This window comes from Lynx rufus, unplaced genomic scaffold, assembly GCF_022079265.1.
Source record: "Lynx rufus isolate CCGP_SWC_20201006 ecotype Redwood Valley unplaced genomic scaffold, mLynRuf1.p SCAF_50, whole genome shotgun sequence".
NCBI classification, from domain to species: Eukaryota; Metazoa; Chordata; class Mammalia; order Carnivora; family Felidae; genus Lynx; species Lynx rufus.
Genome location: NW_025814868.1, coordinates 932,971 through 1,000,206, shown reverse-complemented (window position 1 = coordinate 1,000,206; position 67,236 = coordinate 932,971). Strand labels below are relative to the sequence as shown.

General features: G+C 63.2%; 2 protein-coding genes and 1 non-coding gene across 6 annotated transcripts in view; 2 read left to right on the top strand and 1 right to left on the bottom strand.

The window, feature by feature from the left end:
* Nucleotides 1–10,690, top strand: part of TOLLIP (toll interacting protein) — a 19,377-nt gene extending 8,687 nt beyond the window's left edge. The window contains exons 1-6 of one of the 4 annotated variants that reach the window (XM_047100563.1): nt 1–182; nt 2,177–2,326; nt 3,496–3,678; nt 4,825–4,977; nt 5,777–5,867; nt 8,269–10,690. The exon at nt 1–182 is cut by the window's left edge and continues 833 nt beyond it. In XM_047100563.1, coding sequence (XP_046956519.1) covers nt 99–182; nt 2,177–2,326; nt 3,496–3,678; nt 4,825–4,977; nt 5,777–5,867; nt 8,269–8,483 — 876 coding nt within the window. In that variant the 5' untranslated portion in view covers nt 1–98 and the 3' untranslated portion in view covers nt 8,484–10,690. The other 3 variants (XM_047100565.1, XM_047100564.1, XM_047100566.1) reach the window with 3 other exon arrangements.
* Nucleotides 10,691–23,743: 13,053 nt separating this feature from the next.
* Nucleotides 23,744–57,737, bottom strand: LOC124527530 (mucin-5B-like). The gene is made up of 54 exons (XM_047100578.1): nt 57,668–57,737; nt 55,488–55,538; nt 54,936–54,986; nt 54,404–54,665; nt 54,164–54,278; nt 53,989–54,079; nt 53,633–53,739; nt 52,676–52,877; nt 52,146–52,271; nt 51,880–51,997; nt 51,643–51,781; nt 51,189–51,299; nt 50,947–51,016; nt 50,406–50,543; nt 49,825–49,989; nt 49,383–49,477; nt 48,281–48,407; nt 47,796–48,051; nt 47,362–47,417; nt 47,167–47,267; nt 46,925–47,076; nt 46,443–46,581; nt 45,516–45,635; nt 44,591–44,770; nt 43,923–44,162; nt 42,989–43,145; nt 42,323–42,451; nt 42,076–42,220; nt 41,952–41,995; nt 41,648–41,869; nt 41,105–41,460; nt 39,657–40,930; nt 38,640–39,479; nt 36,317–37,994; nt 33,528–35,530; nt 31,321–32,414; nt 30,970–31,151; nt 30,535–30,706; nt 29,429–29,685; nt 29,002–29,188; nt 28,711–28,918; nt 28,455–28,630; nt 28,318–28,387; nt 28,021–28,121; nt 27,695–27,726; nt 27,245–27,425; nt 26,855–26,959; nt 26,714–26,751; nt 26,076–26,192; nt 25,836–25,922; nt 25,585–25,707; nt 25,288–25,333; nt 24,989–25,097; nt 23,744–24,579 (listed from the first exon to the last, which is right to left on the bottom strand). The coding sequence occupies exons 1-54, from the start codon at nt 57,735–57,737 to the stop codon at nt 24,375–24,377; spliced, it is 13,620 nt and encodes a 4,539-aa protein (XP_046956534.1). The 3' UTR covers nt 23,744–24,374.
* Nucleotides 57,738–61,399: 3,662 nt separating this feature from the next.
* On the top strand, nt 61,400–61,535 carry LOC124527569 (U4 spliceosomal RNA). The gene has a single exon (XR_006965921.1). It is a non-coding gene; the product is annotated as a U4 spliceosomal RNA (small nuclear RNA).
* Nucleotides 61,536–67,236: the final 5,701 nt, after the last annotated feature.

Here is a 67,236-nt window from a genome sequence, read left to right as displayed (position 1 = left end):
CACCCCCAATTAAAAAGCAGAGTGTTCTCCTTAAGCCCAGATGAGTTCTGGAAGTCCTGTACTGATGATGGGACGAAGGAGATAGACATACGATCCCCATGCCTGAGCAGCACGCTGTCACCACCATCCCTGCGTATGCGTGTGTGGTCCACAGCCCACCCTGCTGGGTCCTCCGAGCTGCGGTATGTGGCATGGGGTGAGCAGTTACTCTCAGACCAAACGAGAATGTGGTCTGCGTGCGTGAGTCTGTCTGCCAGCCGTGGGTGCAGGCACCGGCCACAGACCCTGCGGGCGGAGGCTGCGAGGCCCGTGGACGGTCGGCAAGGCAGCATCCGGCCCGGTGTCGGCTGGGTAGAGCTCCAGCTGGGGACGTGGCTCCCGTCTGCCCGCAGCAACTGGCAACTGACATCGGTCTCACAGCCGTGAAGCCGGCCACAGCATCTCGGCCTCCGGGAGGGCGTGCGCCCTTCTTTGCGAGGCGAGCCCTGGGCCCTCCTGGAGAGCCGGGAGGCCCCCCGGGAGGCAGCGCTCTCCTCACCTGGCAACGCTGGGCCTCCCGGGCGCTGCTGCCTTCCCTTCAGTCTGTGATGAGTACTCAGGGCCCCTCCAGGCTGCCCGGTCCAGACACAGAGAATGAGAACGAATGAGATGCTGCCCCCGCCAGGCGCCGAGATCACTCCTGCACGTCCCAGCGTGGGAGGGCCTGGCGTGGGGTGCAGCCAGGAGAGGTGTGCTCTTGCTTGGCAGAGAAAAGCTGCCGGGGCACCCAGCTGACTGCTGCCAAGGGGGAAGTGGCCTGGGGGACTCCCTGGGCCCGGGGTCCTGAGTTGGTTTCCATTGGTTTCCGGGCCTGGTTTGGGTGGTCTCCAGGCCTGAGATGGGGACACCGACAGGAACCTAGACCTTTCTGGGGACTTTTGAAATGAAACAGCAAAAGGCACTTGGGGAGAAATGCTTCCCCAGTGGTGCTTGTGAGCTCAGCGAGTGTGGAGCTTTCTGGAATTCTGCTGGATGCCTGGTCCATCCGGAAGTCCAGAACTCCAGCAATTGAGGCCTTGGGGTATCCAGCACCCGGACGGCTGCAGTGGTCCCTAGTGGCTGGCGTCAGTAAATGCCGTCTGCCATAACTCACTGACACGCGGGGGTTTCCCTTGGCATTTCTTGAAAATAATGCTGCTTGGAGGCTCTTGTCCAGAGTCCCGTGTGGTGTCCCCGTGGGGCAGCTAAGGAGGACCCCGGACCACCACAGGCAGCACCGGCCCTGTGCCGCAGCTCGTGTCCCATTTCGAGGACAGGCCCTGCTCCCTTCTGAGGGGGTCTGTGGCCCCAGGGGCTGTGCCAGTAGTTCATCTGGGCATTCCAGACCCTGAACCCAGGGAGACGGCGGTGTGAGGCTGCTCGGGGTGGTGAACACCCAGTGGGTCCTTGCTCTGCTGGCCCCGGGACACAGCCGCCCCCTCTGCTCGTGTGTGCCGGGAGAGCCTCGTCCAGGGCCAGCACCGCCATATGTCGCGACCGACTCCCGCTTCAGCCGCTGCCCCTTCATGGACAACTGGCTTCTGGGAACCTTCGGGCCACCGCGCAGCCCCCCTCCCGGCGCATCCCCGCCCCATCTGGGAGCCGGGCCCTTCTCGGGAGGCCAGGCCACCCCTTGGACATAGGGTTCAGCAAGAGGCAGAGGGGTGAGGTCTCTGGGGCTCTTGTTTGTCTCTCCCTTCTGTCTTCTGGGGCGGTGCTGAGCTTGAACTGTTGCAGGCGAGGGTTTTCCTTGTGACTAGAAACCCAGCTTCCAATTTCGTCTCGCTCCGTGTTTGAACGAGCACGTTGCGGCCCACGGGCCCAGCTCGCCCTGGTGGCAGCAGGCAAAGCAGGTCACAGACACGCAGGCAGAGGGTGTGTGACACCAGGACGTGGCCTGAGACTGTCCAGGGGGCCGGTGTGAGCAGGAGAGTCCGCGGTTAGTGGCCAGAGCAGGTGGTGAGCCCCCAGGGAGGCCGGCGTGCGACCCCTTTGTCCCGAGTGACAGGGCTCCTGGCCAGAGAGCAGCCGCCGTGGGCGCGGGCAGCGCGGTGGTTCGGGGCGCTTGGGCTGCAGACCCTCCACCCACGGGCCCCTCACTGCGTAGACGAAGAGGCTGAGCTCCCACCCCGCTAACGCGCGTGCGCTCTCTCCGAAGGTGTACGTCGGCGAGCTCCCGCAGGACTTCCTCCGCATCACGCCCACGGCCGCGCAGCAGCAGGTGCAGCTGGACGCGCAGGCAGCCCGGCAGCTGCAGTACGGAGGCGCGGTGGGTGCCGTGGGCCGCCTCAGCGTCACCGTGGTGCAGGTGGGTGTCCCGCGTGGGGAGCGCCGGCCCCGGCTGCCGTGCCACACTCTGTGCGTGGACGCGTGCTTTGCTGAGGCGTGCTCCTGAAACATAGCTGGTGAAGCGATAGACGTGAAAAGCAGCGACAATTGCCAGGTTCTACCAGAAGGAGCAGGAATAGTCAGTAACAGCTTCACGGGCTCGTGCTCCGGGCCGGCCACGGGCACGGGCTCCTGTGTGTGGACGGCCTCGCGGCTGCCGGGAAGGCGAGGGTGGGCTGGCAGCCCCTCCAGGCCGGCCCTGGCTGCTGAACGGATCCCAAGGAAAGCCAAATGCGCTGTCAGGATCTAAAGTGGTTTTGGTCAGCACGACCTCCTGTAAAACCGCGAAGCAAGGGAAGTCACTGCACGCAGTTTTGAGGAGACGCACACATACAGCAGACAGAGCCACGGTCGGGCCTCGCGAGTTCCGTGGGTTTTATGGTGACCACGCGTCCCAGATACTAACTCTGGCCACGCCCCCAGGGCCGATGGGGTCACCTCAGGTACACACGAGCCGCCAGTCCGCACCCTCCACACGGTCCTCCCAGGCCCTCGTGGCTTGGGCTCCCACTTTGCCCGCTGGGCCTCGCGGCGTGGCCCGTGGCTTCCCGCTACCTGTGTGGTCACCCTTCCTCCCCTGGTGTTCGCCCAGCCCCCGCCAGGGCTGTTCCCTCATGTTCCCTTGTGGGGTTCTGTGTGGAGGCATTACGGTCCAGTCGGAGCCACTTGGAATGAGCGTTTGCCAACCGACCGCCCGGGCCCCCGGAGCCTTCCGCCTTCATCCGCGTCCACGCTTTCTCCTCCCTGCAAACGCAGCCTGTCTGGCCGAAGGCTGGGCTCCTCGGGGTTCATGACCCGCAGCAGTGGACGGAGGACAGAAAGCGAAGCCGGGCCGTGGCTCCAGGGTGGCTCTCGGCTCTGATCAGCCTCTTCAGAGGGGACGTCGGAGGAGCTGCCCTGCGTGGCCCAGCGGCTCCCTTCACTTGACCAGTGGCCTGCTGCACCCGTTGCCCACGGGCACGATTGCAGCCACGTCCTGCTCCCGGGAAAATGCCGGAAGTGAGGAGTTGGGGGGTGGAAGGCTGAGGTGGATGTGCAGCTCTCGCTCGGGTGGCGGCTGCTTATTTAGTAACGTTGGTCGTGTTTCAGGCCAAGCTGGCCAAGAATTACGGCATGACCCGCATGGACCCGTACTGCCGACTGCGCCTGGGCTATGCAGTGTACGAGACGCCCACCGCCCACAATGGCGCCAAGAACCCTCGCTGGAATAAAGTCATCCAGTGCACGGTGCCCCCCGGCGTGGACTCCTTCTACCTGGAGATCTTTGACGAGGTGAGAGGTTCTGCCGCCTTCACGGGCCCGGCAGGTGCAGGCCGCGCACGGCGATGCCAGAGCCACGGGTGCCCTGCCTTCCCGCCACTGAGGCTGCCCAGGAGCTGCAGGTGTGCCCCGACACAGGGCACGTCGTGGCTTTGTGACGGGTGTCCCGGGTGTCCTCGGAGGCGGGGGAGAGCATACGTCCCATGCAGCTACATTCAGAAGCAGCATCGCCAGGGACAGGGACACCAGGCACTCTGTGGAGACGGTGTTGACGCGTCTCCCCTTCCCCAAGTGCCAAACTCGTCCCCAAACCCGAGGCTCGTGGAGGCCGGCCTTCATGACCAGGTGGGATGTAAAGTGTGTCAGACCCCATGCTGGGTGGGAGTGGGGTTCTTGGGCAAGTTGCCAGCCCCCCGGGTGTTCCTGAGGGGGATCAGATGCAGTGGGGCTCTTCCTGAGCCCGGTCCTCTGGGCCCCTGTGTGGGACAGCCCAGCCTTCCACGGCCCGGCCCGGGAGCTCCGGGGGCTCTGGTCGGCAGGATGAGAGGTCACAGGGAGTTGGGCAGCAGCAGCGCTGAGAGGTGGACCCCTCCCCCTGCCAGTGTGGTGCCCTCGGCTCTTTTTCCTTCCAGGTTCCTTCCTCCTACCCCATCTCTCCCTTTGCTTAGCAACAGGAGGGGAGGAACAGAGGGCATAGTTAGCAGGGAGAGTGCCTCCTTTCCCCCGTCCATGCCCGCTGGGCTTTGGACTTGCAAGGGATCCAGGGAGGGCGGGCAGAGACGAGACCACGCATCTCCAGACACTGACCACGGCTCTCCTGACCTTACAGGAATGAGGGCGGGGCCCCGTGGGGTCCTCTCTTCCCCTGGTGGGGACCTGTACAAGGCAGAGAGAGGGGCAGCCCCCCCACCCCCCCCCCCCCAGGCTGTGCCCTCACTGCCTGGACCAGGGCTGAAGTATGTACAGTGCCAGGGGCCAGATACTGGGGTCGTGGGGAGAGGAACAACTCTTTGGAGGAGGCAGGCCCAGGGATGGGGCTTCAGGGTGAGGCTGTGGGTGGGGCCTCGGGTAGGAGGTGGCACTGTGGGGCGGGACCGCTGGGTGAGGGTGGGGCCTCAGGGCAGTGGTGGCCCCCGTGTCTCCCCGTGTCTCCCTCAGCGAGCCTTCTCCATGGACGACCGCATCGCCTGGACACACGTCACCATTCCCGAGTCCCTGAAGCAGGGCAAGGTGGAGGACGAGTGGTACAGCCTGAGTGGCCGGCAGGGTGACGACAAGGAGGGCATGATCAACCTGGTCATGTCCTACACGGTGAGGGCGTAGGCCGTGTGGGCAGGCTGAGTGGCAGCTAAGCTCAGTGGAGCTGTTTGTCCCCGAGGGACGGGACCTTGGCCAGCAGGTATCGGGTGTTTTGGCGGGAGGAGCGGCGTTGTGCGGTGGCCTGTGGCCGGGGGGCAGGCTCGCCCCGTGGCAGAGAGGGGTCTCAGGGCCACACGGCGTTTAAGGGAGAAGCTGCCGGCCCTCGGGTCCCCTGGCTTGTGTGGCTCCATCGTCAACCCGCTGCTCTTGGGGTGGGAAGCAGGGGCGGAGGGGTCTGGGAGCCTGGGCTCTTGCCACTGCCTTTGTCCCCCCAAGGGAGTGGTGGTGTCCTTGTTTTCACTTTGCCTCAAGGAAGTCCGCTGCAGGTGTGGCGGCACGAGGGTGGTCTCCCAGCCCGGCAGAGTTTCGTCCCCGCTGCTCATCCCGGGGCTGTTTGAAAGCGAATCCCAACACCGATGTGATTTTACTCAAACGTCTCGTTACGCGACTTTAACAGAGTTTTCACGTAAACACAGAATCGTGACCGCGATAGCTGAGCGGTTAAGATTTTAGAGGCAGTCAGGAAATGTTACAGGTGCTGACGCAGAGAGTACTGACTTGCTTCCCGGAACCGTGTTCCCTTCCGATCGCATCTCCATCGGAGGCTCTAAACAACCCCTGTAGCCGAACCACTCGCCCCGACCTTCCGCCAGGGCAGTGTTGGGACATCCACGTGGGCAGGGCCACACGGGAGGTTTCAGTGTGTGCTGTGTTCTTCTGTGACCCCGTGATCGTCCTTGGTGTGTTCTAGGCGCTGCCGGCTGCCGTGATGATGCCGCCTCAGCCTGTGGTCCTGATGCCCACCGTGTACCAGCAAGGTGTCGGCTACGTGCCCATCACAGGTGCGTGCCACTTCTCCTGCCCTGGGCTCTCGTAGTGCAGCGTGGAGGCTGGGCCCTGTCTGCATGTGACTCGTGGGGCCCTTCCAAACACGAGGGTCTGGTCTTACATTTGAATCTTTTATGCGTCTGTGGAATATAGGATTTTTTTCCCTTGATCATTGGCAAGTTGAAGTTGACGAGGTATGGAAACGTAATTTCTAAACACGGTAGCGTATGCGTTACCGGCACGAAAGATCACGCTCTGTGGGGCAGAGTGAACCGTATGCCCTGATGTTCCCGTTGTGTCGTGTTCATTCGCTTTTATAAAAGTAGCAATTTGTGGCTGTACGGCAAAATCCAATTGGATTGTAGCTTTCACGCCTTTGAATTTTCAAACTTTAATGTCAGCTGTTGGCTGACTCCCGCTCCTGGCTGCAACGGTGACTGGACTTCACCAGCCCCTGCGGTAGATGGCCGTAAAAGTAGGCAGAACGGAAGAGGCGGCAGCAGGTGGGCCTGCAGGACGGCGATCCCTCCCTGAGAGAAGGGAGGCGGGGCAGCCCCGGGTCACGGTGGCCTCTACCTGAGATGGCACGGTGCAGGGAGTCGGGTCAGAGCACAGTGCCGTGGGGAGCCCTGCTTTGCGTTGAGATCAGTGTGAGGACCTCTGTCCTTGGGTCTCAGTGGCGCCCTTCCCTGTGGCGGTTAAAGGGTCTGTGTGAGCTTATGGTTTAACTGCCCCTCGTTGGAGGTTGGAGGACGAACAGGCACCTTGTGGGGCTCACCAAAGGTATGAGCGCCCGGGGCGGCCGTAACAGAGTCCCACAGACAGCGATAGCCTAAGGCAGCAGGAATCTCTTTTCGCCCTTCTGGAGGCCGAAGCACAAAGTCGAGGCGTGGGCGGGCCGTGCTCCGGGGAGTCGGCAGCAGAGGTGCTGGGGTGGGACCCTTGTGGTCCCCTCTAGCTTCTGGGGCTCAGGCGGCCTGGGCTGTGGCTGCCTCGCTGCCTCTGCCTCCATGGTCACGGGGCCCCTCCTGGGGTCTGTGCCTGTACCTCTTTTCTCCGGGCGCTGCTCCCGACGGCCATCTTGTTCACGTGTGCCCGGGTGGGGACCTCACACGTGTTTCTGGGGGACGTGCGGGGACCCACACGGCCAGCAGCACCAGGACACATTCGGTTAACGGAAAGTCTGCCTTCTCAGGAGACCAGATGTGTCGCTGGCCTTTTTCTGGTTTCTTAGTTCATTGTATAAATGAGAACTTTGTGCTCAAGTTTGCCCTAAAATGTTTATTTTGGGAAAGGCCAGACTTCTGTGTGATTGGAGACTTTGAACTTCTCTTTTGACGTGCATCGATAAGCTTTGGGACATGGAGTTGCGGGAAGTTACCAAGGAGAGGAAGTCGTTTCTGCCTGGACGTCTCGGACCGAGGCGCCACCGGCCCCAGTCGCATTTCCCGCAAACAAGGACTTGCACCCGCTGCCCCTGTTTGCGTGAAGCTTGTGCTGCAGCGTCTCCTTTGCTGCGAACGCAGACTTCCCTGACCTCATCAGGAGGGTGTGCATGTGCGTGACGAGTGAAGTGTGGTGTGCGAGTGTGTGCGTGCGCACGTGTGACCTGCGGTGTTCGTGTGCATGGGTGTGCGCATACGTGATGCGTGTGTCTGCGGACCCTGCTTCCGGAGGGCAGGCAGAACCTTTGAGCTGTGGCCCCCACGGGAGGGGGCTAACTATAGGTGCTACCCCCCCCCCCCCCCGGCAGGCAGAGACCCGTGAGCTGCAGGGGTGGGGTGGGGGTCCCATGGGGGAGCTGATCCTGGGAGCGCTAAGAAAGAGCCTTTCAGAAGTTCTCTCTGCTTCCGGGTTTTTCTGAGCCAAAGTAGTACCGGGGAGGCACGGTGGCCGTGGAGCCAGGGCGTGAAGGACGCCAGTTCCTAAGAGATGGCGAAAGGTGCCCCCTGGTCTGGAAAATCCTCCGCCGCCGTTCTGCCCGTGTTTCCATCCATCCTGTAGACAGTGGACTGGAGAGCTGGGTCCGCGGTTCCTCCCGGCTTGGCGTGCGATGAGAAATGCTCGCGGGTGCGTGCCTGGCTCTCGGGTTTCGCTAGCGTGCTCGTGGGCGGCAGAGGGACCCGCCTGGTGCACGGCCCGCGCCGTGGTCACCAGCGGGCCGTCCACCCCCTGTGCCGGCCGTTCCCTGGCAGAATTGCTTTGTGGCCTTCAGGTCCCGCAGGCGGGCCCCTGTGGTATGATCCGGGACTTTAAGAGACCGCAGCTCGAGCGGCGCATCCCGGCTCTGGGATAGCGAGCACCTGCTGGGGAGGAAGGCCGCGGGCGGTGGAGTCGTGCGTGGGGCCGTGGGCCGGAGCTCGGTGTGGGCGTCGGTACCATCGTGGGTGCCCCTCAACCGCATCTCACTTGCAGGTGTGCCCGCCGTGTGCGGCCCTGGCGTGGTGCCCGTGGCCCTGCCCCCGGCGGCCGTGAGCACCCAGCCCCGTTGCAGCGAGGAGGATCTGAAGGCCATCCAGGACATGTTCCCCAACATGGACCGGGAGGTGATCCGCTCCGTGCTGGAAGCCCAGAGAGGGGACAGGGACGCGGCCATCAACTCCCTGCTCCAGATGGGCGAAGAGTCCTAGGGCCCCGGCCGCCACGCTGCCTCTGCCCCTCTCGACCTGCCGGCCCCGCCCCCCTCCCCGTTCCTGTGAAGGAGCCCCGTGTAGCCTTTTCTCAGCCATCTGTAGCCCCAGTCCTCACCCTCGTTTGGGATGCATGCGGGTCGTTGGTCCCCAGCCACTGAGTGCCACCACCGCTTGGGTGCGGGTGTGGGCGGGCCTGTCCCTCGCTTTGTCGGGAGAAGAGTGGGCACGTGGGCCGTGTCCTGTCCACACGCTCTCCCCCCTGCCGCTTAGGGACGTGTGTCTTCAAGTGCCGTGTGCTTCTGCTCTGCACGCTGTCCCGAGAGCGCTCCGTGCGAGCAGCCTGACTCTGCCGGCGCTTTAGAAAGCGTCCCGTGCCCTCCTGGTTTGACGATGGCATGCGGTTACTTTACTCAGTCGGGGTAGACCTCGTATTTCAGGCACACAGAACATTGACAGCCGATTGGGATGGTTTTTACGAGTCAAGCTTCAAATTCACGTCTGTCCCTTGTTCCTTGTCTGTGGTCCGCGGCCGCTCACCAGCGCCCTGGGCAGGCTGACCTCTGTGTTGCCGGCCAGCAGCAGGTTCAGCGCTGATGTCCGTCCACCCGCCTGTCCCCACCCGTGGGCTCTGGAGCAGGGCTGCCCTGGGGACCCCGTTAGGCGTTTTCCTGCTGTGTCTCACGCCGACTTTGTGGGCTGTTTTTCCGAGGGACTGCCCCTCCGCTCCCTGACCAGCTCTTGGAACAGACCGTAAAACCGAGGGTGAAAAGTAGAAGGGGCAGTACTTTGTATTTGTTTATTAAAGGGTATCAGGAACCGTTGGCTTACAACTGACGTTGATTTAAGTAAACGTGTACCAGTCCTGCGGGCTCAGTTTGGACAAAAAAAATAGCAAACCGATGAATGTTTAAGGCTTCCTAGAGGCAAGGGGTGCATGTGCGGCGCTGTGGACCGCGTGGCGGCCGAGGCTCCCGTTGTGACCACAGGATGGGACAGGGTGGGGGACACCTTGTGGAAATCTGCAACGTGGGAGGGGTCTCGGGCACTGCTTAGCCCAGGCGCGTGCACGCACACTTGCCTCCAGACAGTCCTGTTGCCATGGGCCCCGCGGCCCCCAACGGTGTGGCCCTGCGAAGGCTCAGCCTGAGGACCGGACTCCGTCCAGCCTTCGCCGCACGCGGGGCCTCCTGTCAGTTGGAGGATGCTGCCGCCAGCGGCAAGTGCGCGGTGGCCCGGGGTCGGCGCACAGAAGCCTGAAGGAGCGTGTCCGGCTGGCGTGGCGGCCTCACCAGGCGAGGGTTCTCCATGAAGATTTGCCTCCACTGAGTCCCGACCACCGGCTAGGACGTGGGAGCCCTGCCTTCTCGCGAAGCAGGAGTTCCCACACCGGACGGTTTGGGCCCGCGTCCTCGCGCAGATTCCTCCCCAAACGGGCGAAAGCGTTGGGCAGGCCCGCGGCTCTCACTTGGGGGCGACCTTCACGGACACGTGTCCGGGACCCCAGGTCCCCCCCGGGCCCCAGTGCCGCCTTCTGCCTTAAAGCTGTGGGGGTGTTTGTGCGTGTCAGGGACGTGCTCCCCTCGGGGACAGGCACCAGGCTAGCTCACAGGGCCTGGGCTGGCAGGAGAGGGACCCTGAACCTGTCGCTTCTGCTCCCCTTTTCTTGCCAACACCGTGTTTGTGGCGTCCCAGAGAGCCTGCACCCGGCCAGCCATGGCTGCCTGTGCTAGGCTATCCTTTCCTCCTGAGCGCCCCGCTGTCCTGCGTGTGGGCTCGTGCCTGTGGTGGCCCGCTCCTCCTGGGGGACGGCACGGTTCCTCCGAAGCGGCCGCGGCGTGGCCACCACGGACTCCCACGAGCCAGGGCGGCTACCGGTGCCCGGGGCCCCGGGGCCTCCGCCCTCCGCGAGCTGGCCGGTGGCGTTTCCTCTGGTGGCAGCCCCGGCGCTGTCAGGGCGGTGAGGACGCGGTGTGCGCGGTGTCTGTGCACATGGGTTCTTCCCGCGGCTCCTTCGGCGAACAGACCCCCTCCAGCGGCACGTGTGCGGCGTGCTGGCGGGAACGATCCTCAGAGCTTTCTCGAGTGTCTGTTGGGGTGCAGAGTCCAGATCTATCTTTGTAAAATATATTTTTGCTTATCAGCCTTCTAATTTAATAAATGATATCTATAAAAATAGAGAATTAAACTCCTCCGATGAAACTTGACCGTCTTGGTTCCCGAGTGGTTTTTCACTTTGCTTGGAGCACACTGGCTAATAAATCACTTGCAGGATGTACGACTAGAGGGAAAAGCCGCTGGCTCGGTTCAGAACGTTACCCTGAAAGGTGTACGTTGCCCTGAAAGGGCAGGAGGTTTGCGGTTTGGATTCCAGGGACGGGGAGGACGCCCCGGTGCCGCGGGTGGGACTTGTCCTGCGTTTGCGCCTGGAGTCACGACCTCACCTCCGGGGACTCGGGCTCCGAGTGGGTCTCCGGAGGGCGCCCGCGTGCCCGAGGGGCTGCGGCAGCAGGCCGGCCTTCACGGCCCGGCCCGCAAGGGAGGTGGCCCCGTGCCCCCAGCCCGTCCCCAAGGTGGGGTCCCGCAGGGTGTGCTGCTCCACAGGGCTCGCTGCCGCTGGCTCTGTGTCCCCATAAATGCCTTCTGCCCACAGCGGCTGAGGACGGCGTGTGCTCATGCCGACGGCACGTGAGGAAGCCAGGAGCACGCCTCGTTCGGACCCTGGACGCAGCACCCAGAGTGCCAGCGAGGCCGAGCTCACTGCAGGGCTGAGCTAGAAGAAGACGTCCCCGAGCGTCTGTGGGGGCTGCGTGGAGCGTTGGGGGGGACGGGGGGGTCCGTCTGTCTGCTCCCCAACGTTCCCCAGACGCGCACCACGAGGCAGGCGCTCCGTCGTGCTGGCAGGTGCTGTGGTCCTAGGCACCCAGGACGAGCCTTCTCAAGGCCACGGGCCTGGCCCCCGATGGAGGGGCCGCTGTCCAGCTGGTGCGAGAGGGAGCTGGAAGGGAAGGCAGCCCAAGGAGGCAAGCCGGAGATTGCTGGAAGCCCGCAGCCCTGGGAGCCCCCGAGGAGAGATCGTGCTGCGTGCCGGGAGCAGAAGCACGTTCTTCCTGGAAGGACACCGTGTGGGCCCGGCCTCCAGGGACCGAGCGGGCACACAGCCCCAGGACGTCTGTGTGCACGGGAGCGGCCGTGAAGCATGGCTTGGGAGCATGAGACCTTCAGACCTGCCCCGAACACCAGCGGGGACTTAAAATGGGAAAACAGGACAAAACGCAGAGTGGGAGCAGAGGACGAGAGGCTGAGAGACCGGAAAGAAGCCCGCAACCGCCGGAAGTGAGGACACAGCCACCGGACGTGGCAGCTGAACGGGCAGACTGGTGGCGGGTTGGACGCTGCCCAGGAGACCGTGGAGCGGTTCAAGAGCCACATGCGCCCCACGGAGCGTGGCACCCAGTGCCCATGACTGTGTGACACAGATCTGGGGCTCGGGGCTCCCCCTTAACCGCAGGAGCTGTTACTCAACATCAGGGGGATCACTGGTGGGGTCTGCTGGTGTCGCAGCCGTGCACTCAGCCGAGACATGACGGCGGGTGGGTCTGTGGCCCCGTAGACGCGGATGGTAACGGGGCCCTGGTGGCCCATCTGATCCCGGGGTGCCCCTGGGAAGGGCTGGGGTCACTGTCCTGTCTGCTTGGCACAGTGTTGTAGGGCCGTCCGTGGGGAGCACAGCCTCTCCTCCAGCCGACAGCGCTGGACGCGGGGAGGGTCCCGGCCACCCGTCGAGAAGGCGGGCGGCCCTCTGCTCTTCCGTGTGAGCACACGTCCTCCCCAGCGGCCCCTCCAGCTTGCCCCCGGAGCCCCGATGTCTGAAGCCTGTCCTTGCAGATGGCCGCCCCCCAGGGCCCCGCGCCCTTCCCCCTGCCGTCTGGGCGTCTGCTATTCCGACGTGCTTGGGGCCGGTGTCTGAGGCTGTGCCGCCCCGGGGGCACAGGCTGAGCCCTGGGGTCCCCTCCTCGGCACCCACAAGGGCGGTTCTGGGCTGGGTCGAACTGCCAGGAGCCAGCCTGGCAGCACATGGTCCCGAGCTGTCCAGGGACCCAAGAGCTGTCCCAGAGGCAGCCTGGGCTCTGGCCCCCGAGCCCGTGATCCCCTGAGCCGTGCTGCCACTGAGAGCACCACCTCGTAACCTTCACGCCCCGGTTGTCGTTGGCTGTCGTGGCTGCTCATCGTCAGGGTGGGGGAGGCTGCTGGCCCGTGTGGCGCCGTCTGCCACCGCTCCTTCTGTGCACTGGCTCCGTGGTTTTCCGAATGCACGATCGTCTCGTCTGCAAGTGGAGGTGGTGTCTCCGTCTTCGCGTCCGGCCGGCTGCTGTTAACAGGACACCGCAGATGGGACGTAGACGGTGGACACTGCTTTCTCGCCGCTCTGGAGGCTGGACGCCCACGATTTGGTGTCTGGAGAGGGCCGTCCTCTCCCTGTGTCCTCACGTCACAGAAGGAGGGGAGTGGCCCACCAGGACCCCTTTACCAGGCGCCAATCCTGTCTTGGGGGCTGCGCATCATGACCTCGTGACCTGCCAAAGGCCGCACGTCCGGACGCCATCACACCGGGGGTCAGGCTTCCACATAGGACCTTGGGGGGCTCATTCAGTCTGCAGCAGATGGCTTGTCTGCCCTCCCAGTGCCCACGGCCCTCGCACCTCCACACAAGTGAGAGAGATGTCTGAGAGCAGACCCTGGCCGCTCCTGGCAGGTGCTCGCCCTGGGCCGGGGCAGAGAGGCGGGAGGAGAGGGTGAGGCAGGGCCTGTGGGGAGGGCTCTTCCGCCTGTGTTGCGGGGCCCCAGGTGGTGAGCTGGGGCGTGGACACGGCGCGTGTGACTGCGGGGCCCCCAGGAACATTTCCACGTCGGGTCCAGCTCAGAGTGCTCAGGGTTCCGGTGGGAGAAGGCCCAGCTGAGGGCGTGGCCAGGAGAGGGGCTTTGGGACAGGAGTGGGGACGTGTGTGTAGAGGCAGGACCGAGGATGCAGGAGGTGGGGGCTCGGGGAATCCTCCTCTCACCTCTGGACGTCCTCCTGCCTCTGCCCTCGCACCTGCTCAGGCTGGGTCACGTCCTTCGTGTGCCCAGAACGCCCGGCAGGCCAGAGCCCCTGCAAGGGTCTCCGGATCCTCTCCTACACCCACTCCCCAACCCTGCTCCAGCCACCGCCGGCAAGCCCCGCCCCAGGGCCTTTGCACAGACACTGGCCTCCCTTAGCCTCTCCTCAGCGTCCCCTTGTTGACCACCTGGCAACTCCCTGCTCCTTCCCACGCCTCCCAGGCCCTCTGGACTGACGCGCATCATCCTTCACCTTCCCACCGTCCTCACGGCAGATGCTGGCTTGCGGGGGAGGGGAGCCCTGGAGAGCCGGTCTGCTGCTCCTGGCTGTGGTTTCCCCTGTGCCCAGACAGGCGTGGAGGGCTCCAGTCCTGGCCTCACGTCCGCTGCGGCCCTGGAGTAAACGAGAATTCCCTCCGGTCGCCCGCTGTGCGCGAGTGCGGGTGGCGCCCGGCGTTTGGGTGCGCGCAGACCCCGGCCCTTCTGGGCGTCTTCCCTGGTGCTGAGAGCTTATTGTTAGCATGAGCTCTTCGATTTTTGCTTTTGAAAATAATCCCCAGACACCTGTTGAACGGTTCGTTTCTGAAGAGGAGTCTCTGCGGGAGGAAAGCCGCAGCTGGTTTTAGGGGAGGCTTGGAGCTCTTGGCGGGGGGCGGGGGGGGGACCTGGGAGCACCACACGGCAGAGCCCCCAGGAGAAGGCACTGGCCCCACGTTTCCGCTGGCGGCCGTGGAGCAGACCCGACCCGGGACGCGAGCACACAGCGTGGCCGGGAGCGCGCGTGTGTGTGTGGTGGCACGAGGCGGTCGGCTCCTGGAAGACGCTCACCCTGGCGGAGCCCAAACTGTCTTGCTACTAAGCTGTAACGTCCGATGCCTGTTAACCGTGGGCATCAGCAGAGTTAAAGCAGAAGACCTCACGTGTGAAGGGAAAGTGAAAACGTACAGACCTTGCGACGAGTCGCTAACTCCACCGGGTTCACGTGGGTGGGATGAACACGGAGAGTGGCATTCACACCCGTGCAGGCAGGGCGGGGTGCGTGCGGCGTGGACTGAGGGGCGTAGGGGAGGAGGGTGAGGCCTGGGCCCTGGGCTGGGTGGGGCTCTGCCCTCAAAGCTGACCCACCTCGAAAGTCCACGCCCCATGCTTCCGCGGTTCCCAGACGAGCTGCGTCCCCAGACCGCAGGCCCCAGACGAGCTGGACGGTCGGGGAGAACGAGGACGTGACCCCCAGGTTACCCAGACTCTGAAGAAAGTTGCTGTGGCACAGGGGTCACTCAGCTCTTGTGGGCGCCTGCCAGAGCCCCTCACAGGATCGGGCTCGGGGAGAGTCGTCAGAGTGGAACACACACCGGCGGGGTTCTAGAAAAGGCTACAACCTGTCCTGCCCCCGTGCCCCTTGTGAGCCACACGGGGCGCCTTCGGGGGTAGAGCTGGGTTCCCTCGACGGTGACACGCAGGCCTCAGCCGGGTTGCAGAAGCCGGCCTGGGATCCAGGCGGGATCACGGTGCCGGGCAAGTGGTGAGGGTGCCAGGAGATGACTGAGGCATCGGGACCCCTCAGGCGGGGAGGGAGGCACAGTAGGCCCTGCATTGGGGCTGGACGGGGGACTTGGATCGAGATGAGGGCAGAGTGTCCAGGGGTTGAGGCAGCACCCAGCGGTCACGGGGCCTCCGTGGGCACAGTCTGGGAGGAGCGGGACCCAGCCCTCATCCCTCAGTGACCCAGATTATGGAGACATTCTTCCCCTTGACCTCGAAGGGAGAAACGGGGCAAGGCGGAGAGCGGCTTGCCCAGGCAGAGAGTGCAACCGATGCGCGGCCTCAGGGTGGCGGTGAGGGGGAGGTGTCCTTCCACCACCCGGCGGAGCCGTCACCCCTGTCCGTGGGGACACAGTGCCGGTGCCGGCCTCTCGAGGGAGAGCCCTTCGAGGAGTCAGCTCTGAGCCGGGGATGGCCAGTGTGGCCCGGCCACCCTCAGTGAGCAGACGCAGACCTCCACGGGAGCGTCCCCGCCGGCTCACGGGCAGGCCCTGCAGTGAGGCCACAGCGGCCCCCGTGGGGAGGGGAAGGACTCCCTCTGAGGCCGATAGCCCTCGCTGAGAGGGAACACCTCCTTCCAGGAGCACAGCCAGTGAGGTTTGTTGGGACCATCCCACTGAAAACAGCCCCGAGATGCTACTAGCATATGTTTAAAAGTTCTTTCTGAAGTTCTTGAAGATAGGACAGTGGAAAGGGGGACCCCAGAGAGATGCTTCCAGCAAGTGAGTATCTCAGGCAGCACCGTGGGGTTGGAGGGTGGGAGCCACAGTAAACGGAGGGGCGTGCTGTGTTCATGGATTGAAATAGTATGTGAAGGTGTTAGTTTCCCTCGAGGTAACTTACCCCAGCCTGATCCCCCGGCCCACAAGTCCCGCCTCTTGGTGGTGGTGAAACTTGGGAGGTTGATTCTAAGCATGTGGGAGTCCCAACGGCTAAGGAGAGTCAAGGCGTTCTTGTAAAAGAAACAACAGGGTGTGAAGACAGTAAGGACAGTTGTCTGTACTTAGATGACAGACGGAGGGTCCAGTGGGACAGAACAGAGACCGGAGCGCAGGTGACAGCACAGCAAGGCACAGAGGGGCTTCTAGTACCTTGTGCTGGCACAGTTAGCCAGACGCGAAATGAGGGGAATTAGGCCCCTGCTCTGGGGCACGTTCAGTCAGTTCTGGGGGGACTCGGAACGTAATTCAACATGTAAAGGCAGGAAGATGCTGGAAAGATGGCAGAGAGGTCCTGTGAAGGGAGAGCCCGCCTCCCCACCCGGACAACATCTGCACAGGCAGAACCCATCCCATGGAGCCGTTTTGAACCCTGGAGTGTGTTGAAGGCCTGCAACATTCAGGGGAATTCCTAGAAAGCACGTCGCAGTCCATTTCAGCCAATGTTAGGACAACAGCAGCTACCCACCTGACCCCCGGCCCCAGGCAGGCGGTCACACACGCACGTGTTCTGGAAACAGCCTGCATAGGACCTGCGGGAGCCAGGGTGGCCAAGAAGGACCCTGCCCTCCAAATCCTGGGGATCTGTGCTCTGACGGCTGTTTGCTGCTTCTGACCACAGAGGTGCAGACGGCCAGGGAGCCGCTGCTGTTGCTCCCCCTCAGCCCCCCCCCCACCGCCATTGTCACAGCCTCCTCCCCCGTCAGCTAAAGTGACTTCCCAAGGATTTAAAGGGCTAGTGCCCTTCCCCTCTTCATTCTTCTCTTTTTCCCTTTCTGGGAACCAGACACTAAAGACTGAGACATTCAAAACAACTGCAAATAAGGGGAAAATTAGAACATGACCTGGGATGCCCAGGAAAAGGCTAGGAAAAGACCTGAGCAGACATTACATTTACAGGTTGGTCTGATCCTTGGCACAGGACAGTGTATAACAATAATTTTAAAAATAACATAACATAAAAGCAACACAAACCGCCAACCTGGGGAAGGGGGAGAATTTGATTTCCAGGGTTACCACATTCTTCAGTTCACATGTCCAGTGTTCAATAAAAAAATCATAATGCATACAAAGAAAGCAGAAAGTATGGTTTATAAAAAGGAAGAATAAATCAATGAAACTCTCTCTGAAAAGACCCAATAGCAGATGCACTAGATGAAGACTTTAAAACAACTGACAGAAGTTGTGGAGAAAGTCAAGAAAACTGTGCGTGAACATAATGGAAATACAAATACAAATACAAACCTAAAAAGAAACCAAACAAATTCTGGAGGTAAAACACAAAACTGAAATGAAAAATTCACTAGAGGGGGTCCAAGACAAAATTATGCAGGCAGAAGAAAAAAATAGTGAACTTGAAGATAGGACAAAGAAAATGGTCAAGTCCAAGGAAGAGAAAGAAAAAAGATCAAAGTGAACAGAGCCTAAGGGATCTGTGGGACACCAGCAAGCAGACCAACACACCCGCTGTGGGAGTCCCAGAAGGCGAAGAGAGAGAGAAAGGGGCAAAGAGAATATTCGGAGAAGTAACGCCTGGGAGCCTCCCAAATCTGACATGAATATAAGCTTCCAGGAAGCTCAACAAACACCAAGGACGTTGTGATCAAACTTCCAGACCCAAAGACAAGGAATTTGAAAGCAGGAGGAGATGGGGGCCTGGGTGGCTCAGTGGGTTGTGCGTCCGACTTCAGCTCAGGGCATGATCTCACGGTTCGTGGGTTCGAGCCCCACGTTGGGCCCTGTGCTGACAGCTCAGAACCTGGAGCCTGCTTCGGATTCTGTGTCTCCCTCTCTCTCTGCCCCTCCCCGGTTCATGTTCTCTCTGTCTCAAAAATAAATAAACATTTAAAAAAAATTTTTTTTTAAAGAAAGACAAATCAGCCATCCAACTTTACAGCATAAGGAACCAGAAAAGGGAGAAGTAAGTAGCCAGAGCTAGCAGAAGGGAAAAAAATCATGAAGATGAGAGCCGGGCTTAATAAAACAGAAACAGTAGGAAAAAAATCAAGACCAAAACTTGGTTCTTTGTAAAGATCGACAAATTTGGCAAACCTTTAGTTTTGTGGACTAAGAAAAAGAGGGAAGACACAAATACTAAAATATTGAAAGAGGGACGTTACTACCGATTCTACAGAAATAACAATGGTTATAAGAGAGTACTAGGAACAATTACATGCCAAAAAAATGGATAACTAAGAGGAAATGGGCAAATTTCTAGAAACACAGAACCTACCGAGACCCCATCGCTATGTTTTTAGTTAACTGTATGCTAACTAACTGGAATTTAAGTTAAAACCTTAAAAAAAAAAGCTACCAAGATTAATCAGGAGGAAATGGGAAATCCTAATATATCTAGAAGTAGTGAGGAGATTGAACCAGTGATCAAAACTCTCCCAACAAAGAGAAGCCATGGCCCTGATGGCTTCACTGGTGAATTCTACCAAACATTTGGAGAACTAACCCCAGTCCTTCCTAAAGTTTTCCAAAAAACTGGGGTACCTGGGTGGCTCCATCAGTTGAGCGTCAGACTTCGGCTCAGGTCACGATCTCACGTTTCATGTGTTCAAGCCCCACGATGGGGTTTGTGCTGACAGCTCGGAGCCCGGAGGCTGCTTCGGATTCTGTGCCTTCTCTCTCTGCCCCTTCCCTGCTCATGCTCTGTCTCTCTCCGTCTCTCAAAAGTGAATAAATGTTAAAAAAGAAAAAAAAAAGGTTTTTTTTTAACTTTTTCAAGAAACCTATGAAGAGGAGGAAATACTTCCTAGCTTGTTCTGTGACGCTGCATTGCCCTGACACCAAAGCCAGACAAAGACACTGTACGGAAAGAAAGCCCCAGACCAGTAGCCACGTGAGCAATGGTGCAGAAACGCCCAACAAAATACTAGCAAACTGACTCAGAAGTTGTTAGAAAATCATACGCCATGACCACGTGAGGTTGATTCATGGGATGCAAGGATAGTTCCACACACACACATCAGTGTGACGCACCACATCGGCAGAATAAAGCGGGGGAAACACATCATCGTCTCAACTGATGCAGAAGAAACATTTGGCAGAATTCAATGCCCTTTCATGATAAAGACCTTCCACAAGCCAGAAACACGTGGAAACTACCCAACCTAATAAAAGTCCTAAAACATAAGACTGCCAGGGGCACCTGGTGGCTCAGTCGGTTAAGCGTCAGACTCTTGATCTCGGCTCAGGTCATGATCTCAGTTTGTGAGATCAAGCCCCGTGTGGGCCTCTGTGCTGACAGTGTGGAGCCTGCTTGGGATTCTCCCTCTCTCCCTCCCTTTCTGACCTCCCTGCCTCACGTTCTGTCTCTGTCTCAAGTAAACTACATATACATATACATATACATATACATATACATATGTATGTATATACGTATGTATATATATGTATGTATGTGTGTGTACATATATGTATGTGTGTGTGTGTGTGTGTGTGTGTGTGTGTGTGTGTATAAACTGCCAGTTAGTTTACCAGCAAAAATGGATTTATTTGGGACTAGCAGAGACCTGTAATCCTGGAAAAAAAAAGCTACAGCACAACCAACCATAGGCAAGTCCCCAGAACAGGGGAAAAGGAGGCTTTTCACGGGGGCTTCTCCTTGGCTGGGCAGTGACAGTCTCTCATTGGCTGGGCTGTGATTGTCTCATTGGTTGAGCTCTGACTCTCATTGGCTGGGCTGTGATTGTCTCATTGGCTGGGCTGTGACCGTCTCTCATTGGCTGGGCTGTGGTTGTCTCATTGGTTGAGCTCTGACTCTCATTGGCTGGGCTGTGATTGTCTCATTGGTTGAGCTCTGACTCTCATTGGCTGGGCTGTGATTGTCTCATTGGTTGAGCTCTGACTCTCATTGGCTGGGCTGTGATTGTCTCATTGGCTGGGCTGTGACCGTCTCTCATTGGCTGGGCTGTGGTTGTCTCATTGGTTGAGCTCTGACTCTCATTGGCTGGGCTGTGACCATCTCTCATTAGCTGAGCTGTGACCATCTCTCATTGGCTGGGCTGTGACCGTCTCTCATTGGCTGGGCTGTGATTGTCTCATTGGTAGAGCTCTGACTCTCATTGGCTGGGCTGTTGTCAGTGGAGGAGGAAAATATCCTTCCCCCCGATGGGCTAGCACCTCTCTTCCTGCTGGATTTGCAATTTATTCTTGGATATGACACCAAAACCATAGGTAACAAAAGAAAAAAATAACCAAATAGTACTTCATAAAAATTTAAAAATTTTGTGCATCCATGGGGCGCCTGGGTGGCTCAGTCGGTTGAGCGTCCGACTTCAGCTCAGGTCATGATCTCGCAGTCTGTGAGTTCGAGCCCCGCGTCGGGCTCTGTGCTGACAGCTCAGAGCCCGGAGCTTGCTTCGGATTCTGTGTCGCCCTCTCTCTCTGCCCCTCCCCCACTCATGCTCTGTCTCTCTCTGTCTCAGAAATAAACATTTAAAAAAAAATTTTTTTTTTAATTTTGTGCACCCAAAGACACTATCCACAGAGTAAAAGTCAGTGCACATAATGGGTGAACATATATGCAAACGATACATCTGACAAAGGATTAAAATCCAGAAAATATAGAGAACTTCTTAAAGTCAACAACAAAAAAGTCCTAGCGATACAATTAAAAACAAGGGGGCAAAGGAATAAACATTTCTCCAAAGATGACATACAGGTAGCCAACAAACACATGAAAAGATGCTCCACATCACCAGTTGTCAGGAAAACACAAATTAAAACCACCGTGAGATACTGGTTCATATCCACCAGGACGGCTAGGATTTAGTGACAAGAGCAAGCAAGGTGATGTAGAAAAATCGGCACCCCCACACCTCGTACGTTACTGGGAACGTAAATTCGTTCAGTCGCCGTGGAAAACAGTATGGCAGTCCCTGAGAAAATTGAAATTAGAGCTGCCACACGATGCAGCAATTTGACCTCTGAGTGTAGCCCAAAGGAGGAGAAAGCAGGGTCCTGAGGAGACACCCATGTCCGAGCAGCATTCTCCACAGTAGCTAAAATGTGGAAGCCACCCACGCGGCCACGGATAAACAAAATCTGATACGTACACACAGCTTAATGGTGCTCAGCCATAGAAGAAGGGAGACGCTGACACCTGCGACATCATGGATGAAACTGCAGGACGGATACTCGGTGAATAAGACAGTCGCGAGAAGGCAAGTACTGTGGGATTCTACCCGTGTGAGTTACCTGGTGTCGCCGAAGCTGTAGAGACAGAGGGTAGCCGGCGGTTGCCTGGGGCGGGGGGCAGGGCCAGTGGAGAGCTACTGCCTCCTGGGTATAGGGTCTCTCGGTTCCTACAAGGTTAAAAGGATCATGGGGATGGATGGTGGGGATGAGGGACAGGCGAGTGTATTTAATACCACCCAACTGTGTACTCAAAAATGGTTAAGATGGTAAATTTCATGTTATGTATATTTCATCCCAGCTTAAAAAATTTTTTAGGTGGGAGGCAAAATTGTCACGCTTCTAGAAAATAATCCAGGAGACCATATTTCTGATCCCAAGGCGGGGAAAGTTGCGTGAAATAGGGCCAAGAAGCACCAGCCTGAAAAAAGATACTGGCGACTTTGACGCATTAAAATTGTGAACTCGTGCATCCCGTGTGTGGGTTTCTGAGAGGCGACGGTGTGGTGTGGTTTCTCTGCCTGTTGGTTAGGCCCCACATGGGGCCTGGTGAGATGCCAGCCTTCTGGGTCCCGGCTTGTCGAAAATGCCGTGTTTTCATTATCGCTTTTAAATGAGAGTTTACTCGCGTGTGGAGTCCAGCGTTCAAAGGCAGTTTCCGTCGTGCTGTTCCCGGTGCTGGTCCCGGTCTCCCTGGGGGGCGAGCACGCAGTCTTGTCCTTCCGGCAGCTCTGAGCTTTTCTCTTTGCCTCGGGACCCTCAGACCTCACCACCTGGCCTCTTCTTTCCCGTTCCCGGCACTCCCTGAGTGCCTTCAGTTCGGGAAGGTCATCGTCATCACATGTCTGTCCAAGTACTGCCCTGTGGCCATGGCCCCCTCTCACCACGGTGCGTCCCCCAAAACCTTTTGTCCAGGACGTCTGTCGGTTTCACTTTCTTGTTTTCAGCTCTTCTATTTTAAAATGTCTTTCTATCTCTGTCGTGGTTTTTCTGTCTGTGGGGGAAGACGTGCCCACTTTTCCATCTGGAAACCAGAAATCCCTTTTCAAAAATATTTAAAGTTTAAGCAACAGTGTTTTGTCTTTATGCGCCGTGTTGGTTTTTATAGCTACCTCCTCCAGGGCCACGGTGGAGCCCTGTGGCTGACGGTGTGGACTCTGGAGTCAGATCTCCTGGACGGAGCCTGGCTTTCACCCTTACTGAAGCGAGTGTTTCCATTGCTGCGTGCCTCAGTGTCCCCACCTGTAAAGCGGGAGAAATAATGGCTCACGCTGCATCGGGTACCACCCCGCAGGAGCTGCACTTCATGGACATGAGCTCTTGTCCACGGAAAGAGATGCTCATATTCCCGGTCCCTTAGGAACATGTTTAAATTAGGTAAGAAGTACGTCTATTTAAGGAAGAGAGTGTACCGTGGGAATGACAGGCGTTTAAGGAATGCTGTTGTTCTGCACGGGGGTTAACAAAGACTCAGGAAATCAGACCAGAAGTTCAGGGTAAGCTTTCAGAAGTGGGTCCCAGGAGTGGGCAGCAGGCCTCATTTGCTGCACGAGCGGTCTCCGGCCGGCCAGGGCCCAGGGTGACCTGCCCTGGATGGACCTCTTGAGATCGTAGGAAAGGCCAGCAGTGGCCTTAAGAGAGCCCAGGCCCTTCTCTCTGGGCCCCCAGCCCCACCTTCCCCTGGCGTGGGGGGTGGGGGCGGGGGCATGGGAGCCACACTGAGTGCAGAGGCAGGTCATGTGACTCAGGGAGGGGGAGAGACCCTCCCACTCAGCCCCCACCAGCAGCGTCCTTTGCCTCCCCAGGTGGCAGTACCCCCTGAAACCAGCTCTGCCCACTTGGGGGTCTTTCTCGTCCTTCTGGCCCAGGTAGGTGGGACGCCTTCTGTGTCTGGTTAGCACGTCTCCTGTCTGCGCCCCCACCTGCTCCCCCATCCTTCCCACACCCACCATGTGCACGTGGAGCTCTCTGGGTAGAGCGGCAGAAAAGAAGGCAGAGATCCCTGCCCCCTGCCCCCGCCTCCCTGGTGAGATGAGAAAAGAAGGGCCCTCGTAGAGCAAGTCGAGGTGGGGCAGGTGCCTTGAAGAAAACACACCGAGACCCGGGCCGGGGCCAGGCCCTGCAGCAACCAGCAGCTGCCTTGGGGTCTGGGCAGCATGGAGCACCCCTCTTCCGTGTGCACGCAGCCCACGAGGCAGCTACTGCCTGCGCTGACACGGCCCTGGGCTGCGTCCACGCTGCCAGCGGGTTTTCCAGTCTTCCGACACCAGTGAAACAGTCTCCTTATAAATCCCGTGTGTTTGAAATGATGACTCACGCCTGGCCCCAGCCAATTCCCCACAGCCCAAGACTGACCCCGAGGGGCCTCCTTGCCCCTCACTCACCTGTCCCTCCCAGCGGGTCCGGCATGAGCCCTGGGGGTGCTATACAGCCTGAGGGGCCCTGCCTGGCCCACAGACACACGGAGGGGGGCACTCAGTTGGCGGAAAAGACTCCAGGGCCAAGACACGTACACAATGCTCAGCGTTTATTTGCAAGATCGGGGCGGAGTGAGCAGAGGGCTCCGACGCCCCCCCACCCCTGCCCGGGGCCCTCCTGTCGACCATGGTAACCCCACGCCTGGGTCCAGACATGGGCCTGCCTGGCACCGCTCCCTGGAGGCTGCCGGCCTGGCCTTGCCTGGACGGGCCTCAGCCTGAATTCTGCTGCAGGAGGTGGCCAGCAGGAATCTGTTCCCCGGGGCTTTGAGGAGCAGCGGGGGACAGGAGGGGAGCACGCAGGCCCACAGTGCGGGGAGCAGCATGGCAGCTGATGCGCACTTGGCTATGGGGCACACCTCTGACACCAAGAAGGGGGCGAGTCCGGACGGAGCAGGCGCTTGTGTCTCAAATGAGGGGTCGGCCCCGATGGCCAGGCAGGTGGCCAAGACGTGCTGAAGGGGCTCCGAGGGCAAGGCCCCCTCCTGGAGCCCCCCTCAGGCAGGCCGTCATGGCACCATCACCTCCAGGGCGCAGGTGTCGCGAGGGCACGGGTGGAGGGTGTGCTCGGACTCCTGCAGCAGGCTGGCCCGGCTATCCGCGGTTGGGTAGTGAGTGTTCTGGCTCCGGAGGGGGAGGGAGGGAGCTTGCGGGATGGGGTCAGAATGGCAACAGCCAGTGGTGGACCCCTAGATCGAGAAGATGGGGGTGCTGTCCTCGGGGGCCTCGGGAGCAGGGACGCAGGACGCAGCACAGCTGCACTCGTCCACGTGGGTGTAGGTGTGCCGGACCGCTGTCCCATCGGGACACTGCATGGTCACCACCTCCTCGTGAAGCCTTGTCTCCTGGCAGCAGGTGCACTGACGCTGCATGGCCTGGGCCTCCATGGAGAACCTGCAGATTTGAGTGGCCACCCTCAGGACCCGCCTCGTCCAGCCCCAGCCACCCAGCTCTTGCTTTCTCTGGGGCCTGGAGACGATGGCTCCCGCCCACTCACGGGCAGCCCTGAGCTTGTCCTCGGAGCACTGGGGGCTTCTCTGACCTGACCTGGGACAGTGCTCGGGGTCACCGAGCTCCGACCTTCTCTGGTCAGGCCCCCTCCCTTCTTGGAATCAGCTCATCAAACTAGCTGATCGGGACAAGACCCTCCTCCCTCCAGGAACCACCCCGCCCCCCCCCCAGGGTCTTGAGCCAACGTCACATCCTTCCTTCTGCTCTCCCGGCCTACTTGCTCCACCTGGCAGAAGCCAGGGCGGTCTGGGGCGGGGAGGGGGCCCTTGGGAGGGGCGCCGGCCTCGCTCACTTGGACACTCCTGGGCACGAGCCCTCGCAGAAGGTGACGTTGACCGGGCCCTGGGTGGCGCAGCCCCGGTGTCTCAGGACCGTCCTGTTGACCCGGACTTGGCAGGAGTCTGGGCGGAGGGAGGAAGGGCGGTGGAGGTGCGGGAAGGGCTCTCCCCCGACCTGGGCCGCTCCTCCCACCCTCGGGAGCCCCGCGCTCGGGGTGGGGTCCTGGGGCTAGAGGCAGCTTGGGGCAGAAATCAGTGCATAGAGACTGGGAGGGGCTGGAGGGTGGGGGCAGGTAGGCGGGCCTCAGCTTACCCACTTCCTCACAGGAGTAGCAGCAGCCAGTTTTCCTGAGGATGCCCTGCAGGGGTGGGGGAGACAGAGCGGGGTGGGGGGGGCTGGGGGCTGGGCAGGAACTCCCAGGAGGAGGAGCGCGGGCGGGGCCTCTGGGGCCGAGCGTGGGCGGGCTTCCCAGGGGTGGGGCGTGGCCTCCTAGGCGGGGAGTGGGGAATCGGGTGGGCGTGGCCCTGGTGGGGCGTGGCCTCCGGGGACGGGCGTGGGCGGGGCCCTTGGGAGGGATCTCCAGGACGCTGGCGGCACCGGGACACACACCTTGCAGCTGGACGGGTCCGGGCAGGGCAGCGGCCTCGGGGTGAGCACGTGGAGCCCGTTCTTGGCGTCGCAGCGGTACTCCGTGCAGTTGTCCACGAGGCTGCTGACCCAGGTCTCGTTGGGCTGCAGAAATGCGATGGGGAGGGTGGAGGCCCACAGGGGAATGAATTATCTGGTGGGCTGAGAAGGGCTGAAGGGAAGTGTCCCCTGGCGGGGGGACGGGGGGGGGCGGAGACCGAACCCCCTCTTACCTGGACCAGCCGGCCGTCCGGCGTGAGACACGCTGTCTGCACGCACTCCCCACAGCACTGCCCCTCCACCTTCTGGTACTGGAAGCCCTGAGGGACAGGGACGGTTACATCCTCACCCCCAGCCCTCCTCCCCAGCCCTCCTGAACCCCATCCATACCCTAAGGGCCAGCCACCTCCTTAGCAACCTGCCCAGGGCTGCCACCAGGCAGGCACTACCGGCGTCTGCCCAGGAGGGTGTACCTGGGGGCAGGTGGTGCTGCAGTTGTCCTCCTCACACTGCACCGTTGGGTGCTGGGTGTCCACGGACAGGCAGGTGCATGTGTGGCAGGGAGTGACCGCCGGGAAGGTCGCACCGATCTGCAGTGGTTGGGTGAGGGGAGGCAACATTGAGGGCACTGGTAGGGGCACAGGACCGGGGCCAAGACCCTTCCTTGCTGCTGGCTGGGCGGCAGGAAGGGAGGGCCTACAGAAAGTGGTTTCTTTGTTCTTCAAATAGAATTCTGCATGTACCCCCTGGCTGAGCATAGACCGGGGCAGAGGCAGGGAAGGCAGGCAGGCTGGAGGGGGCTGGGAGGGCATGGTCCTACCCCAGCCCTCTTGCTGTGAGGAGGCTCCTGGGAGACCCTGAACCTAAGCTCTCAGAAGCAGGCATTCAGCCCATGGCCCTCCCAGGCCCTCGGCAGACAGTGCCGCCCCTGTGTCCCCCTCCTTCATGTCTCCACTAGGCTCTACAGGACCCAGAGCCCCATGCTTATCTGCTCTCAAGCAGGAGGCTGCAGGCAGGGCTGGGCCTGTCCAGACGAGGGGTGGAGGTCCCCTAGCCGAGGTGCGGAGCCCAGGGCCCCACCCACTGCCCCCTGGCTCAGCAGAGCCCTTACCCCATAGGCGGTGCCATTGTAGGTGCACAGCTTAGGTCCTGGAAGGAAAGGGAGGGCTGAGCACCTGCCCAGGTGTTAGGGGGAAAGTGCTCACCCTCCGCCGCCCGAGCCCCGCCCCAGAGAATCCCCAGCACAGCTCACGGCAGCTGAAGGTGGGGCAGCAGTCGCCCTCCTCCTGGGTGGCCACCAGCTCCTCTCCCGGCACACATTTGGGTGGGCTCTGGGGGCAGGTGGTCGTGTTGCAGACTGCGGGAGAGTCGGGGCGCTGTCAGGGGCACCCCTGCAGCTCCCCTTTTCTGGCTGTGCCGGCTCACAGTCTAGGGGAGTTTCTTGCAACAGTCATATTTTTTTCCTGGGGGTTGAATCTTCTGGGTTCCTGCTGGATCCCCTCGCTGTACCCAGCCACACCAGAAGCCACCAGCCTCATTTTAGGTAGAAAAATGAAGCACCAAGAGGCCCACCAACTGGCCCACCAACTGGCCCCCTCCTCGGCCCTCCTCACCCTGTGGCCAATGGGGGCACGGGGCTCACCGCACAGCGTCTCCAGGCAGCACGGCTTGTCAGCCACAGGCCTGGTCACAGTCACCAGGCCCGCCCGGCTGCACTGCAGGGGCCGGTCCTGGGCTTCGCACAGCACGGGCGTGCACCGCACCGACAGGGAGCCCTCGTGACACACGCAGTCCTGGCAGTTGCTGACCCACCGCTCCCCGGGCTGGAAGAGACCAGTCAGGGTCCCTGGAGACTCCCAGACGGTGCCCTGGCTCTTGGGCTGCAGCCCTCAGTGTGGTCATGCCAGCCTTTGGCCTCCCGCTCAAGCTGCTGTCTCTGCAGCAGCCCTGGTGACAGGGATGTGTCGCACCCCGGGGCACCCCACGCCAGCCCCCCACAGGGCTGCCCGGGCACAGCAGGGTGCCCTGAGATGGGGCTTTCCCTCCCATTGCTCAGGCGAGGGGGCAGGTAGCTGGGGGGCAGAATACTCACAGATTTGGGAAACCCGTCTGGTCCCACACAGCCTGCAAGGGGAGAAGGAAGGGGAAGATCACTGGGGGTGCTGGGTTCCAGACCCAGTGGGCAGAGACCACAGGCCCTGGGACATGTCTTTGCGGGCCTGGCTGCCCCCACCCCCAGCAGAGGCCTCTTCTTCCCGCTGGGGACACAATTCCCTGGGGAACTCGGTGTCACGGCCATACTGCGCCCTCTGTGGAGTGAGCACCCAGGAGGGACGGTCCTGGACTGGCGTCTTCCCACCCCAGAGCTCCCCCTGCAGCCCTGTAGCTCAGGTCAGGGCAGCCGCGGCGGGTGCTTACCGCACTCGCGCACGCAGACGTTTGTGTGCGTGTTGAAGAGGGTGTGTCCATCCGGGCAGAAGCAGCCTTCCGCCAGCCCCTTGCCCACCTCGCTCTGGCGCCTGCAAGGACAGGAGGGCATTCCTAGGACCCTCCATCCACATGAGTGCAGTCCCAGGGGCGAGGGCCGAGGGCAGGGCGGGCTGCTGGGGTTGGCCAGCTGCCCGGGGCCACTCGGGAGCGAAGGCTCAGAGATCGGGGTGGGGGAAGGGAGCCCCAGGCCCTTTGGTGCCCCCGGACCTCGCAGGCAGGCTTTACCTGGAGTCGCAGGACGCGGGCTGTGCGGGGCCACACGGCTGGTACACCTTGCCGGACGGACAGGTGAAGTCTGGGGACAGAGACAGGTGTCAGCCGGGCCGAGGAGGCCAGAGCCCCCAGGGGCCGCCCCGACTCACTGCACAGCCCGCCGGTGGCGTCGCGCCAGCTGCTGCACACGCCCTGGGCACGGCAGAGTGCTGCGTAGGCCTCCAGGCTCTTGCAGGGCGCCTGGCGGTCGGCTTGGCAGCCATCACTGACGCAGGAGCTGAAGAACGGGCCCGGCGGGATGAGGCCGTGGCACTCTGCGAAGACCCTGTGGGCAGGGGCGGTCAGGGGCCAGGGCAGAGAGCAGGTCGCTGTCCCAGGGCCACCAAACCCAGAGGAGAGACTCACGGGCTCAGCAACAGCTCGCAGAGAGGTGCTGGGGGGCATGGGGAGGAGGTGGGCGTGGCGGGTGGTACCGGGGGCTGGGGGGTGGGTGCCCCGCAGTCCTCCCTGCCGCTCTCCCTGACCAGCCAGGTGTGGGCCATGTCTTGGCAGGTGGGGGCGGTGGTGCCGTCTGGCTGGCGGCAGTCGTCTGTCTGGCTGTTGGTGCAGGTGCCTGGGGAGGTGGGGCAGCAGGGTCACGGTCTTGCCCTTGCCCCTCCCCCCACCTGCGCTGAGGCGGCTGTGGCCCCCACTCACCGCACTGGCCCTCCGTGTTGTGGCTGAAGTGGGTGTAGGGCAGCCGGACCTGGAAGACGTGCCCGTCGAAGCTGATGCTGACATCAAGGGCAGGAATGTCGATGCCCATCGTGCTGGTGCCTGTCACGGACACACTCACGCCGTTCTTTGCAAAGCCCGGGCTCACTTGCTTTCGGTCAAACAATATCTGAGGACATATCGGGGGGTGGGGGTGGGGGATCCATGATCGGGCGGTGGGGCGGCAGGGCCTGCCTTGGAGGCTCTCCCTCCCGGGTGCTGGGGCCCCGAGTCCTTGGGGGAGTCCCAGCTGGCCGCGTCCGGGCCCCCGGGGCGTCATGGCACGCCCTTTGCCCTTCCAGAGGCCCCTCCGGGGGCTGACCTCCAGGCCTGCAGGCCTTCCCCGGTGATGCAGGGCAGGGCCACTCACCAGGGGCTCCTCCTGCCCGTTGGCGCCGGTGCTGGTGGTGAGGATGACCTCCGTGGACTTATAGCGGGTGCTGAGGGCGCGGGGACACTGGGCAGTGGCTGAGGTGGCCCCACAGTAGTAGTTGTGCATGTAGATGCTGAGGTTCCCGTGGCGCGGGCGGATCTCCCGCATGAGCACGTGGGTGCAGTTGTCCACGAAGGAGTAGGAGGTGCCGTCAAAGGTGTTGTAGTGAGAGTTACCCCAGCCGCTGCACAAGCCTGCGGGACATGGGCAGTCCCCTCACCCCAAAAGTGCCACCTGGGGGAGCCACTCAGCTGCCCTGGGCCTTGGCTGCCTCTTTTTTAAATTTTTGTTTTTTAATGTTTATTTATTATTGACAGACAGAGAGAGACAGAACCTGAGCAGGGGAGGGGCAGAGAGAGGGAGAGACACAGAATCCGAAGCAGGCTCCAGGCTCTGAGATGTTCAGCACAGAGCCCGACGCGGGGCTCGAACTCACAAACCGCGAGATCGTGACCTGAGCCGAAGTCGGACGCTCAACCGACTGAGCCCCGCAGGCGCCCCTCGGCTGCCTTTTTTATAAAATGGGCGAGTAGGCTGGATGGCGGCCCTGCAGGACAAGGACATGTCCCCAGAGCCTGAGAATGGACCCTTACTTGGGGAAAGGGTCTTCATGTCAGTAATTACGTTAAGTATCTAGAGGATACCATCCCGGATTACCAGGGTCGCTCTAGCCCAGTGATACGTGTCCTTGTAAAGAAAGGAGTGGCCACAGGAAGGCCGAGCCACGGCTGGAGGCCCGTGGCCACAAGCCTAGGGATGCCTGGAGCCCCCAAAGCTGACAAGGCAGGGAGGGCCCTCCCTGCAGCCTCAGGCATTCCTGGTGTTGTGACCCAGTGTGCGGTCCTCACTTCTCCCGGAACCTGCCGTCCAGGCGTCCAGGGCCCAGGCCGGAAGTGCTCGCGGACGGCAGCTCCACGAAAGACGCCCAGAAACCCCGGGGACAACGGCGCGGCTGCTGCTCCCGTGTGCACGCCCACCCCCCGTTCAGGAGCCCCTTCCATGTGGGGGGCTCCCTGCACACCCCCCGGCCCCACCCAGCTTACACTCGCACTCAAAACGGAAGTCACACGGCTCGCTCCCCTGCCACACTCTGACTGGCCGATGCCCATTCACGCAGCTCACGCTGGCCGCTGACTTCCGCTCCAGAAGCACCATGCGGTTGTTGCCTTCACACCGGGCCACCGTGCAGTCCGGCAGGGTCCAGGACTCGTTCACCTGGGAGACAGAGGGTACGGTGCTCACCGGCTGGGGGCCACGAGACCTGCCACGTGGCCCTGCCACAGCCTCAGGTCCCTCGTTGCCCAGGGCGGGCCCTGTGTCCTGGGCCAGCCCCAACCCTTGGCGCCTTCCTCCGGCACTACCCGTGGAGGGGTGAGCGGGGGCCGCCCTCAGCCCCACGCGGGGCAGGCCTCAGCCCCCAGTTGGTTGCCCAACCCCAGGCACACAGCAAAAAAAGGAAGCACAGGCAGGAAGTGCACCTGTCGGGGAGGGACAAGGAGGTCGCAGGGAGGAGCTGCGGAGGAGGGGGACAGGGGGGCCGAGGATGCTGGGGGTGAGGAGGTGGGGCAGGTGCTCTGGAAGCGGTCAATGTCACAGCGCTGGTTGCAGATGGCAGAGAAGTGGCAGCCCGCACTGTCCGTCTTGTTGTAGACCACATCCCCTGTAGAGGAGAAAATCACCAAGGGGGTCACGCCAAGTTTAGCTCAGGAGAAGCTGGGGCTTGGGCGGCACCACCTGAGTCGCAGGAGGCACACGGAAGGGCCCCAGAGACCCAGGGTCTGAGTGCCCTGGGTGGACAGTTGGAAGGAACCAGGGGCTTCCTCACTCACCGGGAGAGAAGAGCTGCCCGTATGCCCGGCAGAAGCAGCCGGTGGTGAAGTGTGTGCTGCTGGGTGCTGGGGGCCTCGGGGTGGTGACCACGGAGGTGGACGAGGTCCACACCATGACAGGCAGGGACGTGGAGGCAGCCGGGGAGGGGCCCGGGGCGGTGCTCGGCGGGGAGCTGGTGGCCTCGGTCGTGGGGGGCGGTAGGGAGGTCCTGGTGCTGGAGGTGGCCCCGGCGGTGCTGGGCACGGTGCCGGGGAGGCCGGACGAGGTCTCGGTGCGCCACGTCGGGGACGCACTGACCCGGGTGCCGGGTGGGAAGCGGGAGACAGTGGTGGGCGTGGTGGTGGGCATCGCCGAGGTACGGGAGGTCTCCGGGGACAGGGAGGTCTCCAGGGACAGGGCCGCAGTGGTGGCGGGGGTGGTGGTGCAGTGGCTGTAGTCCTCACAGCAGAGCAGTCGCGCGTGGAAGTTGTGGCAGTAGGGCAGGGGCCCCGGCTGCTCGCGGTTGCGGCACACCAGCCCAAAGCTCACGTTGCACTGGACCACCTGCCCCACCTCCTCCAGGGGAGCATCGGGCACCTTCTCTGATCGGCACTCGATGTCCCGGGGCCGGTCACAGAAGACGTGCCCGGCCAAGCGCCAGACCGCGAAGGTCTCGAAGTCCCCGCCGTCGGGGCCCGGTATGGGGTAGTCCTCGTCGAACCAGTCTGTCCACGCGCACCGTGGCCTGCAGCCCGGGGAGGATGAGGGGGCCGGCCTGGTGGAGCCGGGCCGCGAGGCTGTGGAGAGCGGCGTGGTCCTGGAGGTGGGCCTGCTGGGCCGGGACCAGGGGGTGGCCCGCCCACTGGAGGTCACCACAGGGACCGTGGTGGGTGCGTGCACTGAGGTGGGCTTGCTGGTCGTCGTGGGGATGCCCGGAGAGGAGGAGGGGCTGGGGCTGGAGACCCTCTCTGTGATCCTGGCAGAGGGAGGAAGCGTCTGGCTGGTGGCCACAGAGAGTCTCTGGGTGGTCCGAGGGGAGGAGGGACCTGGCTGGGAGGTGGGGACAGTGACCCTCCAGGTGATCCCAGAGGACGGGGGAAGGGTCTGGGTGGTCCTGGGGGAGGAAGGACCTGTCTGAGAGGTGGGGAGAGTGACCCTCCAGGTGGTCCCAGAAGAAGGAGGGGCCTGGGTGGTCCTGGGGGAAGAAGGAAGGATCTGGGTGGTCCCAGAAGAAGGAGAAAGGGTCTGGGTGGTCCGAGGGGAGGAGGGACCTGGCTGGGAGGTGGGGACAGAGACCCTCTGGGTGGTCCTCTGGGAGGAAGGAAGGATCTGGGTGGTCCCAGAGGAAACAGAAAGGCTCTGGGTGGTCCCAGGAGAAGTAAAAAGGGTCTGGGTGGTCCCAGAGGAAGAACGAAGGGTTTTGGTGGTCCCAGGGGAAGAAGGAAGGGTCTGGGTGGTCCCAGAGAAAGGAGCAGGGGTCTGGGAGGTCCCAGAGGAAGGAAGAAGGGTCTGGGTGGTCCCAAGGGAGGTAAAAAGGGTCTGGGTGGTCCCAGAGGAAGAAGGAAGGGTCTGGGTGGTCCCAGAGGAAGAAGGAAGGGTCTGGGTGGTCCCAGGGGAAGAAGGAAGGGTCTGGGTGGTCCCAGGGGAAGAAGGAAGGGTCTGGGTGGTCCCAGAGGAAGAAGGAAGGCTCTGGGTGGTCCCAGGGGAAGTGAAAAGGGTCTGGGTGGTCCCAGAGGAAGAAGGAAGGGTCTGGGTGGTCCCAGAGGAAGAAGGAAGGGTCTGGGTGGTCCCAGAGGAAGAAGGAAGGCTCTGGGTGGTCCCAGAGGAAGAAGGAAGGCTCTGGGTGGTCCCAGGGGAAGTGAAAAGGGTCTGGGTGGTCCCAGAGGAAGAAGGAAGGGTCTGGGTGGTCCCAGAGGAAGAAGGAAGGGTCTGGGTGGTCCCAGAGGAAACAGAAAGGCTCTGGGTGGTCCCAGGGGAAGTGAAAAGGGTCTGGGTGGTCCCAGGGGAAGAAGGAAGGGTCTGGGTGGTCCCAGAGGAAACAGAAAGGCTCTGGGTGGTCCCAGGGGAAGTGAAAAGGGTCTGGGTGGTCCCAGGGGAAGAAGGAAGGGTCTGGGTGGTCACAGAGGAAGGAGGAACGGTCTGGGTGGTGGGGATAGTGACCCTCCGGGTGGTGGCAGGGGAGGAGGGGTGCGTGGCCGTCGTTCGCGGCCCAGTAACCTGCGATGACCTTTGTCCTGTGCTGCTGCTGCTGCTGGTGGGCTCAGGGACCGCAGAGCTGGCACAGTGGCTGTAGTCGTCACAGCAGAGCACGCGGATGTGGTAGTTGAGGCAAGTCTGGCCTCCTCTCTGCCGGTTGTTCCTGCAGATGAGTCCGTAGTTGACGTCACATCGTAGCACCTGGCCCAGCTGCTCCAAGGGCACGTCCGGGAAGAGGACGGCCTGGCACTCGATGGCCTCGGGATCCGCGCAGAGCTGGCCGCCCGTGTCCTGGATGTGGTAGTAGGTCTCAATGTCGCCCCCGAAGCGGCCGGGCAGGGGCTGGTCACTGTCCAGCCAGCCCGTCCAGCGGCAGGCGGGCTGGCACGGGGAGGTGGCCGCGGTGTGGCCCGTGCTGGGCGCTGTAGGACTGGGGCTCGTTGGGGACCAGACGGTGGTACTGGCAGCCAGTGTGGGGGTCGGACCCGGGCTGGTGGCCCGGGGGGTCATCGTAGTGGTGGCCAGGGTGCTGGGACAGTGGCTGTAGTCGTCACAGCAGAGCACGCGGATGTGGTAGTTGAGGCACATCTTGAACCGGCCAACCTGGTCACGATTGTGGCACACCAGACCCTCGCCCAGCCTGCACTGCACCACCTGGCCCAGCTCCTGCAGGGGCACGTCAGGCAGCAGCTCGGCCCGACACTCCAGGCCCAGGGGCCGCTTGCAGATGGCTTTGCCGGCCGCCCGGATGTTGGCATACGTCTCAAAGTCCCCACCGGAGGCCCCTGGCACCGGATAGCTCTCGTCTAGCCAATCCGTCCAGGCACAGCGAGGCTCGCAGGCCGTGGACCCGACTGCTGGTGACGTGGCCGTGGAGGCGACTGTGGAGGAGCCCAGGGCGGTGCTCGGCGGGGAGCTGGTGGCCTCGGTCGTGGGGGGCGGTAGGGAGGTCCTAGTGCTGGAGGTGGCCCCGGCGGTGCTGGGCACGGTGCCGGGGAGGCCGGACGAGGTCTCGGTGCGCCACGTCGGGGACGCACTGACCCGGGTGCCGGGCGGGGAGCGGGAGACAGTGGTGGGCGTGGTGGTGGGCATCGCCGAGGTACGGGAGGTCTCCGGGGACAGGGAGGTCTCCAGGGACAGGGCCGCAGTGGTGGCGGGGGTGGTGGTGCAGTGGCTGTAGTCCTCACAGCAGAGCAGTCGCGCGTGGAAGTTGTGGCAGTAGGGCAGGGGCCCCGGCTGCTCGCGGTTGCGGCACACCAGCCCAAAGCTCACGTTGCACTGGACCACCTGCCCCACCTCCTCCAGGGGAGCATCGGGCACCTTCTCTGATCGGCACTCGATGTCCCGGGGCTGGTCACAGAAGACGTGCCCGGCCAAGCGCCAGACCGCGAAGGTCTCGAAGTCCCCGCTGTCGGGGCCCGGTATGGGGTAGTCCTCGTCGAACCAGTCTGTCCACGCGCACCGTGGCCTGCAGCCCGGGGAGGATGAGGGGGCCGGCCTGGTGGAGCCGGGCCGCGAGGCTGTGGAGAGCGGCGTGGTCCTGGAGGTGGGCCTGCTGGGCCGGGACCAGGGGGTGGCCCGCCCACTGGAGGTCACCACAGGGACCGTGGTGGGTGCGTGCACTGAGGTGGGCTTGCTGGTCGTCGTGGGGATGCCCGGAGAGGAGGAGGGGCTGGGGCTGGAGACCCTCTCTGTGATCCTGGCAGAGGGAGGAAGCGTCTGGCTGGTGGCCACAGAGAGTCTCTGGGTGGTCCGAGGGGAGGAGGGACCTGGCTGGGAGGTGGGGACAGTGACCCTCCAGGTGATCCCAGAGGACGGGGGAAGGGTCTGGGTGGTCCTGGGGGAGGAAGGACCTGTCTGAGAGGTGGGGAGAGTGACCCTCCAGGTGGTCCCAGAAGAAGGAGGGGCCTGGGTGGTCCTGGGGGAAGAAGGAAGGATCTGGGTGGTCCCAGAAGAAGGAGAAAGGGTCTGGGTGGTCCGAGGGGAGGAGGGACCTGGCTGGGAGGTGGGGACAGAGACCCTCTGGGTGGTCCTCTGGGAGGAAGGAAGGATCTGGGTGGTCCCAGAGGAAACAGAAAGGCTCTGGGTGGTCCCAGGAGAAGTAAAAAGGGTCTGGGTGGTCCCAGAGGAAGAACGAAGGGTTTTGGTGGTCCCAGGGGAAGAAGGAAGGGTCTGGGTGGTCCCAGAGAAAGGAGCAGGGGTCTGGGAGGTCCCAGAGGAAGGAAGAAGGGTCTGGGTGGTCCCAAGGGAGGTAAAAAGGGTCTGGGTGGTCCCAGAGGAAGAAGGAAGGGTCTGGGTGGTCCCAGAGGAAGAAGGAAGGGTCTGGGTGGTCCCAGGGGAAGAAGGAAGGGTCTGGGTGGTCCCAGGGGAAGAAGGAAGGGTCTGGGTGGTCCCAGAGGAAGAAGGAAGGCTCTGGGTGGTCCCAGGGGAAGTGAAAAGGGTCTGGGTGGTCCCAGAGGAAGAAGGAAGGGTCTGGGTGGTCCCAGAGGAAGAAGGAAGGGTCTGGGTGGTCCCAGAGGAAGAAGGAAGGCTCTGGGTGGTCCCAGAGGAAGAAGGAAGGCTCTGGGTGGTCCCAGGGGAAGTGAAAAGGGTCTGGGTGGTCCCAGGGGAAGAAGGAAGGGTCTGGGTGGTCCCAGAGGAAACAGAAAGGCTCTGGGTGGTCCCAGGGGAAGTGAAAAGGGTCTGGGTGGTCCCAGGGGAAGAAGGAAGGGTCTGGGTGGTCACAGAGGAAGGAGGAACGGTCTGGGTGGTGGGGATAGTGACCCTCCGGGTGGTGGCAGGGGAGGAGGGGTGCGTGGCCGTCGTTCGCGGCCCAGTAACCTGCGATGACCTTTGTCCTGTGCTGCTGCTGCTGCTGGTGGGCTCAGGGACCGCAGAGCTGGCACAGTGGCTGTAGTCGTCACAGCAGAGCACGCGGATGTGGTAGTTGAGGCAAGTCTGGCCTCCTCTCTGCCGGTTGTTCCTGCAGATGAGTCCGTAGTTGACGTCACATCGTAGCACCTGGCCCAGCTGCTCCAAGGGCACGTCCGGGAAGAGGACGGCCTGGCACTCGATGGCCTCGGGATCCGCGCAGAGCTGGCCGCCCGTGTCCTGGATGTGGTAGTAGGTCTCAATGTCGCCCCCGAAGCGGCCGGGCAGGGGCTGGTCACTGTCCAGCCAGCCCGTCCAGCGGCAGGCGGGCTGGCACGGGGAGGTGGCCGCGGTGTGGCCCGTGCTGGGCGCTGTAGGACTGGGGCTCGTTGGGGACCAGACGGTGGTACTGGCAGCCAGTGTGGGGGTCGGACCCGGGCTGGTGGCCCGGGGGGTCATCGTAGTGGTGGCCAGGGTGCTGGGACAGTGGCTGTAGTCGTCACAGCAGAGCACGCGGATGTGGTAGTTGAGGCACATCTTGAACCGGCCAACCTGGTCACGATTGTGGCACACCAGACCCTCGCCCAGCCTGCACTGCACCACCTGGCCCAGCTCCTGCAGGGGCACGTCGGGCAGCAGCTCGGCCCGACACTCCAGGCCCAGGGGCCGCTTGCAGATGGCTTTGCCGGCCGCCCGGATGTTGGCATACGTCTCAAAGTCCCCACCGGAGGCCCCTGGCACCGGATAGCTCTCGTCTAGCCAATCCGTCCAGGCACAGCGAGGCTCGCAGGCCGTGGACCCGACTGCTGGTGACGTGGCCGTGGAGGCGACTGTGGAGGAGCCCAGGGCGGTGCTCGGCGGGGAGCTGGTGGCCTCGGTCGTGGGGGGCGGTAGGGAGGTCCTAGTGCTGGAGGTGGCCCCGGCGGTGCTGGGCACGGTGCCGGGGAGGCCGGACGAGGTCTCGGTGCGCCACGTCGGGGACGCACTGACCCGGGTGCCGGGCGGGGAGCGGGAGACAGTGGTGGGCGTGGTGGTGGGCATCGCCGAGGTACGGGAGGTCTCCGGGGACAGGGAGGTCTCCAGGGACAGGGCTGCAGTGGTGGCGGGGGTGGTGGTGCAGTGGCTGTAGTCCTCACAGCAGAGCAGTCGCGCGTGGAAGTTGTGGCAGTAGGGCAGGGGCCCCGGCTGCTCGCGGTTGCGGCACACCAGCCCAAAGCTCACGTTGCACTGGACCACCTGCCCCACCTCCTCCAGGGGCGCATCGGGCACCTTCTCTGATCGGCACTCGATGTCCCGGGGCCGGTCACAGAAGACGTGCCCGGCCAAGCGCCAGACCGCGAAGGTCTCGAAGTCCCCGCCGTCGGGGCCCGGTATGGGGTAGTCCTCGTCGAACCAGTCTGTCCACGCGCACCGTGGCCTGCAGCCCGGGGAGGATGAGGGGGCCGGCCTGGTGGAGCCGGGCCGCGAGGCTGTGGAGAGCGGCGTGGTCCTGGAGGTGGGCCTGCTGGGCCGGGACCAGGGGGTGGCCCGCCCACTGGAGGTCACCACAGGGACCGTGGTGGGTGCGTGCACTGAGGTGGGCTTGCTGGTCGTCGTGGGGATGCCCGGAGAGGAGGAGGGGCTGGGGCTGGAGACCCTCTCTGTGATCCTGGCAGAGGGAGGAAGCGTCTGGCTGGTGGCCACAGAGAGTCTCTGGGTGGTCTGGGGGGAGGAGGGACCTGGCTGGGAGGTGGGGACAGTGACCCTCCAGGTGGTCCCAGAAGAAGGGGGAAGGGTCTGGGTGGTCCTGGGGGAGGAAGGACCTGTCTGAGAGGTGGGGAGAGTGACCCTCCAGGTGGTCCCAGAAGAAGGAGGGGCCTGGGTGGTCCTGGGGGAAGAAGGAAGGATCTGGGTGGTCCCAGAAGAAGGAGAAAGGGTCTGGGTGGTCCGAGGGGAGGAGGGACCTGGCTGGGAGGTGGGGACAGAGACCCTCTGGGTGGTCCTTGGGGAGGAAGGAAGGGTCTGGGTGGTCCCAGAGGAAACAGAAAGGCTCTGGGTGGTCCCAGGAGAAGTAAAAAGGGTCTGGGTGGTCCCAGAGGAAGGAGGAGGGGTCTGGGTGGTCCCAGAGGAAGGAGGAAGGGTTTTGGTGGTCCCAGGGGAAGAAGGAAGGGTCTGGGTCGTCCCAGGGGAAGAAGGAAGTGTCTGGGTGGTCCCAGAGGAAGGAGGAGGGGTCTGGGTGGTCCCAGAGGAAGGAGGAAGGGTCTGGGTGGTGGGGACAGTGACCCTCTGGGTGGTGGCAGAGGAGGAGGGGTACGTGGCCGTCGTCTGTGGCCCAGGAACCTGCGATAACCTTTGTCCTGTGCTGCTGCTGCTGCTGGTGGGCTCAGGGACCGCAGAGCTGGCACAGTGGCTGTAGTCCTCACAGCAGAGCAGTCGCGCGTGGAAGTTGTGGCAGTAGGGCAGGGGCCCCGGCTGCTCGCGGTTGCGGCACACCAGCCCAAAGCTCACGTTGCACTGGACCACCTGCCCCACGTCCTCCAGGGGCGCATCGGGCACCTTCTCTGATCGGCACTCGATGTCCCGGGGCCGGTCACAGAAGACGTGCCCGGCCAAGCGCCAGACCGCGAAGGTCTCGAAGTCCCCGCCGTCGGGGCCCGGTATGGGGTAGTCCTCGTCGAACCAGTCTGTCCATGCGCACCGTGGCCTGCAGCCCGGGGAGGATGAGGGGGCCGGCCTGGTGGAGCCGGGCCGCGAGGCTGTGGAGAGCGGCGTGGTCCTGGAGGTGGGCCTGCTGGGCCGGGACCAGGGGGTGGCCCGCCCACTGGAGGTCACCACAGGGACCGTGGTGGGTGCGTGCACTGAGGTGGGCTTGCTGGTCGTCGTGGGGATGCCCGGAGAGGAGGAGGGGCTGGGGCTGGAGACCCTCTCTGTGATCCTGGCAGAGGGAGGAAGCGTCTGGCTGGTGGCCACAGAGAGTCTCTGGGTGGTCTGGGGGGAGGAGGGACCTGGCTGGGAGGTGGGGACAGTGACCCTCCAGGTGGTCCCAGAAGAAGGGGAAAGGGTCTGGGTGGTCCTGGGGGAGGAAGGACCTGTCTGGGAGGTGGGGACAGTGACCCTCCAGGTGGTCCCAGAAGAAGGAGGGGCCTGGGTGGTCCTGGGGGAAGAAGGAAGGATCTGGGTGGTCCCAGAAGAAGAAGAAAGGGTCTGGGTGGTCCAGGGGGAGGAAGGAACTGTCTGGGAGGTGGGGACAGTGACCCTCCAGGTGGTTCCAGAAGAAGGAGGGGTCTGGGTGGTCCTGGGGGAAGAAGGAAGGATCTGGGTGGTCCCAGACCAAGGAGGAAGGGTCTGGGTGGTCCTGGGGGAGGAGGGACCTGTCTGGGAGGTGGGGACAGTGACCATCGGGGTGTTCCTGGGGGAAGAGGCCTGGGACCGGGTTACTGCTCTGGTGGAGGCCCCTGGTCCCGGTGACGTCACAGCCCCAGCGGCAGTGCTGCTGGTGCTGGTGGCCGCGGAGGTGGGGCAGTGCGGGGAGGGCTGGCAGCAGAGCGCCCGGACGTTATAGTTGAAGCACATGTTGAACTCGCCCTTCTGGTCCGCGTTCCTACAGACCAGCCCTGTCTGCAGGCTGCAGCTGATCACCTGCCCGATCTGGTCGATGCTGACCTCGGGGTAGCTCTCCGCCCGGCACTGTACGTCCTTGGGCTCCCGGCACAGCTTGCCCCCGGCGGCCCTGATGTTGTCGAAGGTCTCCATGTCCCCGCCCTCCACCCCTGAGGTCGGGAAGTCCACGTCAAACCAGTCTGTCCACTCGCACTGGGGCTGACAGCCGGTCGTGCCCTGGCCGGTGGTTGGCCCGGTTCCCGGGGTTCCCGGCGACGTCTTTGTCGTTGGCGTGGTCGTCTCTGTGGACGGTGGGCTGATGGTGCCGGTGCCGGTCGCGCCCGCTGCCCTTGTGACGGTGGGAGCCACGTGGGTGGGTGTCGTCCCTGACGCCAGGGTGGGTCCCGTCGAGGGGCGCCACGGGGTCTCCTGCGGGGTCGTCCGAGTCCACGGCCCGGCGGTGGTGGTGGCGGTGGCGGTGGGCCCTGCGCAGTGGTCGCGGCTGCAGCAGAGCACACGGATCCTGTAGTTGTAGCACATCTTGAACAGGCCCGCCTGCTCCTCGTTCCTGCACACCAGGCCGAAGCTGGGGTCGCAGTGCACGTGCTGGCCCAGCTCCGCGGGGCTCCTGCCGGGGAAGATCTCGGCCTGGCACTCGATGTCCTCCGGCAGCTCGCACACGGCCCCTCCCGCCCTCCTGATCTTGTCATACGACTCAACGTCCCCCCCGGCCTCCTCGGACTTGGGGTAGTCCTCATCGAACCACTCTGTCCACCGACACCGGGGCTGACAGGTGGTGGTGGCCGAGGCCGAGGAGCTGCTTAGTGTCCGGGTCCCTGTCGTGGTTGTGGCCCCCGTGGACTGGACAGTGGGGGCCCCCGTGGACTGGAGGGTGGGGGCCCCCGTGGACTGGACGGTGGGGGACCGCGTGGACTGGACGGTGGGGGACCGCGTGGACTGGACGGTGGGGGCCCCCGTGGACTGGACGGTGGGGGCCCCCGTGGACTGGAGGGTGGGGGCCCCCGTGGACTGGACGGTGGGGGCCCGCGTGGACTGGAGGGTGGGGGCCAGCGTGGACTGGACGGTGGGGGCCCGCGTGGACTGGACGGTGGGGGCCCGCGTGGACTGGAGGGTGGAGGCCACCGTGGACTGGAAGGTGGGGCCAGACAGGGAGCTGACCGGTGGCTGCTGGGTGGTGGCACCAGGGGAGGTGCCACAGGGCACGTGGTCACAGCAGAGGACTTGCAGCTCATAGTTATAGCATAGCTGGTGGCTCTGCTCACCGTTGAGGCAAGTCAGCCCCCGGGCCACGTCACACTCCACTTTCTGGCCCAGGAGCTGCAGCGGGATGTGGGGGAATTTCTGTGCCCGGCACTCAATGGCCACTGGGGCTGGGCAGACCTCATGGCCCCTCTGCCTCAGGTTCACAAACGTCTCAAAGTCTCCACCTGCCAGGCCAGGCTCTGGATGGCTGCTGTCATGCCAGCCGGACCAATAGCACACTTCCCGCACACACACGGTGGAGGAGGTGGGGACTGAGCCTGTGGGTGGGAGGCAGGAACGTCGTCAGCCTCCCCTGCACGCCCGCCAGCCGTGCCCAGGAGGAGAGGTGACCCAGGCCGTCCCTCACGCCCAGGACGCCCGCACCGACCTGCCACTTGGTGTTCCCTCACCGCCCAGACTGTTGCCCGGACTCCGGGGTTTGGGAGAGGGAGGCAGGACCAGCAGGGTGTCCTCCAGGCTTACCTGTTGTGGAGAGCGGTGTCACGGTGGTGGTGAAGGTGAAGGGTGTCGTGGACGGGGTTCCGGGACATTCCACAGCCTTCCGAACGACGGTCCCGTTGTTTCCACAGATGGCGATCAAACAGGCACCGAGCCCGTCGGTCGTGTTGTAGATGACGTCCTCGAAGTGGTAGGTCCTGCCCTCGTAGGTGCAGGTGCAGGCTGGCAGACAGGGTAGGCGCAGGGCTGACTTGGAGACCCCAGCCCCCAGTCCCTAGCCCCGCGTGGCACCCCTCACCCTTACCTTCGAGGCTGTGCGTGCACCGGAGGCCGCCGGCCGTGCATTCACTAGGGAGGGGAGAGGAGAGAGCTGAGGGCCAGCCCCACCGGGCCGGCAGCCCCCCGCCCCGGCTCGCCCGCCCGCTCACCAGCTCTGGCAGTTCTCTGCCGTGGGGACCCTCGCGCCCACGTCGTGGTAGTTCCCGTCCTCGTCGTAGCAGCCGCACTGGGCCACGCACTTCATCTGGTCCTCGTTGAAGAACGGCTCGCTGGGCGGGCACTTTGGGTAGCAGCCTGGGCAGGGGCGGGGCGGGCAGGAGACTCACCCTCGTGGCCAGGTGGTGGCCGCTGCCCCGGGGCGGCCGGCCCGCCACCCACGCACGACCCTGCCCTCACCTTCCAGGCCCGGCAGGTCGGTCAGGCAGCGGCCGCTCGGGTTCCGGCAGGTCCTCATGCAGGGCGCGCCGCACGGCTGGTAGTGCCACTCGCACTGGCCCTCGCGGTTGTAGTAGTCGCAGAACAAGGCTGCAGGTGAGGGGGCCGACTCAGCGGGCCGGCTCCGGCCAGAGCGAGCCACCAGCGGCCCCAGGCGGGGCGCCGCCCTGGCAACGACGGCCTCCAGGGCCACCCGGCGGCCGGCCGGGCTCCCCCTGCACCCCGACCTTCGACCAAGCCCCGTCCCTCCCCTGTGCCTCCCGCATGGGGCCTCGGGGGGTGTGGGCCCCAAATGCCCGTGACCGGACGCAGCCGCGGGTCCCCCGGCTCCTCGGGGGTGCCGCCTGCCAGGGTGGGGGACCCCGGCCGGAGCGGCTGCCCACTACGCTCCCCTCCGGCCAGGTTCTAAGCGGGCGGGGTCGGGGAGCAGGGCTCTACTGACCCCTCTGGGTTCCGGAACATTCTCCCGTCTGTCCATCGGTGACACCCCTCCCCATTTCACGTTCCTTTCCGACACCCGCCGTCCCCCTCTGCGGGCGACCAGCCTTAACCGCGCAGTGTGTCGCTCCCTGGGGTGGGGGCCCCGCCCTGCCCGCCCTGCCCCGACGACACATCCCGTGAACTCACGGCAGATGTCCGGGGTCCGCCAGGACACGCACACGCCCACGTCGCGGCAGGCCTGGGCGTAGGCGGCCACGGCCGTGCAGAGACACTCACAGTCGCCCCCGGAGTCACAGGCACACGTGTCGCCCACGCAGGCCTCGTAATACTTGGTGGAGTCGACCTGGGGCAGAGGGTGGTTGGTCTGCTCGACAGCCAGTCAGGGGACCGCCAGCCCTACCCCAGCAGGGGGACCATCTGATCCTGGCTTCCCACATCTGCGGTCTGAGACCCGTGACTCCCACCCACCTGGGCACCTCCACCCGCGCCCCGGCCAGCCTGCCCCTCTGTGCCCCTCACCCCTCACCTCTGCTCACATCACACTCAACCACAGACGGCCCTCCCCGTAGCTGTGTCGTGACCCTGCCTGTCTCCTCGGGGTGAGGGGGCGGGCCCCCAACCACACTCCTCCCTTGAGCAGCAGAGCCCAGGGTGAACCCAAGACACGTTTGCCACCAGACCGTTTCCTCCTAAGCGGCCTGCGCGTCACGTCCTGGATCGTGAGACCGTGCTCGTGAGTGACGAGAACTCGAGTTCTCATTAAAGTCACAGGAAGGACTTTGGGGAAGAGTCTCCAAGGCCGACCCCAGTCCTCAGTACTGGTGAAGCCCGGCAGGCCGGGGAATGTGGGTAGGACAGGGAGGTGACACCGGGGGTCTGTATGGCTCACAACCCCGCTTCTAGGGGAATGGGCCTGAGGGGTCAAGGAAAGCTGTGGGATGCTCTGGGTCGGGACCCCTGGGCAGGGCTTGGGGCACAGCGCTTGGATCTCCCACCTGGTGTGCACCCACATCAAGACCGAGCTCAGAGGCCCAGGCCAGACCCAGCCCTGACCAGGAGGGAAGGAGGCAGCCCGACCCTCCAGCCCCCGAGGCCAGAGCGCCCACTTCGCACAGCCCACCTGAGAATGGCAGGCGGCGAAGGTGGCGCTGTTGAGGACACTGCACTGCTTCTGGGCCCAGGACTTGCGGTGCGGGTTGGCGGCGCAGGCGTCCCTGGGGGCCGGGGCGTCGGCGCAGGACGGGGAGAATTTCCAGCTGTTGCCAAACTCCAGGGCGTTGCCCACCACGGACTGGCTCCGCGTGGTGAAGTCATTGACGGCGTTGTCGTCAAAGTTCCCGCACAGCCCGCAGACCCGGCCCTGCACACGGAGGGGGGTGGGGGGGCAGGCAGCATGGGTGTTGGGGCTGCAGGGGGCAGCCCGAGGGAGCGGCGCATAGCCCAGGGGTGACTGCCTGATGCCTGGTGTCCCCAGGGAGTGCCCGGGGAACCTGCAGGCGGATGGGGTGCACAGTGGGTCCTATGGCAAGCGGGCAGGTGGGCAGCCAGATGAACAGGTGGGCAGGTGGGCAAGCAGGCCCGGTGGGCGTGGGGGGACCAGAGAGCAGAGAATGGCTTTCTAACCAGGACTCTGTCAGTCGGTCCCTTGGGTCTCAACACCTGCCTTTTCAGAAGTTGGCACTGTGAGTGGACTGGCCCCAGCCCTCCGTGGATTGTCAGCGGCCAGACGGTCCCTTCTGGGCCAGATCTGTCCCTGCCAGAGGGGGTCCCCAGCCCGCCCACTCTCACCTTGTAGCCCTGCTGTAGTCGGATGAACACGCTGGTCTTTCGGTCCCAGGACACCACCATGCCGCTGCGGGTCTCGACAGTCAGGTAGACGCCCGTGTACCGGACCTTGTACGGCAGGTCTCCGCCCGGCCCCCTCTGCACCACCTTGTGGGTGCCCTCACGCAGGATCAGCTCATAGTTCTGCAGAGGGGCACACGGAGGTGGTGGCAGCCGGGCCGGAGGGGCCAGCCCGGGGGCCACAGGTACTCAGGGGCCCTCGGCACAGGGCTGGTGGGCTCCTGGCTGTCAGCAAACACCAGGCGGGAGGCCAAGCCGACTGGGCTGGGAGGCCGCATAGAAAGCCAGGGCCCCGGTAAGCAGGGGTGCACGGGTCCCAGAGGGAGTCTGCAGGACTGGCCACCCCAACTCGCTGGCCTCTGAGTGAGGCGACCCTGCTCATGCTCTTACCACCCTGTGGGGGAGACGTCCCCCGCCAGCAGTGCGCCTCTCTGCCCGGTGAACTCTGACCTCCCTCTGCTGGAACTGGGCACCCTGATGTGGTGGGCTGAACGCAGGCCCCCAAAAAGGTGTGTCCACATCCTGACCCCTGAAACCCGTGAATGTGACCTTATTTGGAAGGAGGGTCTTTGCAGGTGTCAGCGACGGATGAGCTCATCTGGGACTTAGGGCGAGCCTCAGTCCAACCACAGGTGTCCGTGTGGGAGAAGAGAGGGGCAGACAGGTGGGGGAGGGGCGATGGAGCCCAGGAGCTGGGGGGGAGGGTGTGGTCTCGGCCCTGGGACACCTGCATGGCGGAGTCCTGGCGTCACAACCAAGAGAATGAATTTCTCTGGTTTCGGGTCCGGGCTGCGGTCATTTGTTCAGGTTGCCCCAGGACCGTCAGCTGGAGGGCAGAGGGAGGGAGAAGTTTCCTGGGGGCTCTCACCTCCAGGAAGAGCTTGATGGCCTTAGAGCAGGTGACACCCGTGGTCCCACAGGGGACGTTTTCGGTGACGACGCGGAAAGTCCCGTTTGTGGTGCCGGTGCCATTGCCCCCACAGTAGTCCTGGGACAGGGAGGGGTCAGGCTGCGGGAGCAGGCCGGGCGAGGGGGCGGGGCGAAGAGGGAGGGGGACGGGGACGAAGGGGGGGGGGGGAGGAGGAGGACGGGGCGATGGGCCGGGATGAGGAGGCGGGGTGGGGCGAGGTTGACGGGGCGAGAGGCGGGGACGGGGACGAGGAGGGTGTGGGGGGCGTAGGAGGGCGGGAGCAGGGGTGGGGCGGGGATGAGGAGGGCGGGGCGGGGGGCGGGCACGAAGAGGACGAGAGGGGGCGTGGCCGGGACGAGGAGGGCGGGGTGAGGGGCGAGGAGGGCGGGACGAGAACGAGGAGGGTGGGACGAGGACGGTGGGCGTGGCCGGGACGAAGAGGTTGGTGCGAGGGGCGAGGGGGGCGGGGCGAGGATGAGGAGGGTGAGGTGAGGGACGGGGAGGGTGGGACGAGGAGGGCGGGGCGAGGACGAGAGGGGGCGTGGCCGGGATGAGGATGGGGGGCGAGGGGCGGGGACGAGAGGGGCGAGGGGGGCGGGGCGAGGATGAGGAGAGTGAGGTGAGTGGGACGAAGAGGGCGGGGCGAGGGCGAGGAGGGCGGGACGAGGAGGGCGGGGCGAGGGCGAGGAGGGCGGGACGAGGAGGGCGAGGCGAGGGCGAGGACGAGAGGGGGCGTGGCCGGGATGAGGATGGGGGGCGAGGGGCGGGGACGAGAGGGGCGAGGGCGAGAAGGGTGGGACGAGGAGGACGAGTGGGGGCGTGGCCGGGGCAAGGGGCGGGGCTAGGAGGCCGGGTAGGCGGGGGCAGAGAGGGGGCCAGGCGTACCTGCGCCAGCGTGTACTCGCAACTTCCTTCAAAGCTGTAGCGCTCGCCATCGAAGGTGATGAAGTGGCCGTCCCCGTAGGCCACGCAGGTGCCCAGGCAGGCCTTGCTGCTGCATTCCCACCTGCGGCTCCTGCACGTGCTGCGAGGCGAGGACAGGCGACGGCCAGGTCACGGGGGCCGCCCCGCCCCACTCTCCGGAGGGGTTAAGTGACGCGGCGAGCTCAGTCGCCGCCTGCCACCTGCCTGCCTGCGGCACTCCTGTCTCTCGGCTTCTGAAGCCCTTGGCGCCTGGAGTGCGGCGGGGCCGGAGCCCCTGGCGTCGGCTCTGACCGGCCGGCCACGGCTAGGCCTGGCCCCTGGGGCACCTTCCAAGGACGAAGGGCACACCCCAGGGCTTTCCCGGGGGCGGGGGGGCGGGGGGGGGCGGGGGCAATGTCAGGCCTCGGCCCTGCCCCGCCCCCTGCGGAGTAGCCCCGACCTACCAGGTGTTACAGTCGACCCTGATGGTCTCCCCGGGCTTGTAGGCGGCCTCGTTGTGCAAACAAGGACAGTCCTCCTCCGCCACGCAGCCTCCGCTCCCGTCGGACACCAGCCCCGGGGGGCAGACGCAGCCGGACACGCAGTGAGTGCTGAACTGTGGACCGGCACAGGTCAGTGCCGGTCACCCGCCGTGCCCGGGGACGCCCTCGGGCAGCGCCCTCGCCGTGCCCTCCCGGCCACTCACACAGTCCACGTCCAGCGTGTGGCAGCTCCTGAGACACTCGGCCCCGGGCGCGCCGGCGGAGACGTTGCGGCAGTCCAGGTACACCATGGGGGCCGCGCACCCTGCAGAGGAGGCGGGGCTGGGCTGGGAGGGGCCCCTCCCCCCACCCGGGGCCCGCGGAAGCCCCTCCCTCGGGGCGCTGCCCAGAGGCCGTACCTGAGCTCCTGTGCTCCGCTGCTCCCAGGCAACTCAGCTTCCCACCCACGCACGAGCTGTGACAGACAGACGACCCTCTCTGGACCCCCTGCCCACCCACCACCCCACAGACCTCACCCAGATCTCTGCCCGGCTGGGGGCACCCCTCCCCCGGCGCGGAGAGAAAACCGTCCTGTGCAATGCACACGCCCTCCCTGGGCCCTGGACCCTCAGAACCCTCTGGAGGCCAAGGGAGGGCTACTCTCTTTACAGCAGGACTAAGGGGTGTGGGGGGAGGGGCAAACTTCCCTCCCCAGGGAGCACCTTTGTGTTTCAAAATCCTCTGGGAGACACCCAGGCATCTTTGCGTGTGAAACAGGGTGAGGAGACCCTCGCTCTCCTGGGATGGGGCACAGTGATGTGGGGGGGGGGCATGGGCCCAGCTGGCCCCTTACCACACCACGCTGTCGTCGTGCACCACCTCCCCCGGGGCCACTGCAGAGCCACGGAAGTAGCAGGGACAGGCCTCAGCGGACACGCAGGCACCCGAGTCGTCCAGGAAGGTGCCCGAGGGGCAGATGCAGCCGTCCACAGGCACGAAGGTGACGCCGCAGGTGACGTCGACCTGGCTCAGAGCGCGGCAGGTGGGTTGGCAGCCGGCCACCACATAGCTGTAGTTCTGGGACTTGGGGCAGCTGCTCACATACTTGGCTGGGGGCAGGGGCAGCGCTCAAGTCAGTGGCTGGATGGCCCCCTCCAAACCGGTGCTTAAGCAGCCCAAGACTCAGTTTCCCCTCTGACACCCAGGGATGGTGGGACCACGAGGTCCTTGGTTGGCCCGACCGGGGAAGCCAGAAGCTGTGGCTGAGAACATGTGGGTGGGGGGTGGCTGCCCCCCCGCCCCCAGCTGGTGCGGCCAGAGTGGCTCGGGGACACTCACCGCACACGCCGTCCCTCCAGCCTCTGAGCAGCACCCCCTTGGCGGCACAGGCGCGCACGTAGGAGGACAGGGCCGCACACAGACAGTCCTCGCTCTTCTGACAGTTGCACGTGTCGAACATGCAGTGCTGGGGACGGGGCCGTTGGGGACCGTCAGGAACCCCAGCCCACCGAGGCCCCTCCTCTTCCCGTGGATTCTTCCTGGGACCCCTGCCTGGACTGGGAGGTCCACCCCGAGGAGGCCCCTCGGCACAGATGGGCGGAAAGCGGCCCCCAGGAGGGGCACACCGCACGCTAAGCGACTGCAGAGGCCCGGTCAGGGGGCAGCAAGAAGGCGTGAGACCAGGCTATGGTCAGGGTCAGGAGGGAGCGCCGCAGGACAGGGCCAGGGTCGGCCACATCCCACGTACGTCAGGGGTTGTGCTGCGTGTGGGGGACACAGGTGGGGTGAAGAGGGTGCCATCCCCAGAATGGGCAGAGGTGGGCCTGGGCTTTCCACCTGGAGATGCTCCTGATGGTGCATTTTAGGGCTTTGAGCTTCTGGGAAAGTGGCCCATGAGCCAAGTGTTGTGAAGGATGTGTGGAAACCCTAACCCACGGGGCCTGAGAAAGTGAGCTTATTGCAAACAGGGTCTTTGCAGGTGCTATTGAGACGAGGTCATGGGGATGGTCCCCGATCCAGCATGACTGGTGTCTTTAAGGAGGGAATTTGGACACAGACACAGGGGAGGGGCCAAGGCCGTGTGACCAGGGAGGCAGAGGTTGGGGTGACATGGCCACAAGCCCAGGGACACCTGGAGCCCCGAGAAGCTGGGAGAGGCAGGAAGGACCTTCTCTGTAGCCTTAGGAGGGAGCATGGCCCTGCCCACACCTTGATTTGGGGCTTCTGGCTTCTAGGACCGGAACAGAATCAATATTTCCAGTTTTTAGTGAGCTGGTCCGTGGCCACAAACACCCCGACAGTGATGGTGCTAAAAGCCCCGGGCAGCCCCGGGTAGGACTGACCGACCAGCCCGCCGTGCTGTGAGTGGTCCTCGAGACAGGAGACCACCAAGGGGAGGCTAAGGGGTAGGGGGCGGCTCCAGGTGGGGCAGGGGTCTCACCGAGTGGAAGGGTGCAGGGTTGAGGACAGAGTGACAGGGCGAGAAGGCTCCGGCAGGGTCGGTCAGCAGGGAGCACCAGTGCTGGGCGTAGTTCTCTGGGACAAGGGTGGAGGCTGGCTGGCCGGGGGGAGGCTGGCTGGCCGGCACCCACACACCTCCTCCCCCTCGCCCGCCCCCTCAGGCTGCCTGCGCTCCTGCACACAGGCCCTGGGGGGCCCCACGGCCCCCAGAGAGCTGAGCTGGGATTTGGGGCTTGCCCACTGTGCTGAGGGGGCAGGAAGGTGCTCCTCCCCGAGACAGGCTCTGAGCACTCTGGCCTGCCCGACTTCACCCCAGGCCACGCACACCCGGACACCAGGGGTCCCCCAGGGCCTGGTGAGATGGGAGGTCTTGGCTCCCAGCCCAGCCCTCGTAAACGGAGGGCCCCCGGAGGCGGGAGTACCGTTCTCCACGCTGAGGGAGCAGGGGTCCTCGAAGCTGTTCTTGACGTTGGGGCAGGCGGCCTGGGTCTTCCAGGTGTTGGCGAAGGCGGCGGCCGTGCCCTCCACCACGCCGCTGAGGGTCCGGAAGTCATCGGCCTGGTTCTGGTTGAAGTTCCCGCACAGGCCTGGGGGCCGGGGCCCAGGGATGGGGCATTAGCAGGGTGTCCGGCCTGGCCATCCGGGGGGCCTTGCTCCCTGGCTCCTCCTCTCCTCTAGAAACCACCACACGGCGATCCAGCCCCGAACCCCCATCCCAGGAGTGGTTCCAGAGCCATCCGTAGGTGAGCCCCGATGGGGATCAGCCGCTGTGCAAAGCCTGACCTCGTAAGGGCAGCACGGCTTGCTCTCCGTTCCCCCAAGTGCCCTCCCTAGGGCCACACATCACATTCGGGGTGCCCTCGGCCGGTGCAGGAGTGTCCACTGTGCCCTGGGAGCAGCCGCCTCCCGACTTTCACCTCCTGCCAGACTCTTCCCGTCCTGCCCGCGGCCTGGAGCTGAGTCCGGGCACCAGCCCCCTCCCGGCCCGTCGGCGGAGCCTCACCGCACATCTGTCCGTGATAGGAGGGGTCCAGCCTGAGGAACACCTGCATGAGGGGCACCAGCTGAACCTGCAGCTGCAGCCCGAGGCCCGTGTGCACCAGGACGAAGAAGGACGTAGGCCTGAAGATGGTGATGTTGGCTGCCGGGGGGTGGGGACGGAGTCAGAGTCTGCGTGGGGGCCAGGCCTGGCCAGACGGAGCCCCCTTGCTCCTGGGACAGCCAGGAAGCAGGGAGGGTCCCCTCGGGATGGACTGGGAGGATCCGGGCATCTGGTGGGCCCGCGCCACCGCTCTGGGACCCAGGGGTGGGCGGAGCTCCTCTGCAGGTGGTATTGGCAGTGACCACTCGTGATCCCCGAGAGGCTGCACCCCCAGTGTGTTCGGCCCCGGTCCCCACGGTAGCCGAGGGGGGAGCATTGACATCCCACGTGCAGATGAGAAACCAACCATGGGATATTCCGGAACTGCCCCGGGCCACAGAGAACCAGACTTGGGAGCAGACCACCTGGCTGCAGTGCGGCCCGGCTGTCCCAGACCGCATACCTGCTGACACGGGCAGCCGCGTGTGCACGGAGTTCATGAATACCCCGCCGCTGGCCTGGATCTGAATGATCTGGTGAGAGGAAGCGGCCAGGTCAGCTGGGGGAGGAGCCTGCCCCGCCGGGGAGCACTCCCCAGGGGCCAGCCCAGCAGAGCCAGAGCCGGGAGGGGACCCCTGGCCCCTAACGTCGGACCAAGACCTCCACCCTGTCCCCACCCCCTTTCCCAGCGGGACCCTCACCCACCGTGTCCCCGCCGTTCACGCTGAGCGTCACCATTTTGAGGCAGTTCTCGTTGTCCGTCAGGCCACATTTCCGCAGCTCGGCCAGCACAGTGAAGCCGTTGCCTGCACATTTCTGACAGGGCAAGGCCCACCAGGGCGCTGGGGGTCGGCCGCTCCCGAGCGCGGGCAGGGAGGGGGCTGCGTGTTCGTGTGTGGCGCCCCTGTTCCCAGGACCGTGCGTGTGGGGTGGAGGCTGGCCCCTGTGGCCACCTCCAGGCAGGCAGCTCGTCTCGGGGCCTGGGAGCCCCTTGGCCCCGCGAATGTGAGCCTAGGGGCTTCCCTTTGGGGATGGAACCCCAGGAGGGGACCGGGGGGGGGGCTTCACCTACTCTGATGGCCATCACAGGACCCTTCCCAGGGGCAGGGAGGCCTGAGAGTCCCAGGACAGGCCCAGCAGGTGGGGACTGCGACCGTACCTTGGACAGGACGTAGCTGCAGTCCCCATGCACATCGTAGAGTCTCTCATCGTAGGTGGAGATGTGGGACCCGCCCTGGACGGAGCAGGTGCCAGGGCACGGAAGGTTCTGGCATTGCCACAGCCCCCCAGAGCAGGTGCTGGGAAGGGAGGCCATGAACAGAGGAAGCGTGGTGTGGGGGAGGTAGATCCCCTCCCATGCACCCCCACCAAGGGCAGGGCCAGCCAGGAGGCGTACCAGGAGCTGCAGCTGGTGGTGAAGGAGGCCCCCGGGGCGTAGGTGTGGCCGCCGTGGGTGCATGGACACTGTTCTAGGGGCAGGCAGCCCGTGTGGGTGACGTCATCCAGCACCGTGCCTGCGGACAGCGGGGGGCAGGGGGTTGTGAGCGGGCTGGGTCGGGTGTTGGCAACACAGTGACTGGAGGCAGCCGGCGGTTGGGGGGGGGGGGGTTGGGGGCAGAGGGCCTGGCTGGGGGACAGTCCCCGAGGGCCAGGAGGACCTGCCTGGGGGGCAGAAACAGCCATCCACACAGTGGTCCTCGCAGAGCTGGGAGCGCTCCGGGTTGGAGCAGGTGTCCGCGCAGGGCGAGCCGCATTCCCGCTGCTGTGTGTTGAGGGGGCAGGTCCAGGCTGTGGGGGGAGGCAGCGCTTGGGCCCCGGAAAGCCACCCGGGCGCGGGGCAGGCGGCTGCTCCCAACCTTTCCCGTGTCGTCAAGGGCCCCCCAAGGTCACAGCTGAGCCGGGGAGCCCCTCGTCTTGGGAGGCTGGACCTCCCTGCTCCTAGCTCCCACTGTCTTCTGGGTGAGGCGGCCCTCCTGTGCCCACCTGGGCTGTACCAAGGCCGGGTCCTCCCTCTGGGCCCCCCACACTCCCTTCTGTCCCCCTGCCCACCCTCTCGCTGTAGGACCCCCCAAATGACTCCACTTGCCCTGGGTCCCCAGCCAGATGCCAGATGTCCTGTCCCTCGCCCCCTCCCCACCGGGACCCAGTGTGGGCGTGGGGCCTGGTGCTGGCCCCGGCCAGGGGGCACTCACGGCAGAGGTCAGGACCCCTCCAGTTCTGGGGCTGTCCCCCTGCATGGGCACACTGGCGGGAGTACTCGGCGAAGGTGGCACACGGGCAGTCCGGGCAGCGGCACAGATCCTGGGTGCAGGCGGCCACGTACACGGCAGGGTCCACCAGTGTGTTGCAGTCCGAGAAGGCCGGGCCCAACAGGGTGCGGTGGCAGATGCCCTCCTGGGGAGCACAGGGGTGTGGCACCCTCCACCCTCGGTGCTTGTGGGGGGTCCAGGCCAGGGGGCCCCTTTCCCCCCTTGAGGTTCCTTTCATCTCTCCATCTGTCCGTCCACCCATCCGTCCTTCTCTTTAACCACAGTGAACTTGCTAGGTGCAGGGCTCGGCTTGGCTCTGGGAGTGACCCGGGACCGTGGACTCCACCCACCCACTCAGGGCTCCAGGCCACATCTGCCCATGGTGTGAGCACCCAGGAAAGGTGTGATGCAAAGAGAAGTGGGAAATGAGGGCACCTGTGTGCCCACTGATGAACCCCTATTCTTTCCCCGGCACCCCTGCCCCTGCCCCCCAGGCGGCTGGGCCTGGGCTCCACATCCTGACTTGAGGCTCTGAGGGAGATTCTGTTGGTTTGGGCCTCCTGGAGCTTCCAGGCCACTTCTACCCGTGGAGGCCTCCCCGCTCCCGCGTGGGGCTTCTTCAGCTGGGCTCCTAAGTGCCCACCACGGACCGCCTACGTGTGGACACGTATTCGCATACCCGGATGGGCACACGTGTAGCCCACGGCCCGCACACGTAGAACATTCGTTTGGTAGGTGGAAGCTCAGACGGTGTCTCCGAGGTGGGAGCCGTGTCCCCTGCCCCCCCGGGGCTTGGAGACCCTCCGCCCGGATGCCTCAGGGCCCAGCCCAGGAAGCCTGAGATGACCATCCTGGGAGAGCGGGGGCTGGGGGCAGGCCGGGCCCCAGAGAGGCGCTCACCCTATCCGTGCAGTTGTTGGCGGGGGAAGGTAGGGGGTCCTGGCATTGCTCTGTGGGCCCATCCAGCTTCTGGAGATTTCCAAACTGGAGAGGGGTCAGCCTGGCGTCTGTGGAGAGATGCTGGGGTCAGGGTGCTGAGGGTCCGTGGGGCCAGTGCAGGGGATGGCTGCCTGGGGACCCCTGCCCGTGCCCAGGGCACCTGAAACCTCTCTGGGGCGTCGCTGGCTTGAGTATTGCCCCCACCCCGATTTGCTCTCCACCCAGAGCCTGGGTAAGGCCACCCCAAGGCTGCCCCCTCCAGGCCTCCTCAGGACAAGCCAGCCCTCAGCTTTCTGCTGCCCCAGGGGGGCACTCACTATGGGCATAGAACTCGTTGACGGCCCGGAGTCCGTTGAAGTCCCCACACAGACCACACGTCTGGTTGGCGTACTTGGGGTCCAGCTCCAGCTGGGGGCAGAAGAGAGGCAGCTCCAGCCTCTGGGAGGCTGTCCCCAGTGGGGGGGGGGGGCAGACAGGTGGGGGCGTCCTCACCAGGGCGGCTTCCTCTCTGTTCCACAGGAAGGTTAGCACCAGCCGGACGTCAACCTTGATGTAGACACTGCTCTCCTCTACCAGGACGCCGGCACGGCTGTAGGGCAGCTCCTCCCTGGGGTGGAAATTTCTGGTCCTCCCAGGGCCAGGGTGCGCAGCAGGGTTCGGCGCCCCCCAGCAGCCCTGAGCCCAGAACCCGCCCCAGAGGCCCGGCCCTTCCCCGGCCCGGACCAGGCTCACCGCTGCCCGTTGATGAGGATCGAGCCGTTGGAGGCCTCCAGCACCAGCCCCTGGGTCTTGAGGATGATGTGGGTGATGGTAGGCCTGGAGCCGGCCAGGCCGCGGCGGACCTGGATGTTGAAGTCCTCGTAGGCGGCCCCGCAGTGCATGGAGAGGACGTAGTTGCACAGGCCCGGGAAGCGGAAGACGTCCCCGTCGAAGGTCTTATAGTGGAAGTCGCCCCAGGTGCTGCACACCCGCCCGTTGTGCGCGGCGTTCGGGGCTGTGGGGAGAGCGTGGTGAGGCCCCGGCAGGTGCCACAGGCCTCGCCCGGCCACCCACGGGTAGCCTTTTCCAGGTTGGGGACGGGGAGCTCGGAGGGCAGCCAGGAGGGCTGAGAGCACTGCCCCGGCATCCGGGGTCGGCCCCCACAACTGTCCACAGGGCGCGCTCCCAGACAGACCCAAGGCCATCCAGCTGCCCATGCCACCCCCGCGTCAGCCCCCAGAGGGGCAAGCCCCCGCCCCGTCAGCGGCGGGCAGCGTCCACTCACAGCTCATGGTGGGGAAGACGGTGATGGGCGGGATGATGGTCATGCTCCGAGCTGCAGAGTGAGGGCTGGGTTACACTAGAAATGTGGCCAGGCAGGGAATGGCCCGGGATACTCCTTCCCGGGACCTCTATCCTCCTCACAGGCCGGCCTAGGGCAGCAGCCGCCCTGACTCAGCCCAGGGAGCCCCCAAACTAGGGCTGTCCCCTCCTGGACCCTCCCATCCAGCCAGGACACACTGCTGGCCTGGGCTTTACTGTGTGTGTGTGTGTGTGTGTGTGTGTGTGCGCGCGTGCACGTGTCCAAGTACATGACCGTGTGTGCACGTGTGTGAGCATTTTGGCCTCTCTGCTCTGTGCCTTAGCTTTCTTTGGCCCATCCCCTCTGCAATCCCTTCTTGTGGGCAGGTGGGATCCAGGAGGGTCTCTGTGTGACATGTGGCTCCTGTAGAAAGGGGTCTGTCCCCCCCCCCCCGTCCAGATCCCCGGCCCACCCCGAGCCCAGCCCCTTCTGTTTGCTCGGGAGGCCTCGGCGCCCAGAACCCAGGCCGCATACCGACGTCCACCCTCCGACTGTTCACAGCAGGCTCCGTGCTGCCCTGGGTCTCTGCAGGGAAAGGGGACGGGAGTCAGTGAGAAGCTGGACATTTGCCATCCCTTCCCGGGCAGGCTTCAGGGTGGTGGCCACGTGACAGGGTCTAGCCTCCCCACCACTCTACGTGGTAGCTGTCGTGGCCTCCGCGGGGATGGGGGTTCCCGCGGGGAGCTGCGTCTGGTGGCCTTGCCCTGACTCCCACTCTCCCCATCTACGAATGCAGAGTGCTGCCTCATCTGGCCGTGACCCGGCAGCTGCTGGCTCAGGGCGGGAGAATGGAATCAGGAAAAGGCGTTGGCCCGTTGACCCTGGCCACCCTGGAAGAGGGTTCGGCCCCATCCCAGGAGTCCCCTGGAGAAGGACAAAGACCAGTTTTGTTGGGGAGAAGGACACACGCAGTCAGGGAGGCTTCTGGGCGTGACTTAGCAGAAACCCAAGACCAGAGTGAGATTCGAGCTAGAACCATCCATCATGGTGGGGGCGGGCCTGGAGGCCTGGGTCCCGGGATGGCTGCCCGGGGGGCCTGTGTGCCACCGCCTGCAGGCAGGGCTTCCTCCGTCGGCCCGGCCATGGCTACGCCCAGGTGCTCACCCCCAGCGGCCCGGCCCCCACAGCCCCTCGCTGCCTTGGGGAGCAGCGGGGAGCCCTCCCTGGCCCCTCTGCCGGGCTCAGGCTGGGGCACCCCTCCACACGGGCCCTGTACTGCTTCCTTCCGTCTGCCGGGGGTCTGCACACTCAGCCTAACACCGAGCCTTGTTGGGGAGTGGCTGTCAGGCCCCCGACGTCCCCGTGTCCCTGGTGGGGCCAGCGCAGCAAGGGGTCAGGTGAGGCCACCGCCACAGCTTCCTGTCCGTCCTTCCCAGCGGGGACCTCGGACGCACGCAAGCCACGGGCACCGGCGGGGCAACGAGCTTTCCTTCGGAAGGCCCCTCCCGCAGCTGCTGCCTCTGTCCACCCCCGCCCCACGGGCCGCGCCCCACAGTCAGAAACCAGGGGTTTTCCCGCAGGTGCAGCGAACCCTGCACCCCCATCCCCGTCCTGGGCCGGTTTCTACGAGAAGTGGCTCCACTCGGGGCCGGTGGCCTCGCGAGACCCGGGCTCCGTTGCCCAGCCAGGAAAATGCCCGCTGCCAACTGCCCCCCTCCCCAACGCCGTGGTCGACAGCGCACCCTCTGAGTGAGCCCCCTCGTCTCAGACCTCTTTTGCCTGCCCCTAATGGGATCGGCCCCCCAGAGAGGAGCGGGTGGAGGCTGAGGCGGCTCGCTGGGGAGGCCCAGTGTCCGGGCACCTGGTCTGAGGCCAGCGCGGCCCAGAGGAGCCCGGGGGAGCCGGCTGAGTAGGAGCCCCGGCTGCGCAAACCAGCAGACAGGCACCCGAAGAGCACAGCAGGCTGGGGTATGTGGCCGCCCAGTGGGAGCTGCTACGGGGAAGTCCCCACCTCCCAGCCCTGCTGGGAGGCGGCTTGGGGCAGGGGCTCTGGGAGACCAGCACCGCCCCCCCTGCCCCACCACAGATGGAGAGAGCTCAAGCTGGTGTCCACCTGCCCGGACCCCCAAACCCGGCTGGGGCCCAGGGAGGAGGCCTTGCGGGAGCAGAGCTCAGGGCCGGGGCCGCGGTGGCCGGGGCTCCAGGCCAGCCCTGCCGGGCGTCAGCCAGGCAGCCCCTGAGGCCGTATCTTTCATATTGACAGAAAGTATCAGGGCTGCGGGTGCTTCCCCCTGATGCTGAGAGCCCGGGCCTACGGCAGAGGAGAGGCGGGCTGGCGGGCTGGGAAGAGCCTCGCGGCAGGTGAGGTGCGAAGTGTCTGACGTGGGTCCGCGGGCTCATCGCCTGTCAGCCGTTCCAACCCTGATTTGAGGAGGGATTTTGGAGCCGCTCCAGGAACTACCCTGACGGCTGTCGCCCTCACAGGGACCTGAGAGGTGCCAGCCTTGGGCCCCTCACCCGGCCCGCACCCCCAGACCCTCTTGGTGGTTTGCCCAGGGGACCCAGCTTCTCCTGGGTGCAGACCGAGAGCCTGGGGGCCCCACTGAGGACACACGGGGCGGGGGCCGCCCTGCCCATTTCAGGCAGGAGAAACCCCGGGCGGTGGCCTGCGGAGGCCTGTCTGCGGCAGAGAGGGAGCCGGTCTTCGGTCTTACCTGTCCTCTGCACCAAGAGCAGGGCCACAAGGGCCCAGGCCAGCGCCAGGCACCCACTCGGGGCACCCATCCTGGGGGCTGGCACAGCGGCGGGCCGGTGGCAGAGAGGCAGAGGGCCCCGGTGCTCGCTCCCTGGGGGCCCCGGGGCTTATATAGCAAGAAGTCTTGGCCCCAAGCCCAGCTCCTGGGCAACGCAGGGCTCCGTCCTTTCCCCCGAGCCGACCACGTGTGTTTGCTCTTGGGGAGGGGCCGAGGCAGGAAAGAGGCCTGGAGGAGGAAGGATTTGTGGCTGTGGGCCCCAGATTCACAGGACCCCTGCCCCCCCCCATCCCACCCCACAGCTTCTGAGAATCGGAGAGGGGCCGGCCGCCTGGGCCTCCCTGGTCCTGCCTCGCTCACACAGTGGGGAGGTGGTCAGCACGCCCACACACTCAGTCCCCATGTTGAGCCCCCCGGCCCCGGAGTCTGGCTGAGGCTGAGAGGCGGGACTGAAGGGGACACGGCCTCCGCCATCGGGCAGCCTGGGGCACTGGCCCGGGGCGCTGACCGCAGGTCCCTGAGGAGTGGGGAGCGACGTGGGGCTGTCATCGCTGGGGGCCTGGGGCTCCTGCTCAGCTGGGCTGCGGTCAGCTGCACGTGGAGGGTGGGGTCCCTGGTCTGCAGAGCTTGGGGGTGGGGGAGACTCCGTGCCAGAGACCTTGGCCATGCTCACCAGTGCCCCCTGCACATCTCTGTCACCAAGTTCGGATTTAAGGAGAAACAGAGTGGACACCCGGGCTGGCTCTTGCCCAGCACCTGCCCTGGCATGTCTGACCCTCACCTTGTTCCTGAGGCTGGCTCGGTGACCTGAGGCGGGGTGGCACAAAGGAAGCTATTGTTCCCCGGGTCCCTGACACGCCAGGACCCTCCCCTGAGGGCAGGCTGCGCCCCGGCCAATGCGCGCACACGCCGATGTGCCCCTGGAGGGCCCCCAGCAGGGCTGATGGGACACCAGGGGCTGGTGTCTCAACCCCAGTACTGCCCCGACCGGGAGCCACGAAGGCCCCGCTCCCCAGCTGGCGCGGCTGGGCTGCGGGGGCGGGGGGGGGGGTCACACGATAACCTCTCCCCTGGTCGGTGAACGGCTCGCCTGGCACGCCGTCCCCTCTGACTCACACTCCAGGCGTCTTACTCCGGGCATCCTCACCCCAAGCCTGAGCGCGTCTGAGTGCCTTGCGGGGCGGCCCCCGGTGGGGAGCACAGGGCCCCTGCGGGTGGGGGCGGCTTCCCCATTGGTTTGGGTGGGGAGCGGCGAGGTGCACCCTGTGTCCTCTGCACCTGCCTTTTCGGGGTTAATTCATAGACGCAGAGCTGCTGGGGGCAGCGGGCAAGCTGTCTTCAAAGCTCTCAACCATGTGCCCGGCCGCCGCCCCTCAGCACGGCTGAGCCCCGCTGCCCAGGCTGTGCATGTCTGCAGGCTCGCCTCGGAGGTCCGGGATCTGCTTTTCACTTGGCTGCCGGCGTCTCCAGAGCAGGGCGCACCCCCTGTACCTGCAGGGTGCAGTCTCCTGACATCAGAGCTCCCGCAGTCGGGCCTGGCATGGGGCCCGCTTGCGTGCACGGCCCTGCCAACCTCCGGGGCTCCCGCAGCCCGAACCCTCGTGGCCCGACCCCCTCTGCTCCCCCGAGTCCCCCTCTCAGTCCGTGCCCTGCTGGCACATCCTCAGCCCCCCACCCCCGACTCAGCTAGCACCCTGCAGCCTTCAGAGGGCCCCCGCGAGCCCCGTGTGGGGCGGTCCTCACCCCCCACACACGTGAGCAACCCGGGCCACCTTGGACTCGGGACCCGAATGGAAGTTATTTAGGGCCTCAGGTGTGTCGTCTCGGAAGGAGGGCTTCATGCAGGCACGGGCCTCACCCACTGTTCACAGCTGGCACACAGTAGGCACTCGGGAAGCGCACCGGACCAGCGAGGCGGAGACCTGGCTGCCGGCGTGGCCCGGATACCGCCCTGGTCCTTCCCCACGAGCACCGTCCTCTGGGCAGAGGCGGGTGGGGATTGAGACATCCCGGATGCAGCGCCTCGGAGCCCAGCCTGTTTGCTCAACCAGTTTACCTGTTCACACTTGAGAGAGCCGAGGACAGAAGACGAGGAAGGGGAGCGGGCTGCCGGGAAGGACAGGCCTCCTGGGGCTCGGGAGGGCTCCCCCAGGGGCCACGCCAGGAGCCTGTCCATCCTCGGGCTCGCAGGGCCTCTCCCCGCCCACGGACCCCACGGGGCCGTGCGGAACCCAGAGGCCGACTGCCCCAGCCCGGCCCCACAGCCTGGTGCACGTCGCTCAAGGGCTTGGTGGGCACACAGGGGTGTGTGAGCTCACCCCTCCCCAACCGCCCACAGTGCAGACCGAGGACGAGGGCCCCAGGACGCATCAAGCCTCAGGCATTTACTGAGTCTGGTGGTGTGCCCGGCTCCAGCCGGGGCACCGAGGAGGAGGGTCCAGGAGGATCGGGGCATGGCCCTGGGGAGCCGCAGGCATGGCTGGTTCTAGGTCTGCTCAGAGCCCGCCCTGGGTTGGCCTGGGAGTGGGGCCTTTTACACCTGCTGCCTCCTGGGCCCCAGACCTCTCTGTGTGGCCACAACGGATGGGAACCGTGGGGGTCCCGGCAGCCCTGGTCTACACCCCATAGCTCAGGGGCCCAGTGCTGTGACTAACAGGCTAGAACCTGACAGCCCTAGGCTGGGTGATCCAGGTGCGGAGCGGGCCCAGGCCGGGAAGCACCCCAGACCCCACACGTGGGTGACAAGCCACTCTCTCCTGGGCCTTGGGATGGCTGGGCCTTGTCCCTGCTCCCAGTGCACTCAGGGTATTTCCAGCGAGACTCAGGGTGTCAGCCTGCCCCAGAAAGAGCAGGTGGAGGACGCGTTGGGCCACCACGGCCCCCCAGACCTCCAGCTGGTCCATCGACAGACATTACCGAGCACCCCGGCCCCAGGCTGGGCACTTGGGATACAGAGAGGTGGCCGTGACCGCCCCGCTGGTGACTGGTCGCTGGTCGGGAGGGCAAGTCACGGCGTTGGGGGTGGGGGGGGTGGTGGCTGTGGGGGGATGGGCATCCTGGTCCCTGGAGCCACCCCCACTGTGAGAAGGACTGTGCCCCTTCCTCCCACCCTGCCTTGGGGGGAGACTACGAGCCCTCAACCTCTCCTCTTGCTTTTTCCTGGTCTTCACAGAGATCGCTTCCCTTGCCCGTGTCCTCTCTCCCTCCCTCCCTCCCTCCCTCCCTCCTTCCCTCCTTCCTTCCTTTCTTCTAGCAAATTCTGAGCCCCAGGGTGGTACTGCCCTGGGCACTGGGGATTCCACTGGGACAAAAAGAACAGCACACAGGACCATGTGGGGCAGTAATAGGGGCCTTGGAAGGGCCAAGAGAGAGTGACAGCTCTGTGTGGGGCGGGGCGCAGCCGTCCCCACCCCCCTCTCCATCACCTTTGGTCTTTCCTGTAAGAGACTCCGTCCGTCCGTCACGCAACTCCCACCCCACCCCACCGCCCTGGCCCCTGGCGCCCGCTCTCTGCTCTCTGTCTTGGATGAGGCGATTCAGGGCCCAAGCGAGTGCAGTCTGCACCATTTATCCTTCTGGGTCTGGCCCGTTTGCTGAGCTTCGTGTCTGCAAGGCGCCGCGTGCGGGCAGGTGTCAGAATCCCCTACCTTTTTAAAGCCCCGTAACATCCCACCGTTTGAATACGTCGCGTTTAGCTTTGCGCAGTGGCAGTGTCGTAGCCAATGAGGTTTATCCGAGACGCGATTATTGCTAATTGAATACGTCGCGTTTTCGTACGCGGTCACCTGTGGATGGACGTGGGGCTACCTTCTGACTGCCGTGAGCGCGGGTCGAGTCCTTGCTTCCGGCTCCTTTGGGGGAGCGCCTGGGAGCGGCCTTGCGAGCCACATCATCATTCTGTGTTTAACTCTGTAAGGAATCGCCAAACTACGTAATAACCACAGCCTTCCACTATCCCCACCAACAGTGCACAAGGAGGGCTCTCTCCTGGGGTGCAGACTGCCGACAAGGGGTCAGGGGGCTCCGTGGGGGCTCTCCCACGACGGCGCGGCCCCCCTTCCTGCGGGCCCCACCCGCATGACCCAGCCACCTGCTGACACCGTCACCTCTTGGGGTTAGGATTTCAACACGTGGACTTGGGGGGCACACGTGCAGACCGCAGGAAGCTCGAACAGGTTTTCGGTGGAGTTCAGAGTTTTCTATGTGTACGATCATGTCATCTGTGACCAGGGATAGTTTGTCTTTTCCCCTTTCAATCCAGGCCCCTTGTGTTTCTCTTTCTTGCCTGGTGGCCCTGGCTCTGCTGAGCGGGAGTGGTAAGGGCCGGCATCTCTGCCCCCGATCCGAGAGGCAAAGCTCTCGTCTTTCGCCACCGGGAAGGACGTGAGCCAGGCGCTTGCCGTATGTCCCCTTTACCGTGACATAGTTGTCGTCTGATCCTGCGTGGTTGAGCGTGTTTATTCTGAAAGGGTCTTGAATTCTGGCAAATTCTTTTTCTGCATCAGTCGAGATGATCGTGCGCCCCCCCCATTCCATGAATGGGGTGACTGGCTGATTTGTGGAAGCCGGACTGTGCTTGCATCCAGGGAATAAACCCCACCTGGTCATAGTGTCTAACTCTCTAACACGCATCTCAGTTGCTTTGCTAGTGTTTTGTTGAGGATCGTTTGCACCAGTATTCGTGATGGACACCAGCCTGTGTTGTTGTTTTCCTTCCTTTCTTTTTCTGTCTTTGTCTGGCTTTGGTGTCAGGGGAACGATGGCCTCACGGTGACGTCCGAGCTGTCCCCCCTCTGCAGTTTTCCGGAAGAGTCTGAGAAGTATTGGTGTTAGTTCTTCTGTAAGCACCTGGCGGCCTCCCCGGTGAGGCCTTCTTGTCCCTGAGACTTTCTTGGCGGGGAGGGACGCGATTACTGACTCACGCTCCCCGCTGACCACAGGTCCCCGTATTTTATGGGTCGGTTTTGTTAGATCGTGCGTTTCTAGGACTTTGTCCTTCTCTTCCAGTTTATCCAATGCGACCAAAATTGCTCATGGCATTCTTTACGATCGCATTTGTGTCTGTGAAATCAATAGTAACGCCCCTTCCACCTTCGGTTTTAGCCATCCGCGGCTTCCGCTTGTTCTCCGTCCACCCAGCTCGCGGTCTGTCTGCTGGTCTTTTCAGACCGGACTTTTGGTTTCGCTGGTTTTCTCTGCTGTCTCTGCCTCTTTTATCCCTGCTCGAACCGTTATCGCTGCCTTCCCTCCGCGAGCTCCCTCCTGTTTCTGGGGCCGGGAGGTGTGCGCTCGGTAATGGACCCGGGGTCTTCCCCGTCCGGCGTCGCACCTGGGCACGTCCCCCTTGGCGCCCCCTCGCCGAGACTCACAGTCTGGCCTGTTGTGTTTCCGTGTTCATTGATCTCCCCGTGCCCCCTGATCTCTCCTTTCACCCGCTGGTCGCTTGAGACCGTGTTAACTTGCACGTGTTTGTGAACGTTACACTTTTCTCCCATTGCCGGTCTGTAGCTTAGCCCCTTTGTAGTCGGGAAAAAAGAGCCCGCATGACTGTAATATTTTTGAATGTATTAAAACCTGTTTGGAGCATCAGGTACAGTTTAGGCGGGAGGACGTTCCGCGTGAACTGGGGGCACACGTATCTTCGGCCCTAGCGAGTGTCCGCGTGTGGGGCAGGGGTAACGGGTTCATGGTGGGTGCCAGTTCCGTTTCCTTCTTCGCCCTCTGCCTGGCTCTTCTGCCGTCCCGGGAGCGCAGGGCGGGAGCCTCCGACTGTCACCTGGGCCTCTCCGCCTCTCTGCACGTGGTTGCGTCCGTGAGGTTTGTAATTGCGGCATTTTCTCGCTGAATTGACTCTTTACCCATAATACCCTTCTCCGACTCTTCTAACCGTTTGGAATTTAAAGTCTAGTTTATGAGGTGCTGATGCGGCCGCCCTAGCTCTCTCCTGGTTACCGTTTGCACGGAAGATATTTTTCTAAGCTTTTCACACGTAACCTGTCTGTAACCGTAGCTCTAACGCAAGTGTCTTACAGACAGCGTGTAGTTGGGTTGTGGTTCTTATTTACTTTTATTTTTGTTTTGTTTTATTTGATTTTTTAAGTAATCTCTACACCCAACGTGGGGCTCGGACTCAGGACCCCGAGATCAAGACCTGTGTGCTTTACCGACTGGCCCAGCCAGGTGCCCTTGGATTGTGTTTTTCTTTCTTTGTTTTTTTTTTTAATTTATTTATTTGTTAATTTACATCCAAATTAGTTAGCATATAGTGCAACAATGATTTCAGGAGTAGGTTCCTTAGTGCCCCTGACCCCTTTAGCCCATCCCCCCTCCCACAACCCCTCCCATAACCCTCAGTTTGTTCTTCATATTTAGGAGTCTCTTCTGTTTTGCCCCCTCCCTGTTTTTATATTATTTTTGCTTCCCTTCACTTATGTTCATCTGTTTTGTCTCTTAAAGTCCTCATATGAGTGAAGTCATACGATATTTGTCTTTCTCGGCCTAATTTCGTTTAGCATAATACCGTCAGTTCCATCCACGTAGTTGCAAATGGCAAGATTTCATTCTTTTTGATTGCCGAGTAATACTCCCTTGTATGTATATACATCTTCTTTATCCATTCATCCGTCGATGGACATTTGGGCTCTTTCCATACTTAGGCTATTGTCGATAGCGCTGCTATAAACATGGGGGTGCCTGTGTCCCTTCGAAACAGCACACCTGTATCCCTTGGGTAAATACCTAGTAGTGAAATTGCTGGGTCGTAGGGTAGTTCTATTTTTAGTTTTTTGAGGAGCCTCCATGCTGTTTTCCAGAGTGGCTGCACCAGCTGGCATTCCTAACTATTTAATTTTTTTAATGTTTATTTGTCTTTGAGAGAAAGGGAGAGAGAGAGACGGAGAGGGCGGGAGGGAGAGAGAGAGGCAGAGAGAGAGAAGGAGACAGAATCGGAAGCAGGCTCCAGGCTCCGAGCTGTCAGCACAGAGCCCGACGCAGGGCTCGAACCCACAAACTGTGAGTTTGTGACCTGAGCCAAAGTCAGATGCTTCACCAACGGAGCCACCAGGTGCCCCTGGCGGGGGTTTCATAAATCAACCCTGATTAAATCAACCTGTGCACATGTGCAGTGAGTACTGACAACGACAGGCTTCCTCCACCGGGTTACGGTTCGCCTCCTGTGCGTCTTCGTTCTTTGTTCCCCCCGTGACTGCCTTCTTTTGTGCTTCGTTGGTTTTCTGTAGTGATGGCTTTTGATTCCCTTCTCATTTCCTTTGGTGTCTATTCCATGGGCGTCTTTGTGCTGCTCGTGGGGCCACCCAACACCCCAGGCTTCCGTAGCCCACGTGGGCCTGCTGCCGACCGAGCTTCCGGTATACACGCTCCTTGTGCTGCTGTGGTGACAAGTCACGGCTGCTACCGTGGACGCCCAGCAACACGGATTTGTGGTTTTCATGCATTTGTCTTTTAAATCCCGTAGAAAATTAAAAGTGGAGGGGCAAACAGAAATTATAGTAACATTGACTTCTATATTTGCCCACATGCTTAGCTGTACAGGAGACCTTCACTCCCTCGTACAGCTTTGATTTACCGTCTAGTGTCCCTCACTGCAGCCCAAGGGGCTCCTTTCCGTACTCCTTGTAAAGCAGGTCTTGTAATAAGACTCTCCCTCAGCTTCTGTTTCTCTGGAAATGTCTTAATCTCTCCCTCGTTTTCGAAGGACAGCAGCTCTCCCAGAGAGAATTCGTGGCTGGCTGCTGTTTCTTCCAGGACTTTCACATCCACCATCCACTCCCTTCTGTCTCCTGAGATTTCTGGTGGGAAGTCAGCCGACAGTTTTTCGGTGGAGAGAACATGCACGTGCCAAGATGCTTCTGTCCGGTCCTTCCAGGGTCATCTCCCCGTCTCTCAGCGGTCTGATTACGATGTGTGTCAGTGTCGATCTCTCGGAGTTCATCCTACTTGGAGATTGTCGTGCTTCTTGGAAGTTTTCACTTTTATTCCTTCCAACATTTCTGCCCCTTTCTCTTCTCTCCTGGGTCACTCACCGTGCGTATGTCAGCCCAGGGCCCCTCCTGCACGCGCACTTCTCACTCTTCCCTTCTAGCAAATTCCTCACTTCAGTTGTTGTACGTTTCAGCTCCAGAATTCCTGTCTGGTTTCTTAATAACGGTTTTTATCTCTTTGTCGACATTCTCATTCTGGGCGCGCATCGGTTGCCTGATTGCCTTTTGTTTCCCATCTGGGGTCCCCTTTGCCCTCCGAGCACACCTAACACAGCTGTTCCAAAGTCTTTGTCCAGTAAATCTTCCTTGGGGATGATTTTGTTCCTTTTAATGGCCATGTCTTCTTTGTGAGCCTTGTGATTTTCGTTGAAAACTGGGGACGTGACTATTATAATTAAGGTAGCTCTGGAAATTAGAACCTCCGCCTTCTCCAGTGTTTGCTGGGTTTTTTTCTCTGCCTTTTCTTCTCCTCTCTTCTCTTTTCCTCCTTCCTTATTTCCTTGCTTCCTTTCATTGTTGTTGAAGGCTGTCCCGTCCATTTGTTTTGAGACTTGTCCAAACATTTTTACAAAGACTGTTCCTTACCTGGTGTGATCACTGAAGTCTCTGCTCCTTTAGTTCGTGTTCAGCTCATGCTCTGGTAGAGTTTTCTCAACTACCTCGAGCTTCTGCAGTCTTACAGCCTGGCTCTGTGCTGGGACGGGTCTTCAGCACTCGGGCAGGCTTGCTCTGAGCCCGGGGGTCTCGCCCGAACAAGGATGTGGCTTTCCAAACTCCCATTTGCACGTAGCTGCTTTCACGTCCTGATTTCCCAAAGAGCCCCACTTGAATCGGTGCAGGCTGAAGGTGGACCACTGCGTGTCTCCACACTGCGTGTCTCCACCTTGCTCCAGGAGTCTGTGGGTCTGTGGTCACCTAGAGGCTTACAAGAGCTGCGCCCGCTGCTTTGGCCACCCAGGTCCCAAGTTAAGCAAAACGGAGATGAGCACCTTGTGTCAGCCCTTCAGGTACCCACCAGACAGGTTAGAACAGACGTACACAATAATTTGCAGACAAGGCATTCTCTGCTCCTTCTGGTTTTGGGGGAGGAATAATGGGAAACTGGGCTGCCAGGCCAAGGCCAAAACTGCCACTGCACTGGGGTGGAGGTGGGGCAAGGATGGGAAAAAATGCCCCAAAGATTTCCTATCATTTTGAAGACGGCCCTTTCTTGATGGGACACTAGCTTGGTTTCTGCACTCCTCTGACGGTCTCGAGCTGTGGCAAAGTTGGCTCACCTCGTCCTTGTTTGTGCCAGTGTGTCTGTGGGGAACAGAAGCTTAGAGCTTCCCAGCCCCCTCTTTTCCTGATGGGTTTATATTTTTAAATAGATTCACACCGCAAATAGAAGTTCATGAGCTTTTACTGATATAGATGAATCAAGGAAAGATAAACAAATGGGAAAGAAGAGGAAGGTCTCCCCGCATCGGAATGCCAACTAAGGAGAGCGGGAGGGATTAGAGAGGCGGGCTGGCGCCCAGCTCTCTACGA

Excerpts from the sequence above, each read along its gene's own strand:
- LOC124527530 (XM_047100578.1), bottom strand. The coding sequence starts at position 57,737 with ATGGGTGCCCCGAGTGGGTGCCTGGCGCTGGCCTGGGCCCTTGTGGCC. Across the intron at positions 39,480-39,656 it reads ACCCAGACCCTTCCTCCTTG|GACCACCCAGGCCCCTCCTT; the intron begins GTCTGGGACCAC and ends TTCTTCCCCCAG. Across the intron at positions 25,708-25,835 it reads CGGACGGCCGGCTGGTCCAG|CCCAACGAGACCTGGGTCAG; the intron begins GTAAGAGGGGGT and ends GCATTTCTGCAG.